Below are 72,089 nucleotides of genomic sequence, written 5' to 3' on the forward strand. Positions count from 1 at the left end.
AAAATGTTTTTCAAACTAAGTTGAAACAACCGATTGTTTTTTCGAAACAACCGATTGTTTACACTTAGGTGTTTTGAGAAAGTTTGAAAACTGTTTTTGAATGGTGAATTTTGTTAAGTAACAAAACAACCGATTGATTCGAGGAAACAATCGATTGTTTGTTTTGAAACCATAATAGAAAAACTGTTTTCTTTGACTGAGCTTTAAATGCTTTAACTGAATACGCTCCAGTCATTAAATGCTTTGACCAATCTATTTTAAATGCAATTAAGAGTTTGTTAAGATTTGATAACAAACTATATTCTTAGATATATTCTGAAAAACTGTTTTTAAGTTTTAAGAATCTTGAAACAAAGTTTTGATCTAAGAGTTTTTCAAAGAGTTATGAGATTGCTTAAGAGTAGAGAGATTCATCAAGGTGCTGAATAGGATTCTACTTGTATTGATTTCAGATATTCATCTGTAACAAGTGTAATCTTTGTAAACTGCTGAACAATTCGTGTGGTGTTTTGCTGAGATTGGTTGTGTGTTCTTGAGGTGTTCAAGATCAACAATCTTAGTATTGGCCAAGGAGAGTGTGTTTCTTGAGGTGTTCAAGGTCATTCTCTTGGTTGTGGTGATCAAGTGGTGATTGCTTAGTGGATATCCTCAGGGTTTTTGAGAAGACTGGATGTAGCTCTTGTTTGGAGTGAACCAGTATAAACAACTGTGTACAATCTCTCTATCCCTAACTCTTTAATTTCTGTTTGTTTGTTGTTTGCTGATATAAACAACCGATTGTTTCGAAGAAACAACCGATTGTTTTTTTCTAGTTTTACAATTTTGCTTGCTGTTTTGGCTAACTGAATTACTGAATCAATTGGTTTCTGAAATAAGTTCATTCTAGGTTTGAAAAGTTTGCGAAAAACCCCTTTAAACAATTCACCCCTGCTCTAGTTTAAAGCCATCTTTTCTAACAATTGGCATCAAGAGCTTGGTTCTTGAAAGTCATTCAAGTTGATCCTAAAATCTTTCAAACTGGCTGATAGACTACCGTTTGGGGAAGGTGCCTCAATAAACAGACCACCCACCCTTGTTTTGTGGTTTGAATTACCAGTTTTGGAAAGTTAGAATGAAAATATTTATGGAATCTCTTGACAAAGGAATTTGGGATCCAATTGAAAATGACCCTTTTATCCCAAAGTTTGAAAAAGATGGTTCTGTCATTGAGAAGCCATGGTCTCAATGGACTGATGCAGAAAGTAAAAGGCCAAATTCGATTGCATTGCCAAAAATATTATAACCTCTGCTTTAAATTCTAATGAGTTTTTCAGGGTCTCACAATGCAAATCATCAAAAGAAATGTGGGATACTTTGGAAGTCACTCATGAAGGAACAAATGAGGTGAAAAGAGCTAGAAAGCATGCTCTCATCCAAGAGTATGCGATGTTTAGAATGCTTAAAGGTGAAACCATAGCTGAAGTGCAGAAAAGGTTTACACACATCATCAATCACCTTATGAGCCTAGACAAGACGTTTGATAAAGAAGAGCTGAACATCAAGATCTTGAAATGTCTTGATAGAGCATGGCAACCAAAGGTAACTGCTATTTCCGAATCTAAAGATCTAACATCATTAAGTGTTGCCTCTTTGTTTGGAAAGCTTAGGGAACATGAGCTAGAGATGAATAGACTCAATGTTTAAGAAAATGAAGATAAGCACACAAGGAGCATAGCCTTGAAAGCATCCAAACATAAGGGAAAGCAAGATTCAAGTGATGAGGAAAATCTTAGTTTGCTGTCATGAAAATTCAGCAAATTCCTAAAAAGAAACTGCAACAAAGACAACAACAAGGATAGGTATGGAAACAAGAAACCCAATGAATTTAATTCAAATAACTATACTTGTTTTGGTTGTGGTGAGCAAGGTCACATAAAGGCAGATTGTCCCAACAAGAGCAAAGAGAAAAAGACAAGTTACAAGGAGAAGAAAGGCAAGACAAAAAGAGCCTACATAGCTTGGGATGAAAATGAGGTGTCATCATCAAGTTCTTCATCAAGTGAAGATGAAAAAGCCAACATATGCTTAGTTGCTGAGGATGATGATGATGATTCTTGCAGTTCAAGTGAGGTAAGTTCATGTGCTTCCTTAAATGAACAAAACTATAGTGAATTGCTTGAAGCTTTTCAAGAAACACATGATGAAGCTAATAGATTGGTTCTTTCAAACAACAGATTGAAAGATCTTAACAATGGGCTTGAAAAGAAAGTTAAATCACTTGAAGAGGAACTGAGAAAAGCAAAAAGTGATTTTGAAAAATTGGAAAATCATTTGAAAAATGCCTCTTGCAAGTGTGATACTCTCAAATGCACAAATTGTGAAAATCTTGAGAAAAAGGTTCACTATCTTGTTGAAACTGTGAACAAGCTTTCAAAGAGGAAGTCAAACTTTGAGAATGTCTTGGCATCTCAAAGCTGTGTTTTTGGAAAGGCTGGTTTAGGCTTCAATCCACAAAACAAGCAAGATAGGTTTTCAAAAAGCTTTTTAAGAAAATCTGAAAAACAACCGATTGTTAAGACAAAACAACCGGTTGTTACATGCTTTTACTGCATGAAGAAAGGCCACTCTATTAGATTCTGCAAAATTAGAAAATATTATGTTCCTAAAGGTTTTATGAAATGGATTCCTAAGGGATGTGATGTTTCTAATAGAAAAGAAAAGCCAAATGGACCCAAATTTGTAAGGGGACCAAAACTTGCAACTTGAATTTGTTTATGCAGGAAAAATGAAGAGAAAATGAAGAATTGAGCCTTCTGATCAAGCTGTTGAAGAAAAAGGCAGTCATTGAAGCTGAATCAATGCTATGCAAAAGGTCAAAACAGTGAAAATAAGTTTTCTTGATCAACAAGCAATTGGCTCATTGAAGGAACAACACAAGGATAAGACCTTCCTTTTATTTGTTCTCAATTTCTGTTTCAAAGTTCTTTCTTATGATTAATTGTCTTTTAATCAATGTCATGTACTTTAATTTGTTTCTGTTTATGGTTAAAAACTACAAAATCAAAGTTTTCTTTTAACTGCTCCAGAAAAACAACCGATTGTTTCTTCGAAACAACCGATTGTTTTGAGTCTGACAGCACTATGAAGAAATTGATTTAACTGCTTTTTGAATTTCTAGCCGTTGCAGATATTTTCCAAAGGGAGAATCTTGGTCAAAGGATCTGTGTTGAAAGTTGATCACGTTCAGAAATGATTTACAACAGTCATAAAGGAATATATTCCAAAATCTTGGAAATTCAAGAGCCTTAATGACTAGTCAAAGATCACATGTGAAGACCGTGTGATTTTCAGCTTTTTCTGACATTTTCAGTACAGAACAGAGTCAAGTCCTCTCTTTGAAAAATCAGGTACCCATTGAATGAAATTAAATTCAAATTGATTCTCTTTCTACTATAAAATCAGGTGCAGATTTCTTTCATCAAGAACAACCAATTGCAACATCTCTTGCAACATCTCTTGCACCATCTCTTGCAAAATTTCTGTGTAGTGAGTTTTCGTCTCTGCTGTCATGGAATCAACTCCTCCCACCTCTAAAAGAGTCAAAACCAGAGCTGTAAGGTCTGGAGGAAGGCTTGAAAGCTGGTTTTTTGGTGACACCGATCTCATTGAGAAGTATAGATATGGAACAAGTGTCAAGAAGATAAACAACCCCAAGGTTGTGTGCTTTGACTGGTTGAAAAGTCAAAAGCTTGACAATGTGAGGAGGCTTCTCAAGGACCAATCACTCAAAAAGTTTCTGGAGCTCAAAGGGAACATATATCCAGATATGGTGAGGGTTTTCTACACCAACTTGAAGTTTGAGGGAAACAACTTAGTCTCTCATGTGAAAGGTGTGGAGATGGAGATAACCCATGAGGTTTGGGCAGCTGTTGCTGGGCTTAAGTTCTCTGGATTAAGAATCAATAAAGGAAACCTTGGTGTGGTGGAAGATTTCAACAAAATCCAGTTCTACAAAAGTTGCTTGAAGAACAATCAATCTCAAGTTAGCACATGCTCGGTTGGAGGTTTGAAGCTTGATGAGAGGTTGCTTGCTCTCATTTTAACTTGGATTCTAACTCCAAGGGGGAGTAACCACTCTGTGTTGACTGAAGAAGATTTGGTTTATATCTTCTGCATCACCAAGAAAGTGAAGATCAATTGAATTCACATAATCAAAGAACATATGCAAAAAGCCATGAGGTTAGGCGATTACCACTATCCCTATGCTGTTTTAATATCTAAGTTTCTACTCTATTTTGAAGTTAATCTTGAAGATGAAACTTCTAAGCTGGTCAAGTCAACTCAAGAGTTGAACAATGGATCACTCAGCAAGATGGGCTTTACAAAAATAGGTGGAAAGTGGATAAGTAAGGATGATGATCATGGTGCATCATCTAGTGGTGCTGCTCATCTTGAACAAGATGAACCTGCTAACATGGATGTTCAACATGAAGATCCAGCTGAAGATTTTCAAGATGCAGGTCCTAGTGCTGATGCTCAACATCAAGGAGAAAGAATGCAAACCATGTCTCCTTTTGAAAGACTCATGGTGAATAGGTTAGATACCTTTGCTGAAAATCAAAGGAGCCTTCATGATCTGTGTGTTAGTAACTTTCACAGGATTGACACCAGGTTTGACAACATGGATGCAAGGTTCATGACTCTGGACGAACAGATTGAAGCTGTCCAGAATCAAATCTTTGATCTTTAGTTTGCTGATGAAGAAGATTGAAAGAAAAACAACCGATTGGTCATGAAAACAATAGATTGTTTTTGGCTGTTCTCTTTTCTGGTTTTAAAATTTCTTTCCTTCTGCTGTTGCTGGTTTATTCTGATGTAATGGGAACAATGTTTTTTTTTTATCTCTTATCTTTGTCTATTTGTGAAGACAAATAGGGGGAGATATATGTTGTGTTTCCAATTTGTTTTAAGTTTCTGTTTTTCAAGTTGTTAAAAATAGTTTGGGTGATGTTATTTGGTTCTGATATTAGATGTTTTAAGCTTTAATTGTTTATCTATATACTAACAGAATATCGGAAGTTCAATGTATTGCTCAAAGTTCTATTGCAGGAATTGCTTCTGATTTAATCAAGAACAACACAAGCATCAGAGATTTGTCTTCATCAAATAGGGGGAGATTGTTTAACCAAGTGGTGTTCAATGTTTTGAAGAATCCAAATCCTTTGAAGGATGATGAAGCCTCTGCTTTGCTTGATGCTGCTGTGCTGGATTTAACTTTGTTCTGGGGTAGTTTAAATATTGTAATCAACCCTTTGATTAAATCTCAAAGTAATTAACATCTCAATTTTAACAAAGCAAAATGTTTTTCAAACTAAGTTGAAACAACCGATTGTTTTGTCGAAACAACCGATTGTTTACACTTAGGTGTTTTGAGAAAGTTTGAAAACTGTTTTTGAATGGTGAATTTTGTTAAGTAACAAAACAACCGATTGATTCGAGGAAACAATCGATTGTTTGTTTTGAAACCGTAACAAAAAAATTGTTTTCTTTGACTGAGCTTTAAATGCTTTAACTGAATACGCTCCAGTCATTAAATGCTTTGACCAATCTATTTTAAATGCAATTAAGAGTTTGTTAAGATTTGATAACAAACTATATTCTTAGATATATTCTGAAAAACTGTTTTTAAGTTTTAAGAATCTTGAAACAAAGTTTTGATCTAAGAGTTTTTCAAAGAGTTATGAGATTGCTTAAGAGTAGAGAGATTCATCAAGGTGCTGAATAGGATTCTACTTGTATTGATTTCAGATATTCATCTGTAACAAGTGTAATCTTTGTAAACTGCTGAACAATTCGTGTGGTGTTTTGCTGAGATTGGCTGTGTGTTCTTGAGGTGTTCAAGATCAGCAATCTTAGTGTTGGCCAAGGAGAGTGTGTTTCTTGAGGTGTTCAAGGTCATTCTCTTGGTTGTGGTGATCAAGTGGTGATTTCTTAGTGGATATCCTCAGGGTTTCTGAGAAGACTGGATGTAGCTCTTGTTTGGAGTGAACCAGTATAAACAACTATGTACAATCTCTTTATCCCTAACTCTTTAATTTCAGTTTGTTTGTTGTTTGCTGATATAAACAACCGATTATTTTGAAGAAACAACCGATTGTTTTTTCTAGTTTTACAATTTTGCTTGCTGTTTTGGCTAACTGAATTACTGAATCAATTGGTTTCTGAAATAAGTTCATTCTAGGTTTGAAAAGTTTGCGAAAAACCCCTTTAAACAATTCACCCCCCTCTAGTTTAAAGCGATCTTTTCTAACAATAACCTCCACATCAAGTCTACTCTTTACTGATTTTCCTTTACTTAGAGTATCTAACTTGGGCGTTGGCTTACACACCAAGTCAACACTTCTATACTTTCCTTTTTTTAGAGCATCTAAGGTGTTGCCTTACAACCAAGTCAACTCTTAAACAATTACTTTTGTTTAGAGAATCTAACTCGGGTGTTAGCTTACACACCAAGTCAACTCTTAAACAATTATTTTCGCGACACATTACTACCCCACAAGGCTACTCTCAACTTTCATCTACAGAGCCTGATCTCGAGTGGTTTCACCAACACCGAGGTCGGTCGTATTACCTTTCCCTGGATGAACAATTTCTCCACAGAGTGCCTACTCAAATTTTCTAACCGAGTGAGGTCGTCTTATCTGTCTTTAGCCAAACAATCTTAGTTACAGCTAAATATGATTTTGGGCACCTGAACTCAGAATCTTACTGAGAAAAAGTCGTCCCTTCTAAATCACCTTAAACTTTAGAACACCTTTTTTTGGAATCTTACCAAGAAAAGGTAGCCTTATCTGAAAACAATCTGCATTTAACGCCTGCTCGGGTATCCTACCATGACAGGTTGCTTTACCTGGCCTCAAACAATTCGCAACCTCAGAGCGCCTGAACTTGGAATCTTACCAAGTCTACTCTTTAATAATTTATTTCGCTGAGAGTATCTGACTTAGGTGTTGGGTTACACACCAAGTCAACTCTTTGATGTTGAGGTAGGTCGACTTACCTAGCCTCAGCCAAACAGTCTTAAGCCAATTCAGGGTGCTTGAACTTAGAATTTTACTGAGAAGAGGTTGTCCTATCTGAATTATACGGGCTTCGAGATGCTTGAACTTGGAATCTTACCAAGGAAATAGATCGCCTCGTTTAATCATTTCATAATCAATTATACACACATGGCGCTTACTCGGATAAATCACCGGTTAATTCGCCTTATTGTGTGCCAACAGGATGCATCATCTTTCACGAATAGTTTTCATTGGGTGACCTCATTAAAAAACCCTCTTAGGGTAAAAAGATTGTCCCATTAATTATTCGAATTGTTCATTAAACATTGACAAAATATTTCAACTGAAATAAAACTTGAGGTTTGCCCCATTCCAAGTCCGAGGTATAGCTCCACCCTCAAGGGTTTCAAGCGTGTCAGCTCCGTTTCTGAGCACTTCCACCACGCGGAATGTGCCAGTCCATTTGGCAGACAACTTATTCTCTAGTTGGTAAGGATGAGCCTTTCGCATTACCAAGTCGGCAACCCGGAACTGCCGAGGTCTCAACTTGGACTTCTGTTTCAGCTCCACCCTTCTTTTCAAAGCTTCAGCCTTGATACAAGCTTGTTCACGCACCTCAGCAAGTAGATTCAGGTTTACCTTCCTCCCTTCGTTAGATTCTTCTATCATGAAGTTTTGGAAATGAGGTGAGCTTTCTTGGATCTCCACAGGTATCAATATTAACTTTTAATTTCTATTTAATTATAGTGTAATAGACAACCGGGAGGCTATTACGTTATGCAATGAATGGTTACCATTGTAAGACTTGACATTAAAAGTGATTGGGACCAGGTAACATGATGGTAAATTATTTTTATAATTCTTTAAGATATGTGTATCTTAACACTAATTTATGTAAACCTTATTTTGTAATGTAGTTCTTTATGGATGAGCAACCACTGCCTTCGGCCGCCATATCATAGCTGTCGTTTTAGTCCTTTAGAGTGTAATGAGATAGGTTGGGTATAAAACGACAACTATAGTAAAAGCCGTTGTTTTATACCTCATACATGTATTATATATACAAGTTATGGGAAGGTATAAAATGACAGTTTTTACCATAGTCGTCTTCGTTGTTTGAAATGTAACACGGTGACTAAATAATCGTCTTCTTTTCTTGAGGAGAAAAGACTACACGTTGAACAACAACGCTTAAAAGGTCGTCATTTTACGGCTAAAATAGTTATGGTTTACACCTTTTCTACACCACTATATAAGTATATCTATATATACATATATATACATATATATATATATATATATATTAAGAATGTATTCTGATGCGGTCGGTCATCGGTAGTTGGTGACGTCAGCAAAGGATAGCCACGTGGACCGTTCTTAGTGGAACACGTGGGCCAAGGAAGCAGATGAGTCATTGAGAAAGTCACCCAGGGGGTGATCGGTCGTCAGGGGATGGCGGTCAGAGAGGGTGCGCGATCAGCGCCTAAATAAGCGCCCGAAAGCCGAGGGCGTGGCGCTATGGTGCACCGATCGGTCATCTGGTGTGAGCGATGATCATCGGGTTTTCGTGTTGCACGCAGTTAAGCTGGAAACGAAGGACGTTTCCCAGCGAGAGCGTTGCATACGAACCTTGTGTGGCAGGGTATCAGAGAAAGGAGAAGTTATGTGCTTTGTGGTGTCGTGCACGAGAGTGGCCTAAGAGAGCTAGTCGCCAGTCAGTGATTGGTGCTCTCCTAACCCATAGCGTGCATGGAGCAAAGCAGAGGTGATCGTTCACACAGTAGGTGATGCCTGGTGCGTGCGCTTAGCCAAGCCACACTTGGTATTCACACTGAGGTTGCACGAGACACCTAGTGAAAGAAACGCGCTAAGTTATTTCATACACGAATAACTTAGGCGCGCAACAGAGTATATAAAGGCATTCCACGCTCATACAAGGGAGGTAAGATTCATTCTTGCAAGTTACTAGTTTACACACAGAGAGAGAGAGAGAAAAATCACAGAGTGCACACGAGTCTCGCTGAGATTCTTAGTTCTTAGTTCTTTGGTAGTTTTGCGAGGCTGACTTGAGCGTGGGAGTGCAATCGGTCGCTAGAGGCGCCGTTTGTTGTGTTTCGTAGGTTTGCTTGGAGTTCTTGTGGAGTGCTTTGAGCGTTCTTGCGGAAGACAGAGTTTGACGTGGCGAATCCTTCGACGTTCGAATCCCTTGCGAGATCATTTGGTGCCGACCGTGGAGCCCGTGTGAATTCGTGATCCCATCCACACTTTGCTGCCAGAATTCATTTGTTCTTGAGATTCTTTGCTGAAAAAATGAGAAAGACAAGGCAAACTTCAACCGCGCCATCAGCTGAAGAAGGAGCTGTGACGATGGCGCAGGTCTTGGAAATGATGCGAACGTTGCAAGACAATGTGGCAGCGTCAAGAATGGAACAAGAAAGGATGCAAGCGGATTTAGCTGCATCACAGAGCAGAAACGAGGAGTTGGACAGAGTGAATGAAGAGTTGTGCAAGGCGCTACAGGCGCAAAAGGAACGCGCAGCGAAGGAAAGAGTGGTGCCGCCGCCGTCTCCCCCCAGGACTTTCCCCATTCCTTTCTCATCTGAGATCATGAGTGCAATGGTGCCACCAAACTTGGTGGGGGTGAAAGCCTCGTTTATCGGGGTGGAGGATCCAGAGACGCATCTAACGGCGTTTCACACCCAGATGATGCTCTCTGGGGGTTTGGATGCGGTGTATTGCAAGCTGTTCATGAGCACCCTGAGCGGGATTCCTCTGGAGTGGTTCGTGAGCCTACCAGATGGCCACATCACTTAGTTTCAACAGTTCTCTAAGTTGTTCATGGAGCAGTATATCGTGAACAGGGCACCCCCAGTGGTGTTGTATGATTTGTTCGACGTACGAAAAAACCAAGGTGAGTCCCTCAGGGACTACCTTAGTCGTTTTGGAGCCCAGGTGGTGAGGCTGCCCAGCAAAGATGAAGACATGCTGTTGCATGCATTCAAGAAAGGGGTTTTGCCGGGCTCTTTCAGTGAATCTTTGATCAGAAATCACCCCAGCACCTTCGCGGATATTAGGCGTCGTGATGTGGCACACATCGTACCAGAAACGGAGGTTTCTGAGAAGAGGGGAAGCGCGGCCCCGACCAAGTTGCGCGGAGGACCGAGCAAGTCTCAGCAACCAATGAGGGTGCATGAGGCAAAAGAAGGAAAGAAGGCTCAGGGGAAGCCTCGCCCTTACGAGCCTAGGAAGGACCAGGGCAGGGGGCGCGCGAGGGAGAGCAATGAAGCCCTAAACAGCCTCAAGCAGCAAAGGAGTGTGTGCCATGTTACCTCGACACCACCGCCGGGTGTGGACGAGAGGTGATCGGAGGTGGAGATGGTAAGAGGTACACAAGGTGATGTGGAGATGGAGGAAGCAGTGCCGGGGGGCTCGGGGGTGGCCCAAGAAAAAGCTGAGAAAGAGAGCATAATCGCGCCCCGCGAGTCTGGGATCGCGAGGGCGGTCATCGCCAGTGAAAGGAGGCCCCACCCTGCTGAGGGGTGGGTGCAGACGAAGATCCAAGGAAAGAAGTTCAAGCTGGGAGGACCGCTCAGCGAGGACACGCGACGAAAGATCGCCGGTGTGATTGAGAGGCATCTGGACGCGTTTGCGTGGTCAGCCTCAGACATGCCAGGTATTGACCCAGACTTTCTCTGCCATCGCCTTGCAATGGACCCTCAAGTCCGACCGGTGCGACAGAGAAGGAGAAAGTTTAATGAGGAAAGAAGGCATGTGATCCACGAAGAAACCCACAAGCTCTTGGTCGCGGGGCACATCAGAGAAATTCAGTACCCAGAATGACTGGCAAATGTGGTACTGGTGAAGAAGTCGAACGGCAAGTGGAGAATGTGCGTGGATTTCACCGATTTGAACAAGGCGTGCCCCAAGGACTCCTATCCCCTTCCCAGCATAGACGCCCTAGTGGATAGCGCGCTGGGGTGCAAGCTTCTGAGCTTCTTGGACGCATTCTCAGGCTATAACCAGATCAGGATGCATCCGATGGACGAGTGCAAGACCACGTTCATGACTGAGCGGTCTTGTTACTGTTATAAGGTAATGCCATTCGGGTTGAAGAATGCGGGAGCCACCTATCAAAGGCTGATGGATAGAGTGCTCTCGCCTATGCTGGGAAGGAATGTGCAAGCTTACATGGACGACATGGTGGTGACTTCACGAGAGAAGGAACAACATGTCGCTTATTTGGAAGAATTATTTACGACTATCGCCAAATACGGGTTGAAACTCAACCCAGAGAAGTGTATTTTCGGCGTAGAAGCTGGGAAGTTCTTGGGCTTCCTCTTGACAGAGCGGGGAATCGAGGCGAACCCCGAGAAGTGCGCGACGATCATGGCAATGAGGAGTCCAGCGTCGGTGAAGGAGGTGCAGCAGCTCACCGGTCGGCTGGCTGCATTGTCGCGATTCATGTCCGCCGGGGGAGAGAAAGGTCACCCTTACTTCCAATGTCTCAAACGGAACAGCAGGTTCGTTTGGACTAAGGAATGCGAGGAGGCTTTTGTCAAGCTGAAGGAATATCTGGCGAGCCCACCAGTTTTGTGCAAGCCACAGGTGGGCACCCCTCTCCGCTTGTACTTTGCTATGACGGAGAGAGCGGTAAGTTCGGTGTTGGTCGAAGAGCAGGGCCAAGCTTAGAGACCTATTTATTTCGTGAGTAAGGTGCTGCAAGGCCCTGAGGTACGGTATCAGGCCTTGGAGAAAGCGGCTCTGGCGGTGGTGTTTTCGGCGAGGAGGCTCAACCACTACTTTCACAGCTTCACGGTGGTGGTGATGACCGATCTGCCTATCCAGAAGGTGCTGAAGAAGCCAGATGTAGCCGGGAGAATGGTGAAATGGGCCGTAGAGCTGTCGGAGTTTGATATCAGGTACGAGCCCCGAGGACCGATCAAGGGACAGGTGTTTGCGGAATTCATCGTCGAGTTGTCATCAGGCGTTACACCTTCGGAGGGTTTGGACTTTCGCTGGGTCTTATCAATGGATGGTTCCTCCAATCAGCAAGGGAGTGGCGCTGAAGTAATCCTAGAAGGCCCAAACGGAGTGCTGATTGAGCAGTCGCTGTGTTTCGCCTTCAAGGCTAGCAACAACCAGGCGGAGTACGAAGCCTTGATTGCTGGAATGTTGCTAGCAAGAGAGATGGGAGCAAAGAGTTTGATGGCCAAAAGCGACTCTATGTTGGTCACTGGGCAGGTGACAGGAGAGTTCCAGGCCAAAGACCCTCAGATGGCTACATATCTCGAGTATGTATGCACCCTGAAGACGTCCTTTGCAGAGTTCGAGTTGATCCATGTGCCGAGAGAGCAGAATGCCAGAGCCGACTTGCTTGCCAAGCTAGCCAGCTCAGGCAAGGGGGGAAGGCAGAGGACTGTCATCCAGGAGACTTTAAAGGTGCCTCGCGCGTTCGTGACAGACAACCAGGTACTTCAAGTGTATAAGTCAAAGGAGCGTATAGCGATCGATCATCGGTCTCTTACTCAAGAAACATTGAGAGCACCTAGGGTGAGAGCGCGACCAGTGAGGTCTGACGAGGTGATGGAGGTTTGCGCTGTTGGGAAGGCTGATACGTGGATAACGCCGTACCAGAGGTATCTGGCAGATGGGGTGCTTCCGCTGGACCCGACAGAGGCAAAGAGGGTAAAGAAAAGCTCAAGTAAGTTCACTCTTATTGATGGGGATCTCTTTAGATTTGGATTCACCCATCCGGTGTTGGTGTGCATGCACGGGGAGCAGTGCACGAGAATTATGTCAGAACTCCACGAGGGATTGTGCGGGAGCCATGTGGGTGGTCGCGCCTTGGCAAGCAGGGTTCTCCGTGCGGGGTACTACTGGCCAACGCTGAAGGAAGATTGTGTGGGGTATGCTCAGCGTTGCAAGCAGTGCCAGCAACACGCAGATTGGCACAAAGCGCCCCCTGAAGAACTGAGGTCGATTCATAGCCCATGGTCGTTCCACACCTGGGGAATTGACATCTTGGGACCCTTCCCAATGACAGTAAGGCAGATGAAGTTTCTAATCGTCGCCATTGGGTATTTCACAAAGTGGGTAGAGGCAGAGCCGGTCGCGTAGATCACCGCGCACAAGGTTCAACAGTTCGTGTGGAAGAACATTGTGTGTCGTTTCGGAGTGCCCAAGCGCTTGGTTTCCGACAATGGCACCCAGTTTACGAGTCACCAACTGAAGAACCTGTGTGAAGAGGTGGGGATACAACAGGTGTTTGCCTCGGTGGAGCACCCTCAAACGAATGGGCAGGTAGAGTCGGCCAACCGAGTACTGCTCAGAGGGCTGAAGAGAAGGTTAGAGAAGGCCAAGGGAACGTGAGCAGAGGAGGTTCCCAGGATCGTGTGGGCCTATCACACCACTCCACAATCTAGCACCCATGAGACACCGTTCAGCCTGGTCTGTGGGTCAGACGCTATGATCCCTGTGGAGATACAAGAAAGCTCACCAAGGTTTCTGAACTTCGTTGCTGAGGAGTCCAATGAGGAGAGGAAGGTGAACCTAGACCTCTTGGATGAGGTGCGAGAAGAGGCTAGGATCAGTGCCGAAGCTGTGAAGAGGAGGGTGGGGCGTAGGCACAACTCCAAGGTGAGACCGAGGCAGTTTCAGGAAGGGAACCTGGTGACGAGGAAAACACATCAACACGAGATGGAGAATAAGTTGTCCCCCAAGTGGACTGGCCCGTTCAGAGTGGTGGAGACGTTGGAGAATGGTGCTTATCGGCTGGAGACTTTGGAGAGGGGGGGGGGGGGGGGCGATCCCGAGAACGTGGAACGCCACACACTTGAAGTTCTATTTTAGTTGAAAATGTAAAGTAGTCGCGCTTTCGCGCTAGTATAAACAGTTTGAGCACTTCAGGGGCACTCTTCTTCCCAGAAGAGGGTTTTAATGAGGCCACCCAATAAAAAAGAAGTTATCAGTATAAGAGTTTGCAAAGTTTTAAAGTGAAAATCCTCCTCGCCCCAAGCGCGAGTGCAGGTAATCGGTTAGGCCTTCCTCGCCCAAGGCGCGAGCATGGCAACTGGTTTAAAGTCCTCCTCACCCCAGGTGTGAGTGCAGGCGGCTAAGGTTCGAAAAGCCAGGGGTGCTAGTAAGCCCAAGAAGGGAAAGGAAAGATTTCGAGAAACGCCTTTACCCAAGTGGCATAGCATCAATATTGGCGCAGTAGAACTCTTAGTCAAAACCCTTCTCACCCCAGGAGTGAGAAGGTGGAAGCACAACCCGATGTGTTAAGGGTCGATGATCTTGGGGCAGGCAAGAGGGGTTATCGAGAAACACTCTTCATCCCCAAAACGAGACATCATCCTTGACCGATCGGTGTAGGGGTCCTCTATGCACTTAGCACTGGAGCGACAAGCAATCTAGAAAGATATAAGGTAGAAGTAGAGGCGCGATGACTGATGAGTGGGTGGTTGTAGCATTCTGATCGTTTATCGGTGGTTAGAGCGTTGTTTAAGAAGTTTTAGACAAGTTCTTACGCGATAGGCCTGAGCAAGCAAAGCCACGCCAAAACAGTTATCAAGTGTTGTTAGTTGTGATCAAAGTCAGAAGATAAGAAGTCAAACACAGCGAAGATTTGTGCCAAGTTCGAGCGGGTTAGCAGTTAATCGTGCATGGCAAGAGATAAAAACTAAGAGATACACAACAGAAGAAACAGTAAGAGGAAAGTGGCATTTTATATATGCATAAGAGTTTTTACATGCAAAATTTATGTACAAGGGGATAAAGGCAAAACAGTAAATGATCAAGAGCGAATGATCTCGCCGTCCACCACCTCGAAGTCCATGGCGAACTGAGAGTAGTCAGCCTCCGGGAAGACACACTTAACTTGCTCAAGGGCCAAGTCGAAACCCTCAGCAAAGGTGTCAGCAGCCTCTTCCCAAAGCTTGGTCTTCTCAGCCTCGAGCTCAGCCTTGTCGGTCTCGAGCATGACCTTCTCAGTGACAAGGGTGGCGATGGTGGACTCGGCCTCCTTAACCTTGGACCCCTGATCATTGGCACGCCTCTCGTTCGCAACGAGAGCCTCCGCCAGATTTGCGATCTGTAGGCGCAGGAAGGCATTCTCGGCTTCAAGTTGGATTGCCCTACCTGTGGTCTCGACCAGCTCGACGTCAAGAGCGGCGACGGCGTCCCCCATCAGCATCTCCGTCTTGATGGTTTCTTGGACTTGCAGGGCGCGCCCTCTCTTGGCTTCTTCCACCATATCCCTCAGCATCTCATTGGTGCTCTGTAGGGCCTCGTAGTTGCTTTGAAGCGACTCCTTTTGGTTGATCAGCTCGCCCATCTTTCCCTCCAGCTTCTCGATGCGGCGATGTTGGGTGGAGAATTCCAAGGAAAGCACCAGCTGGCGAGCCAGATGAAGATCCACCTCACTCCCGCTCCACTTGACCAGCTCATGGTTTTGGAGCAGTTGCCTGGTCAGCTGGATGACCCTGGTGAGCCCTTCAGTGCTGGACCCCGAGGCTCGGTGGGAACTCTCACTACCACCCTCGGTCGTGGCGGCGGAGCTTGAGGGCGTGGTGAAGTTGAGGGGTGAGAGGTTCTGATGGAAGAGGCCCAAGCACAAGCCCACATGCAAGCCCACCAAAGGGTAGATTTGGGCCAACCATAGAGTTATGGCCAAGAGGATCCAAGAAGACGTTCTTTTACATGTTCAAATGCCATAAACTCTAGTGTAGAGTAGACTTTAATTTCTTGTCAAAATTAGCATAGGAACTTTATTTGTAATTTTCTTAGAATTAATTTTGGCACCTAAAACACCAACCTAGGTAAACTTAGAGTTTCTAAAAAAACCTCTAAATTTACCAAGGCCGGTCTAGAAAGCCCATGGAGGGGGTGAACATAAAAAAACTAGACACACCCCTCCCCATGTGCTCATTTGTGCACCCATGTGCCATGTGCACCCATGTGCTTCACATTTACATTTCATTTGGCTAGCATTAGGGTTGCATTATGGTCCTCCTTAGCCTATAAAAGGAGGAGCCTACACCTTGTATTTTCAAGTTTATTTGAGTATTGTTATGCTGCCCATTTTGTGCACTAGCTATACTTCTCCTAGAAATCTAGGCTATAAACTTCACTTCCTTCACCTTTCTTCATAGAGCTGGCCGAACCTCTCTAATTCATACTCATCATGCACCTTCAAAGCCATCACAACTCCTAGGAGGGCTTTGTTTCACTCACCCATTGCTTCCGCATCCATTTTACTACTTTGATTCAAGAAGAACACATGAAATGCCATCAGGTTCCCTCTAAGCGAGCAGCCCCGCTCCCAGCAGTTTGAGATGGTAAGGTAGGGGGTTGGCTGGCTGGGGGCGGGGAAGGAAGTTGTGCAGGGGAAGGAAGAGGGGCTGGAGAAGGAAGGCGTATAGGAGAAACCTGTGCTGGAGGGATTGGAGAGGCATCTCCCTCATCGCCCTCGGCTCCCCTTATCCTTCGTTGAACTAAAGGAGACCCCGAGCTCTCCTCCTCGATGGATATGACGGTGGTGGGAGCCTTCACCAACCGTTTCCTTTTCCTTTCACCCCTGGTCTCGGGGCCTTCAGCTGGCGTGACCGAGATGGGGGAGGCAGAGATAGGCTCGGAGGTGGCCTCAGTCCCCGAGGACGACCCGACAGCTCGTCGGCTCTTGGCTAGCGCGATCAGCTTCTGTCGTCGTTCTTTGGTGGAAGTCATATCTGCACCAGTGAAACATGGCAAAGGGTTAGTACACAAAGAGCCAAAGAAAGCAAACAAGGTGCAAAAGAGTGAATTAAGCTAATCAGCTTGGTGGTAGCATGCAGAAAGGGGGTTAACATGTGCAAGTATGACAAGTCGAAGAGAAGGAAGAGAGTGCAAACAAATGTATTTTTTGAGCGTCTCCGCGTCGAACTCGTGCTTGATAAGGGTGGAGGAGCCGAACTTAGCGCCCAAGCTCGAGAGTAGGCTGCACAGCTCGCGCTCGTAAGGAGCCATAGCCTCCAAGCCCCGAGGTTTTTTGAACTCTACCTTGGGAACCCAGTAGAGTGGGAAGCCCTCGAGTAGAGTCGGGCTATGCTCGTTGGAGGTGATCACGTAGAACCTACCCTTCCAGTCCTTGAAGGATTGTTGGTATAGGCCCAAGATCACTCTCCCTGTCACGCCGTTCAGGCTCACCCATGACCGATCGCCTGGGTTCTTGGCCTCGAAGAAGTGGAGGAAGACGTCGGTTGAGGGAGGGTGGCCGAAGTGGTTGCAGAGAATCTTAAACGCTCAGATGAAGGCCCAAGCGTTTGGATGGAGTTGGCAGGGAGCCACGTTCAGCTCGGTGAGTAGGTCCTTCTCAAAGAAGGTGAAGGGGAGGCGGAGGCGCAGTCTCTTGAAGATGGCAGAGTAGATGAAGGTGAAGGGCACTCCGTTGTTGGCCCTATCGTCCACGCATATTGGCATGCCTCGAGGGGGAATGCACACATTCAAGTGTGGTCATCCTCCCTGTCAAGGGCACAGGTGGGTTCGTCGGTGTCGCTGCTCAGTAGGTTAGCGAGATGGTCGTTGGGGAGTTGTGTAGACGTTTCGGCGAGCAGGTGGAGGGGACCCCACTGGTACACCCGTGCATAGTCGCGCTGAGGAGGCGCCGCTTGGGGGTGCGCACCCGTTGAGGGGGGCGCGCTCGTCGAGGGCGGTGGTGGTGCATTTGCGGAAGGCTGTGCACCGAAGGAGGAAGCGAGACGCGCGGTGGTTTTTGTGCGAGCCATTGCTCAGTAACTACAATGGAGAAAGAAAACAAGGAGTGAGGGACCAATGAAAAACATGGTTCAGCGAAAAACAAGAGGAAGGTGAGGAGAGCGGAAATGCTATGGTTTGAAGGGCGTGGCGAAGCGAAAGTGACGAAGAAGAAGTGAAAACACAGAAAAACCAGAAGAAACCCTGGTACAGTGCAGGGAAAGGGAAAACAACCCACAACGTATGCACAGTGCAGTTATTGGATGATGCAATCGGTAGAAAGTATTCAAATAGGCCATAGATAAAGAAAAAGGGTACCTTTTGTTGATTGCAAGCGGTTTCTGGAAGCCTGAAGTTGGGGAAGACGAATCGCAAAGAGGGAGTTTGAGAGTTTCAGAGAAGAAGTGTTGGAGAAGGTGATGGAACAGTGGAGGCGCGTAAGTAAGTTTTGAATATGAGAAGCGCAAACGACGTTTCATGCTAGCCGTTGATGCGTACACGTGTCGCAAGATTGAGGAAGGAAGGCGTAACGTCATTTAAAACACAGCACGTGATATGGCACGTGACGTGGCATCACTTGCCACGTGGCCACTGAGGACGATCACTTAGCCTCTTCGCTGAAAACAAGTTTACAGCTCGAGGCTGGGGGGCTTGTGATCCGGTCGGTCATCTGTAGTCAGTGACGTCAACAAAGGATAGCCACGTGGACCGTTCTTAGTGGAACACGTGGGCCAGGGAAGCAGATAAGTCATTGAGAAAGTCACCCAGGGGGTGATCGGTCATCAGGGGATGGCGGTCAGAGAGGGTGCGCGATCAGCGCCTAGATAAGCGCCCGAAAGCCGAGGGCGTGGCGCTATGGTGCACCGATCGGTCATCTGGTGTGAGCGATGGTCATCGGGTTTTCGTGTTGCACGCAGTTAAGCTGGAAACGAAGGACGTTTCCCAGCGAGAGCGTTGCATACGAACCTTGTGTGGCAGGGTATCAGAGAAAGGAGAAGTTATGTGCTTTGTGGTGTCGTGCACGAGAGTGGCCTAAGAGAGCTAGTCGCCAGTCAGTGATTGGTGCTCTCCTAACCCATAGCGTGCATGGAGCAAAGCAGAGGTGATCGTTCACACAGTAGGTGATGCCTGGTGCGTGCGCTTAGCCAAGCCACACTTGGTATTCACACTGAGGTTGCACGAGACACCTAGTGAAAGAAACGCGCTAAGTTATTTCATACACGAATAACTTAGGCGCGCAACAGAGTATATAAAGGCATTCCACGCTCATACAAGGGAGGTAAGATTCATTCTTGCAAGTTACTAGTTTACACAGAGAGAGAGAGAGAACCACAGAGTGCACACGAGTCTCGCTGAGATTCTTAGTTCTTTGGTGGTTTTGCGAGGCTGACTTTAGCGTCAGAGTGCAATCGGCCGCTAGAGGCACCGTTTGTTGTGTTTCGCAGGTTTGCTTGGAGTTCTTGTGGAGTGCTTGGAGCGTTCTTTCGGAAGACAGAGTTTGACGTGGCGAATCCTTTGACGTTCGAATCCCCTGCGAGATCATATTCATTAAATGCAGTTCACAAAAATAAAATTTTAATTGCTGTCTTTTCACAATTTTTGGTTTTGAAGAAGTTTGGCTTGCCGTACCTTATCCTCATCATTCTTAGTAGGAGGAAAGGAAATTAAATATATATATATATATATATATATATATATTCGTAGTTTCATTCAAATGGGAATTATTTAATTTAAAAGTCTTTAATGATATTTTTTATGCAAACATATTTTTAATCATTGCAAATATAATATTTTTTTATTATTGTTCTTGTCGGTTGACTCTAATGACAAGCTCTAACTCCGTCTGTCTCTTTACGAACCTGTCCTATCTCTTGCTGCTCTGGAACGTAGTTCCGTTGAAACAGATGGGGCTCTACCTTTTTATTACACTCTGACAATTAAGTCAGTAAAGGGCTCACTAAAAATCAAGAAGTATTAAGTTTCAGTCTTAGAAACAACATACCTTAACCTGGGGCCTCAAGTCCATTTTATAGCTTACCTCTTGTAATAGCCTTCTCTCACGAGAATCTAATCTCAACTGAAAGCATACTCAGGAGAAACCCATTCTGTTTAGGGCCACATTCTCTAAAGGTTCATAAAATAATAACAGAACAACCACCTACGAACAGGGCATCAACTCATGTGCCAACATCAGGGGAACATTCTGCTCACATGGACACCCTACTCATGGTGCAACATTATCTTTCGCTATACATGCAACTTAACCATTACGTGCCTTAGTACCCACATACTTAGGTTAAAAGAAAAGATTTACTTGACTTAGACACCACATGTATTAAACTTACCCATAAGTTCACAAATACTCTTTACTAGTAGTTTTATGCTTACATATAAAAGGTTATTTCAATTATGCCAAGATGGATTTACTGACCAAATTGGACTCAACCACATGACTCATTTTACTGACCCAACAATCGAGCTGACCTACCTACGCCATGTACCGAGATCTGACCCCGAACACTGAATCATGAGCACTCTCCAGTATAATCATTAAAAATGTTTTTGTTCGTTTTGGTATTCATAAATGTATTTTCGTAAATGCTATCTATCACTGATTAAAGATAATGGGATATGCATTTGGACATTCTAGAACAGTGATAACTCAGAAATAACATGTGATGTGATATTTTTTATTATTTTTAATTTATACGTGAGATATGATATATTTGTGGTATTATTATTATTATTATATGTTATTCCGGTATTATTCCTATCAATAAAGAGACAATCAAGAACAAACAAAGCCATAATTATTGGAAATCTCGAACAGATATAAAGGCAACGATACCTTAATATACAACACCTTTTCTCGCCTTGTAATTTCTTCTTTATGATTAAGTAAATTTAATAAATTTTATTTAATAAAAAAGTATATTAAAAATGTCAAAAACACATGATTATTGTTTCTCTATTGCCAATTACAACCATTAACTTTTTTAGAGAATCACATAATTTCAAAAGTGAAAGTTTCAACTTTCGTCAATTAAAGAAAAGTATTCAACTGAAAATTTCTGTTAATTAATATATTCATTAATCAAATTTAAATGAAGATTTAAATGTTCAAATTTTTTCTTGATAAATAAATTTAAAATGAAGTAAAGTATTATTGGTAGATATATTTTTGAATATTAAGAATTTATGTATATATGCTATCTTTAATTTTTTATATTATTAAATTATAAATTTATTATATTTATTTAATAGTTTTATAATATTAAACTTTTTTTTAAATATAATTATATTAGTATTATATTAGAAATATGGATTTGTTTAAATATTTGAATTTTTTAAAAAATATTTTTTTATTTTTAGTTTGTTTATAGATCATATCACCATGTTAGTGGCTACCATCTTCCCCACCGTATTAATCACCAATTAAAAAGCTCTTATGATCACTTCTTTTTAAGAGCTTGTTCTAGAAGCTCTCATGAAAGATTCTCCTCAGTGATGCATTCTCTTACGGGATCATCCCATTCAATAAATGTTTCCAGCTACGATGCATTATTACACACAGGGAGACTAGTGGTGGAAATTGGAGTATCATCGCATATTTGGATATGGTACTTTTTCAAAGTAAAATAAATATTTTATTTTGATATAGCTATGGTGCTTTAATAGAAGTATTTAGGTTTGACTATATATTTTATTCGTCAAATATAATATTTTTTTAATTTTAATTTTTTATAAAAAAAATTGTCATCAAATGATGATTCACTACCATTACTTAAAACAATATACAAGTCAAATATATATATATATATATATATATTTTGAAATATAATTATTTTAAATGAAGATTTCATTATAAGAAAATTATTAAATATAAACTAATTTTAGAGAAAAAAAATAATTAGTTACTATTGACTAATAAGTTAGTAAAAAATTGCTCATAAAAAAAATTAGTAAGAACTTATTGATATTTATATTATTAATAAATATTTATAAACTAGTTTCTAAATTGGTATTTAATTACCAAAATTTTAACTATCAATTACTTTATATTCTAAATTAGTTACTTTATATTCTAAAGTTATCTTTAGTGACTAATTTAGAATCTAAAGTACTTAGTGTCTAAAATCTTTGTAACTAATGTTAGATACCAATTTTGAAACTATTTTATAATTTTTTATTAATAATATAAACTACTTTAGATATCAATAATTTTTTAATCTACAAAATAGTATTTAATTTAGTCAAGTATTTTTGTCTCTAAAATTAGTTTCTAGTTAATTATTTTCTTGTAATGTTTTCAGAAGGTAAACATATATCAAAAAGTTGTCTTTCTCTATTTGTAGTTGAGACTATGTTGATGTTGGGTTGGTGTTTAATGATAAATAAGGCATGAGTGGAAAAAAAAGACATAAGCAGATAGGAAAGGAGAAGAGAGTACGAGGGCAAGAATGCTAAAAACATTTTATTGATCACACTCTTAAAAAAGTTACAAAGGAAAACTATTTATAGTCAATAAACTTGTTTTTTTAAAGTCTCCCTCAAATTGGACATGTATATTAATCATTTCCATCTTGGAACACAGATTGTGAAACATATATGGTAAAAGGGCATTGGTCAATATATCAACAACTTGCATTGTTGAATATATAAGCAGAAGCTTTAAAAATCTTGCACTGATATTCTCTCTAATGATATGACAATCAATTTCAATATATTTAGTTTGTTCATGAAGATTTCGACTAGAAACTAACGGAATGGCAGAATGGTTATCATAGTATATGAGGGTTGATTGAGTGTAATGTATCTACAAATCAAAAAGTAGATATGTTATCCATTGCAACTCATAAGCGCTTGATATCAAAGCTTATATTATGCTTTAGAGAAGCTTCTTGAGACAAATGGTTTTCTCTTGGATTGCTAAGAAATAAGAGAATGCCCCAAGTGAATGATATATTTGGTGACAGATTTTGAGTATCAATACATCCTGCCCAATTTGAGTCCCAAAAATCCTTCAGTTGTATTTCAATATTTTGTCACAATACTTAGCAAATTATACTTTCAAATTTTAAACAAAATTGTTTCTCGAAAACGACGCCAAAAACTTGTTGACCTTTTTCGATAAGTATACCGAGTCAGAAGTAATAAATTTATCTCTATATGTCGAACCCACAAGGAACATTTGTTTAAAATTCTAATAGTAGCATTCACTAAGTATAAGAATATGTACAATATTTTGATTTGAAAGATATTGACATAAGTTTGCATGAAAATTAAATGGAAACAAAATAAATGAGTAATATTATTCGATTAAGAAAATTAGGAGTAGGGTTAATCCTTCTTACTCATCTGTAGTTTTAATGAATAAAAATTGGTCTTGTCGGTTGACCTGCTCGTCGATTGACTCTAATGACAAGCTCTAGCTCTGTCTATCTTTGTTGGAATCTTATCTTCTCTTTGTTGTGTTGGAACGCGGCTCCGTTGAGACAAAGGGGACCCTATCTGTTGATTGCAATCCGACGATCAAGTCAGTACAGGGCTTATAAGAATTTAAAAATTAACTAGTTTCAGTTTTAGAAGCAGCGTACCTTAACCTGGGATCTCAAGTCCCTTTTACAGTTTACTTCTTGTAACAACTTTCTATCACGAGAATATAATATCAACTGAAAGCATACTCAGCAGGAAAATATTCTGCTCATGGGCACACCCTCATGGTGCTGCAACATAACGGAATCTTTCCTCTAGGGAGTGAATAAAATAATAATAGAATAACCATCAGGGTACCAAGTGATGTACCAGCATCAGGGGTCCAATCTTTATACATGCAACCTAATCTTTACGTGCCCTAGCACACATGGACTTAGTTTTTAAAGAAAATATTTACTTAAGCTAGACCCCATGCGCACTAAGCACACCCCTAGGTCCATAACTACCCCTCGCTAGCCGCCTAGGCCTTTGCATAAAGGGTTGTACGAAAAAGGAACTAATACATACATCTGGGGCCCAATCACATGGCCCCCCAACATGATCCAAGAGCCAAGCTAGCGTGGCTACGACGGATGTCGAGGTCCGACCACCGAGCGCTGAGCTCTGAGTGCTCTGGTCCAGTAAAAACACATATAACATTCCATCTTGATTGACATTGATGCACATATATAAATCATTCATATCGGTTCCTCGTATACAAAATTATTAAGATTGTCTCCTAAATATTGATTTGTCCCATATTTATAAAAGTTTTCTTATCATTACGAACAGATGTATTAAAAAAATTAAAATTTCAAATTTATTCTTAGCATTCAAATATATTAAGCATTATCATTTGGGTTAGATACTCATAAGTACTTTCCAGTCAAATCTAAGGATCAAAATCATGAATAAAGTTTCAAGCTTAGAGAATAAAATGATAATACCAATCTCAATCAAGAACAAAATATTATAAATAAATATCACCTCAATCCCAAAGGAAATAATTAGCCACTCATTGTGGCCATTACATGCACAAAAACAAAAGAAAGATAAGAAAAATGTTTCTCCTTGACGACTGCCTCTTTTAGGGTTTCCTTCCTTTGGTTCCCCTTTCGGGTCACACTTTTCTCTCAACCTTACGCTTTATTTAACCTAATTGGGCTTGGATTGAATGACATCTCGCTCAAGTGAGATATGGCTCGCTCAAGCGAGTTTCAAAGACGCTTTTCCATTAAATATTACTGAATTATAACACTTATCAGTGGAAAGAAAATTATTTTTCCCCAATTCATGTTTGAGATAACGAAGAATGCACAAAGCAACTTGTTGATGAGCAATGGTTGGTGCATAAACAAATTGACTAAGGTAGTGAACAACTTGAGCAATGTCAGGAGTGGTGGTAAGGTATATGAGTCTCTCAATGAGGCTTCTATAAGAGGACAAATGAGTAAGGAGGTTTGTAGTAGTGAATGAAAGCTTTACAAAATGATTCATGGGTGTTGAAAAAGGGGCTTCTAAAGTATATTTTAGTTGACAAAGGTGTATGCCAATGCTTCAGCTTACAGACTTGAGACTGCTAAGTGCCATAATTTAGTAATATTACATATAAAAAGATAGGCACATATGAATTTTAATTGATAAAATAGTTATAATTCAACCCCTACTTTAGGAATTTGAACATTTTTACATGTTTTTTTATTATAAGATTAATGTGAACGATTTATTCCCAATTTTGTGTTAATTTCATGATTCTAGGGGGAAATGGAGATGAAAGGGCTAAAGGAGAATTAACAAGATGAAAAGATAAATTTGGAACACTGGAAACCTACCCACACTCTCAGTAAAAGATTGTTGAGACTTGTTATTATGATAATGATTAATAAGAAAACAAGTCAAAGAGTTTGTTGTTACAATTGGAAAAATAGGGACTGAGTTTCATCTTTCTCAGTCTTTTATATTTTGATTAGCATGAAAATATTGTGTCCTTTGATTGATATTGATGCCCGTATAAAAATAATTTATATCGATTTCTCGCATATAAAGTTATTAAGATGCTTCCTAAATATCGATTCCTCATATATTTATGAAAACAACTTTATCCTTAAGATCAAACATTGATAGCAATTAACATTTCAAATCTATTCCTAGGATTCAAATATGTTAAGTATTATCATTTAGGTCAGAACCTTAGAAGTACTTTCCAGTCAAATTTAAGATTCTATATCATGGTAAACCAAGCATTACAAACAAAACAATAATACCAATCATCAATCAAGAACAAAATATTATGTTTAGATATCACCTAAATACATAAGAGTTTGAACAAATTACTCTCAATCCCAAAGGGTAGAATTAGCCACACATGATGTGATGTGAACGTAACTACAAGAATACATGATTCTTTGACATTCTTAGGAGCAACTTGAGCTGGTCATAAATGGCACCTTACTTTAGAATTGGATCAATGTTCTAATTCAAGAACTCACCAAGACTTAGCACCAACCAAGACTCATATGGAAGTCCATATATTGTCAAATGGAATCAAAACAAAATGAAAGGAAGAATACAAATGATAAACTGAACAACAAAGGAAAAGAATGAAACTGCACCGAACAGAAACAAGAAACAATGCTGGAAAAGAAAACTAATCGGTACAAATGAAAAGGAAAAGCTAGGAAATTAAAACTGCCGAATGAAATTGAAAGAACATGAAGGAAGAAGAACACTTATAGAAGAAGCTTGCTGGATTTTGAGAATTGGAAGACACTTCACGCCACTTGGTTCCTTGACCCAAGATAAGTGATGGAATGCCGCCACTTGAAGCTCACCATAGCTCACAAGATAAGGCAAAGGAAGAAGAAGACTCAAGACTCACAATTTCTCTCCAAATTTGAGTATAGTCTCTTTACTATATAATTCCAATCTGAATTGTGAAGGACCTAAGCCCTCCTTTTATAGGAGTAAGGGCTGGTCATTTACATAGCTTATTCCCTAAGCTACCCAAAAAACTCCTAAGATCACACCCCCCTTACTAAGCTCACTCCCCAAGCTTCTAGAATTTGCTAAACTAAAGCCTAAAGATGCTTTTACAAAAGAGGTGTCTCATGTTTCCCTCTAAGCACCTTTCTAAACATTATTCTATATTATTTACAATTTAAAAGAAACTATAAAGAGAGATATTTAATATGAAGCCTATTAGTTGAGAGTTTGTAGACTTCTTTATCTTTAGGCTTGATCTTCTCTTTGACTTCTTTTAATTTGTGAGAAGACTAGAAGGAAGAACTTCAAATGTGTAGGTGAAAATCCTCTTCCTTCATTAATAAAATCCTCTCCTAGTGGATATCCATCATGATGTATGTTACAAGCAGTGATAGCATGAAAAGAATATCCAGGATGTTTCTCCTTGACGATTGCCTCCTCTAATGTATCTCACACCTTTTATTCTCCCAATTGGGTTACAATCCTCTCAATGGTGTTTTTCCCTCAATCTTGCACACTAGGGTTGTGCCTCAAGCCCCCTATTTAACCTAAATGACTTGGGTTAAGTGGATTCTTGCTCAAGAGAGATTGAGCTCGCTTGGGTGAGTAAAATGTCGAAACACGTAATGTTGTGGGAGCATTCTCGCTCAAGCGAGAATGAGTTCGCTTGAGCGAGATGTTTGATGATGAGGTGGGCTTGTGTTAGCTTGGAGCGTGTCGAGCCTTCCAACTTTCTGTTTTTAGCTTATATTATTCTCCTTTTGCCTAATCATCTTCATTCTTTCCTATAATCCTTAAATTAACACAAATTTGGGAAGAAATAGTTCTTATTTAAACTAAAATCACAAAATATGTATAAAGGTATAATTTCATAAATTAGGGGTTATTTTCTACTTATTTTAGCAATTAATACCCATAAGTGCCTATATTTTAATATGAAATATTACTAAAATTTGACACTTATCAACACCCTAGATCTTTTTTCTTGCTTTCCATGCTTGGAATGACAACATGAGTGACTAATTCTTCCCTTTGGGATTGAGAATAATTTGTTCAAAATCTTATGTATTAAGGTGATATTTATTTATAATATTTTGTTTTTTATTGATGATTGGTATTGTTATTTTATTATTAAAGTTTAAATCTTGATTCATGATTTTGATCCTTAGATTTGACTGGAAAGTACTTCTAAGCATATGACCTAAATGATAATGCTTAACATATTTGAATGCTAGTAATAGATTTAAAATGTTAATTGTTTTATAACATTTGTTCCTAATGATAAGGAGTTTTTATAAATATGCGAGGAATCGATATTTCGAAGACTATCTTAATAATTTTGTATGTGAGAAATCGATATGAATGATTTTTATATGTGCGTCAATGTCAATCAAGATGGAATGTTATATGTTTTTATTCATTGAAAATACAAACGAGTAAGAAGGATGAACTCCAATATCAATTTTCCCAATTGATTCATCCAAATCATTTACTTTGCTTTTATTTAATTTCTTACAAATTCATGATACAAACAACATTTGCAACAAAATTTTACACATTTTCTTATATTCAGTGAATATTATACTAGAGATTTTAGAATTGTTCCTTGTGGGTTCAATATTCATCCTTAGGGACAATTTATTAATTTTGACTCGGTACACTTGTCATAAAAAGTTCATCAAAGACCAAGAAAATATGTCAAATCTTCAAGGTTTTTTTATTTTAAAATATTTGTTAAGAAGATTTATCATGTTTTATTTTAACAATATCATTTCTAGTGAGAATGATATCATTAACATATATAATGACCATAATGCTAACATAATTTGTAAATTTTAGAAAGAAAGAATGATTTGCAGAATAGTGATAATAACCATTTGAAATGAGGAAGGTAGAAGGCTTCTCATACCATTTCATGCTAGCCTATTTAAGTCCATACATGACTTATGCAACCTACATACTTGGTTAGATGCAATAATATTCATATTTGATGAAATTTGTATATATTCTTCTTCATGAAGTTCACCATAAAGGAAGACATTGTTCGTGTCAAGTTGTTTTAGGTTCCTGGCAACCAAAGATAAGAGTAGGTGAACCTTGGTTAATTTGGTCACGAGAGAAGGTGTCGAGAAAATCCAATCCCTCCAACTTAGTGTAACCCTTTGCCACAAGACAAGCTTTATATCAATCTATAATTCTATTTGCATGGTGTTTAATTTTATACATCCATTTGCAATCGGTTGTAAACTTATTTGGTGGTAAATATGTAATAGTCCATGTGTTATTAGTCTCAAAAGAGTAGGATATCTTCATCCATCACTTTCTACTAGTGTTTCATTTTAGAAGCTTATGCATATCTTTTAGGCCAATCTTTTGTGTTAATGGATACGATAACATGTTTAAAAGATGGTGATAGACTAGTATGAAACACAAAATATTCAATTGGATATTTGATACTTGATTGAAGCTTAAATCTAGTTGAGGTTAGGATGACTTAATAGTCTTGTAGTTGGTGACTGACGAGTACACATAGTTTAACAAGCAATAAAGGAGGTATTATTATTATCCTCATCCTCATTTGGTTCAAAGGTAACATGTTTTTGATAAGTAGGATTATGATTTTTTATAGCAATGTCAAACATATCATTATGAAAACTAGATGATACAAGTAAGCTAAAAAAAAATAAGAGAGAACTAGTTTTGATTTTTTAAGCTGAATTATTTATATAGGGTAAATAATCCTAAAACAATTTCACATTTTGAAATACTTCAATATTATGTGATTCAAGATTTAAGAGAGATATCATTATATTCTTTAAACCATATAAATATTCTCAGATTGGATCTTGAATCAAGTTTTCTTTGTGTAATGATAGTATTAACATAACAAAGACATTTGATTTTTTTGAGATTGGTAATGTCACAAGGTTTTTCATAGTTTTTCAAAAGTTGAAACATTATTAAGAAAGAGAGTGGGAATACAATTTATCAAATAAACAACATGATTAAGAGTGTAATACAAAAATTTAGGAGTAAGATTATATTAGAATAGAAGAGCACGAGTTACATAGAGTAAATGTTGATAATTTCACTCAATTATTCCATTTTTTTTCAAGTGTTTCAACACAAGTTTTTTAATGCACAACTTCCTCATAATCAATGTAATTTTTCATGTTAAATTCAACACCATTACTAGTTCTAAAAATATTTATCTTTATGTTTTTTCAAATTGAGTTTTAACAAAAAACATTAAAATTGATAATTAAATTGAGCTTTAGATTTATCTTTCATATGATGTATCCAAGTAAAATGTGTATGATCACAATGATAAGAAAGTATTTATATCCATGCTTAGAAGTACTAAAACATGGTTCCCAAATGTTTGTAGGATTCAAGTTAAACGAATAACTGATGTAAAAATAACCAGAAGGAAAATGAAACTTTTTTATTTAGCAAGATGACAAGTATTACAAATGATATTTTTATTACTAAATATAAAAGGAAAGTTGTTGTTTCATAACAAGTCCATCAACAGATAAGTGTCCCATTCTAGCATGGCTAAGATCAAGGTTTTGAACATTACATTGTAGAGCACCAACAATAGAATTCACACAACAAGATTGAATAGCATGTACATTAAGAGTATATAAGTGATGACTTTTCTACGACAAGTGCATTGTGTTGTCAGAAGTAATAATTTGTCCCTAAGGACAAATATCGAACCCACAAGGAACGGTTGAATAATCAAGTAAAAGATTCACTAAATTGAAATCAAAATAATAAAGTTTGTTGGAGTTTGTTATGATTGCAATGATTAAAAAGAAAACAAGTCAAAGAGTTTGTTGGTTCAATTGGAAAAATAGGGATTGTGGTTCATCCTTCTTACTCTTTTGTATTTTAATTTGCATGATAATATTCTATCCTTTGATTGATATTGATACCCGTAACAAAATCATTTATATCGATTCCTCGCATATAAAAACTTTTTATCATTACGATCAGACGTTGATAGCAATTAACATTTCAAATTTATTCCTAGAGTTCAAATATGTTAAGCATTATCATTTGGGTCAGAAACTTAGAAGTACTTTTCGGTCAAATTTAAGGATCTTGATCATGGTAAACAAGCATTACAAACAAAATGATAATACCAATCATAAATTAAGAACATAATAATATATTCAAATATCACCTCAATACATAAGAGTTTGAACAGATTACTCCCAATCCCAAAGGGTAGAATTAGCCACACATGTTGGTTGTTACAAGCATGGAGAGCAAGAAAAGAAAATCCAGAATGTTTCTCCTTAACAGCTGCCTCCTCTAGGGTTTCTAACACCTTCTATTCACCCCAATTGGATTCCAATCCACTCAATGATGTTGATCCTTTCAATCACTGATACTTAGGGTTGTGCCTCAAGCCTCATATTTAACCTAGTTGGGATTAGGCTAAGTGACTTCTCGTTTGGACATCATTGGACTCGCCTCGGCAAGTTGTACGAAAAAAGGCCCAACGTCACTGGAGTGATCTTGCCTGGGCAAGATACTTTAGGGATCTCGCTTAGACGAGTTTGGGTGAGTGCTAGTGCGTTCCATCTTTCTATTTTTAGCTTTGTATATTCTCCTTTTCCCCAATCTCATCTCCACCTTTCCTAGAATCCTGAAATTAACACAAATTTGGGAATAAATCGTTCTTATTCAAATTAAAATCATAAATTATGTAAAAATGTATAAATTCATAAATTAGGGGTTATTTTATATTTATTTTATCAATTAATATCTATACGTGTTTGTATTTTAATATGAAACATTACTGAAATCTGACACTTATCAATAAGTCAACATTAACATCACTTATACCAATCATCTTGTTGGTTTTTATATCTTGGATGTTGCAAGAAGCAAGACAGAAAATGATTTCATGAAATGATACAAGTTTATACATAGAAATTGTATTGTATGTAAATGTAGGTATGTACAACACATCAATTAGGTAAAAAAAATCACTGATTTTTACATTTCCAGTGTGCTTGCAAAAACATGTGTACCATTAGGAAATTTAACAATGATAGGATTGATAAATTTATATGATTTTTTTTTTTAATGAAGTAACATGGTTAGTAACCCTTGAGTCTACAATCCAAGAAGTTATATTTTGAGATTTTGAAAGATTAATGATAGAATACAAATTGCCTTTCGATTTACCTTTTGTAGTTATAATTTGAGGAATATTTGATTTGATTAACTTATGTTAATCCAGAAATGCCCTTATTATTTCACTATTGTATAACATACATAAGACCTTGATATTGTTGTGGAGATAATCGAACATCTTGAGTTCCTAATGCACTTTGTTGATTCAAATCATTACCAGTTTCATTGATATCATCAATGTTGTTGATAACATCGTTTTTGCCATTGTGGAACTTGTATCTAGGATGAAATCCTTGGTTCCTATAACAAGTATCAATGGTATGTTCATTCCTTCCATAATTTGTACATATTATTTTTGTATTTTTAGTTCTTGTTATCTTGAGTTGAAGGGAGACCATGTTTGTCATAACAAGCGACTTCAATATGCCCAATATGACCATGATGTTTGCAAGAAGATGTTGTGGTAGTAGAATTAACCTTGAGTTCAAGATGAGCAGAAAAATATTTCCAATGATTTGTCATTTTTATTTAGAAACATATGAGAAAATATTGGATATGCGTGGAATAGGATCCATAAGCATAACATGAGATCTCACATTGTTGTACTGCTCAATAGTTTACGTTGTGCAATAGTTGAGAGAACATCACGAAACACTTTATCATGCAAACATATATACATGATCTGGTTTAAACCTCTAAAGTTCATCCCATATAACCTTTGGTAAAATAACCCAGTAACTGAGAGGACTCCTTCTTTAAGAGAAGATGATTTTTTTGTAACTCAAATATGCGAAGAAGATCACCTTGTAAATAACAAGATTTGTGATCACTGCATATTTTTTCAGCCTTGTCTATCCATAAAATATTTTTGCAAATCAGAACATAAACATAATGAACAAGCCAAGATATAGTTGCATCGACACAAAGTAGGATAAGATGAATCAAATTACATAAGTTAAGGAACAAATCCATCATTAAATTCAAAGTTGTTTCTTTGCACTAAAGGTAGTCACCATCGATTTGCTCCAAGAATAATAGTTGTCGACTTCAAGATTGACAGATACACAAATGGTAGCAAGACTTTTGCTTAGGTGAAGAAAATGCAAGAAATATGAAGAGAAGAGTTGTTTCTTTTTACATGATGGCAATAGAAACAAGAACAACCAAGCAAAGAAGAAAAATGAGTACACACAACTCCTTAAAAGAAGAACTTTCATACTATATCAGAATGGTACCTCCCTCTATTTATGGTTGAGACTATGTCGGCATCAAGTTGGTGCTCAACCATAAAAGATGTGAGAAAAAGGACAAAGTTATGAGAAGTAAAAAAAAAGGAAAGAAAATGAGAGTAGGAGAGAAAGGATGTGACAAGCATATTATTGACCACAGTCTCAAAAATAATTATAAGGAAAGATGAAATTAAAATGCCAAATTCTATAATAAAGAAAGTTTTTACTTTTGTCTTTTAAATAGTTCTATATTTTACATTGTTAATTCAAACTAACTAAGATAAATTAGCATAAAAAAATATTATTTTATAATAAAAACTATGTAACATGCAAGTATGTTAAACACATTCATTGTGTGTCAAAGATACGGATACAAACAATTTTAATAAATCAAATAAATTTCAAAAGATAATATTGAGTTTGAACATCTTAGATTAGCACGTGGAAGTGAAATGTGGCAGACTATGAGGATCACACGTGTCTTTTTAAAAATTACTCTGCCTTCTTCTCTCACCAGCACAAACTCTATCTCACCTTTCTTATTTTTTTTTCTTTGGAAAACGATAGTTTGGCAATCCTTATAGTTGTATACAACTCTTGATGTGATAAATTTAGAAATATATATATATATATATATATAATAAAGGGTAAGTTAGGAATTAAATGATATGAAAAAATATTAAAATAATAGTATTGGGAATTGTAATGTGGTTGTATAAAAAATGTGGATTGTCAACGTATCATTACCCTTTTTCTTTCACCCTCTCTCATCACTCTTTTCTTTTTCCTATTCTGAGACATGGCACACTATAAGGATCACGCATGTCCTTTTGTTAAAATTTACTCTGCCTTCTTCTCTCACCCACCCCAACTCTCTTTCACCTTTCTTATTTTTTCTTTCACCCTCTGTCATCACTATTTTCTTTTTCCTTATTTTAAAACCCTTTCATAGCTCGCCCTTTCTCACGCTACCCTTTCATTTTTTACTCTTTTCGGTCACAACCAACTCTACTCTTATAGCTTCCTTCTTTGTGAAAATGAAGGCGACGTATCTTGGCCTTTTTTGGTACGTATGGGAAAGCAAAACTGAGGCGTTTGCTAATTCTTCTCCCCAAATCATGTTACATATTTTCCATGGTTTTCTTTGTGGTAATAAATTTCCAATTTAAAATTAGTTCTTTTTAGGATTAATGTTTATGGTGATTTCAAGTTATGAAATGTTAATGCCCAACTCATGCAAGTCAACCAAGTTGGACCTAAGTCATGTAAGGTTGGACTGAGACAAACCCAAAACATGTTGAACTAAGCTAAGTTAAAGTCAAGTTAGGGTAGGTTAGACCCAAGTTAGGATGGGCCAAGCTAAACCCATATCAGACTAAGTTCCGTTGGGTTCAACCTCAAGTTAAGACTGACCCATGTCAAAGTGGACTAGACTAGATCTAAGTTAGTCCTTGTTAGGTCATGCACAAGTCAAGTAAGGCTGGACCAAAATCATGTCACGTTCGTCAGGTTGGGCTAGACCCATGTTAACTAAATTAGGTTATATCCATGTCAGGCCAAATTGAGGTGATGCAATTGTCCTTGAGTGTGGGAAGAGTTGATGGAAGGAAGCAGAAGCTTGTAAAAATCCATAGAGGAAAGCACCGAATGGCCATGGAGGAGAAGTGGTTTGGGCATGAGGTTTTAGGTGCAAGGGTCAACAAAGCGGTTATGCCAACTTCCTTGAGTTTCTAGAATACAAAGAGCATCATAAAAGGGAGATTTGGAGAACTATGTTGAGAATTTCATAAACACAATTTCATATATCATTCAAGTCTAGAAATTACAAGAAAAAATCCTCTTTTTTATAGACTAAGAAATCTCCTAGAAATGACTATCCAAGTTCTACAAAAACTCTTCATTCATAACATGTGGAACCTAGTCCTCTCCAATAATGAGTTTCCATGTGGCAATCCAGGGCTTAGAAAACTCTTCATTAGTAACAATATAAGTGGCACTACAAGGATATTGAAGAGGTATTTGAAGTGGCGCCTAAAGAGTGGAGAAACATGAATAGTCACATTGAGTAGAGCACATGGTGCCTTCTTGGAGGATTTTGAGTGGCGCCATGCAGTTGCCTTCTTCTTGATCTATCAAGGCCCAAAATCCTACACTATATTGGCCTAAAATACAAGGCCCAAAAGTATTATTCTATTATATACAAAATTTATGCAAAATTGTGGCAAATATTTCTACTATAATCTTCAAGTTGATCCTCTGCTTTTAGTTGATAAAAAATGTGGCTTTTAGCAAGGATGGTTCTTCATCATGAGGTCAAGAACATAAGGCTAAGTTAAGCTTAGCCCAAGTCAAGCAAAGTCAATGAAACCTAGGTTGAGTGGAGAATGGTTGATCTGAGTTGAATCAATCCACGTTAGGTTCAATAAACCCAAGTCCAAGTTGGGTGAAGTCATCCTGGTCCACCTATGGAAAAATCGAAACATATCCACTTTAGGATGACTCGGCCTAGGCCCACTTTGGGTTGAGACAACTTGGATTCACGCTGGGCCGAATCAAGCCAAGACCAAGTTTGTGAGACTCAGGTCTCGGGTCAGACCCATGTCGAGATAAGTCGAGCAAAGTCTATATTGGCCCAAGTCACCACGGGTCAATGTCGAGTTAAGGTGGGTTAGGCAAAAGTCAAACTAAGTTAGTTCAAGTCCATGTTAGACTAAGTCGGGTTGGGTCCAAGTCAACCCAAGTTGATTGGGTCCACGTTAAGTCAAGCGAAGTTAATGAGATTTAAATGTAAGTTGGACTTAGATAAATTCTAAGCCAGGAAGATTAAGCCTAGACCTAGGGTCAAGTGGTCTTCGGTCCACGTTGAACAACTAGATTTAGATTGAAATTTGAAAAATTCAATCAATTTACACCTTAGAAAAAAGGTAATCAATTTACACCTTAGAAAAAATATTTGATCTAGAAGAATTTTCGCTGAGAGTGATATATAGTCACGTCTAAAAAAAATATCTACAAATTATAGTATAATATATTAATTTCAGTAATAACCAACACATGAATAAATGATCGTGTAATTTGAAAAACGTTTTTCTTTATTTTATAAAATAACAACATTAAATAAATTTAATTAGCTGTGAAGTTATGTTTATATTTGAATCCAAAGTAATGTTATTTTAATGACACTGTATTGTCATACTATTAAATAACATTAGATACGCATCATTACACGGTTTAATAACATATTAGTAACGGATTTATTTACTATAAGTTATAGCGTTTATATATATATATATATATATATAAGTAATATTAATAAATATATTATTAAAGTAATTTATTTTTTAAATAAATACATTATTAACTAGGATAAAATATAATTGATTTAAAGATAAATTAGAAAACACTCTTTACTACACTAGTACTTAATAGCACATTATTTCCTTAAATAATAACATTTGGGTTCGGTTGAGAGCATTAGTTAAGAAAATTAGTAAATAGAGGAAAATAGTGTTCCTTACAAAATTACATAAAAATTTCAGAAATTTCAGAAGAGACACTAATACTTTTACATTCTAATTATTTTACACTCTCACTTAATAACCAATAATATTGTTTGTTTAACATTTTTTTTTTCTCTTACTTCTAGTTTACAATTTTTTTAATAATAAAATATTATATTCAACTAGTAAAAATAAAAATAAATAAAATTTAAAAATAAAATAATAATATTATTGAAAGTGTGAAAAAATAATATTATTGTCAAGTGAGAGTATGAAAAAAAATAAAGTATCATTGTCGATTTCTAAATAACAAAACAGATGAGTCTAATTAGATTTTGTTCAAGTAATCAATGACCCCTTAAAAATAAGATTGGATGAGATAAGTTATTTTTAATTTTTAATTTATTTTAATATATATTAAAAATATAATTAATTTATAAATTATTTTTTTATTTCAGTTTTAAGCAGGCTGGGCAAGATATTCGACTCGATATATAACTATTGTATTGGATCCATATCCTTTCATTGTCAAACATTATTTTGGCTTTCCCTAAGGAAATGGGTAAGTAACATATTTAATATAATTGTAAAGATTAAATTAACCTTTGTTTTATAGCTTCGTTTGTGAAGCCATGATGATTTGTGAGAAAAGTGAGTGAAGATAAATAGAGATGGCTCATTATTGTCCATAAATAGACGCAGAGTCTCCCTTAAAAACTCCATCACACAAAAACTCAACTTAACATTTTTGTCCAAAATGAAGGATACCATTGTTCTGTACCCTAACATAGGTAGGGGACACCTAGTCTCCATGGTGGAGCTCGGCAAGCTCATTCTCTCCCACCACCCTTCGCTTTCCATCACCATCCTCATCCTCACCCCATCCCCCAACGCCACTGTCACTCTAGCCTGCAACTCCAACGCCCAATACATCGCCGCCGTCTCCGCCACCATCCCTGCCATCACCTTCCACAGCGTCCCCCTCGCCCATCTCCCCCTCGACACCCCTTCCCTCCCCCCTCACCTCATCTCCCTCGAACTCTCCCGCCACAGCACCCAAAACGTTGCCCTTGCACTGCAATCCCTCGCCAAAGTATCCAACCTCAAAGCCCTAGTCATGGACTTCTTAAACTTCAGCAACCCCAAAACCCTCACTGAAAATCTAAACACAGACATCCCCACTTTCTTCTACTTCACTTCCGCAGCCTTCAGCCTCGTTGTGCTCTTTCATTTCGGCACCACTCTCCCAAAACAGGTACAAGAACAAACGTTTCAACTTAATTTCCCAGGGTTACCTGCACTCTCCATCGATGATCTTCCGAACGAATCCCGCGACCCTTTGAGCCACAGTAGTCAGATTTTCAGTCAGATACAGGAATCCATGAAGGGTAGTTCTGGGATTATAATAAACACGTGCGAAGCGATGGAAGAGAAAGCCATTGCGGCGTTGAACAATGATAGGACCATGCCACCGCTTTTTTGTGTTGGTCCCGTGATTTCTGAACCATACGGGGAAGAAGACAAAGGGTGTCTGAGTTGGCTCGAGTCACAACCAAGTCAGAGCGTCGTGTTGCTGTGTTTCGGAAGCATGGGGAGGTTCTCGACGAAGCAGTTGATGGAGATAGCAATTGGGTTGGAGCAGAGCGAGCAAAGGTTCTTGTGGGTCGTGAGGACCGAATTGGAAGGCAGTGACTCGGTGGAGGAGAAACCGAGTCTGAACGAGTTGTTGCCAGAAGGATTTTTGGAAAGGACGAAGGAGAAGGGGTATGTGGTGCGGGACTGGGCCCCACAGATGGAGATTCTGAGTCACCACTCGGTGGGGGGGTTCGTGACTCACTGCGGGTGGAACTCGGTGCTGGAAGCCGTGTCCGAAGGGGTGCCAATGGTGGCGTGGCCACTGTACGCGGAGCAGAAGCTGAATAGGGTGTTAATGGTGCAGGAAATGAAGGTGGCTTTGGCAGTGAAAGAGGAGAAAGATGGGTTTGTGAGTAGGACCGAGTTGGGGGAGCGAGTGAGGGAACTCATGGAATCGGAAACAGGGAAAGATATTCGTCAGAGGGTTTTCAAGATGAAACTAAGTGCTGCGGAAGCATTGGTTGAAGGTGGAACTTCACGTGTTGCGTTGGATAAGTTGGCTAAGTTATGGAAATCGAGTTGTTTCACTATTTAACTTCTGTTTCTACGTTTTATGTTACATGTTTTCTTCTTCTCTTAATATTGTTATAAAATTATATGATAATTTTACATAAACAAGTTTTTTGTTTTTTCTGTGGAAAAACTTGCTAAAATTTCCATGTAGATGTGTTTGATGAACACAACTAGATATTCTATCACCATCATATCTGAATGTGTTTGATGACCACCACATGTGAAAACTGATTAAGCTCACAACTCGAGATTAACATTATCTCCGTGAAAACTATTTAACAGGTGAAGTTGAGGGTCACATGTTTCTATCTCTTGATTAACCACGAAGTGAGAGTATGGACGTGTAAGAAAAGGGTTTAAGGAGGGTCTGTCTCTTGAGTAAAAAAATAGAAGGAAAGTAAGCTGGACTCGTACATCAAGAAATAGAACAAAAGCCATCACGAGGCGAAAGCACATAAATAATGTAATTTTGTTATGAAATTACGAAAATGGGTAGAATATTTTTTATTACGAAAAATTGGTAAACTGTGAATAAGAAATCCTATTTTGAAAAAATAAAATTGTGAGGAAGTTATGCTATCCATCTATGACTTCTTTAAAAGAAATGATTGCGAAAAAGTTGACACATATTCATGCAGGACCTTAGTGTATGGAATTAAAACTACACGTTAGCTTTATTGATTTTTTTCTAAGAAAATAGTTTGTTTTTTTTTCTAAATAAAATAATTAATTAAATTGTTAAAATTATTGAAAATTTGACAAAAATTAAAAAAAAAAACTTTAAATAGTCATAACTAGGTTTTAATAGGAAGTCCTAGATTAAAGACATCATGGAATTAGTCATGATTTCAATATTAGTTGATGCGAGTCCAACTCCAAAGTTCGAACCAACTAGGGGTAGAAGAATGAGAACCTTTGATACCATTTTTGTTTTTCATTGTAGTAGATGGTTTGTCGGGGCTAGTAAGACAACCACTAAAGATAGAATTACTTCAGGGTCTAAAAAGAGGAAATCATGAGATAGAAGCAAGTGTCCTTCAGTTTACGAATGGCACCCTCTTCATCTGCTAAGTTAATCACCAAAATGTACTTACTATAAAATTCATTCTTAGGTGTTTTGTGTTAGCTTAAGGGTCAACTTTCATAAGTCAAAGATAACATCAATAGGTGCCGAAAGGGAAGTAATTGAAAAGGCAATCGAGGAAAAAAAATTTGGAAACCAATCTAGATAAAATTAAAGGAAAACTCAATGCTTGGAAGGGTAGGTATTTGTCTATGGTAGGGAGAATATGTTTGATAAAGTTTGTTCTCACCACATTGTTACTCTATTATTTTTCCATTTTCAGAGCTTCAATCTCTGTGTGTCAGGAAATTACAAAGGTTCATAGAAACGTTTTGTGGGGTTGAGTGAGTGTCACTAACAAAATAGCTTGGGTAAGTTGGACTATTATTTGTAAGTCAAAAGAAGAGGGGGGCTTAGGTATTAAGGAAATTGAAACATTCAATAAAGTTTTACTTGCCAAGTGGATGTGGCACCTAGGAACTGAAACAAATGGGAAGTGGAGAAAAGTTTTATTGTCTAAGTAGAAGCCTGGTAGAGCTCACGATAGAAGTATACCAAATAGACTTAAGTCTTGGTGGTGGAGAGATGTAACTAAAGCATGTGGATAGGGAGGAAATAAAAAATGGTTTGGAAAAACAATTGGTTGGAAAATAGGTTTAAGAGAAAGGATTAGATTTTGGGAAGATAAATGGGTAGGAGATGATAACCTTGGACATAATTTTCCAAGGTTGCATTTTATATCAATAGACCAAGGGAAGAGAGTGGGGGAAGTAAGGAGTTGGATAGAAACAGGTTGGATTTGGAGTCTGCAGTGGATAAGGAATAGATTTGAGTGGGAGAGAGTACAAGAAGAAGTATTAATTAGTCAAACAAACAATGTAAATCTAAAGAGGGATACACATGGACATGGCTAGGTGAACAGAAAGGAAGCTTCTCAGTTAGGTTAGCCTACAAAATCTTAAAGAATGACACGAGGGATGAAAACAACATATTTTTTTGAAATTTTCTGGTATGTAAAAGTTGTTCCCAATGCTCAAGCCCTAGCCTGAAGTATATTTTTAGGCAAAGTCCCTATGAGGGTTAAATATAGGGATTAATTTAGAAAGTGTTTTATGATCTCTCTGCTCTCAAGATGTAGAAATTGTAAACCACTTTTTTCTTGGTTGTGTTATAGCTCTAGCTGTCTGGAACTCTTATTTTAGACAAGTACATACCCAGTTTGTCCAACACAACAATCTATATAAGAATTATGAGCATTTTTATCTGCCTCATGTAAATTCTAAGCAAAATCTGAATTGGAAGGGCATGTGGACGACAATTGTTTGGAACATTTGGGATCATAGAAACTTGATTGTATTCAAACAAAGGATAGTAGGCGTTGAGCAAATTCAGTATATGGCCCAACTCAAGACTTGTGCTTATAGTAATCATTTTCTCCTTTTTTGAATGGTCTCTTAGTCCAATATTATGCTTAAAAGCTCTTAACTAGAAATGTTTTTTCTTTTAGCTGGGATTACTGGTTTTGCTTCTCTCTCCTCTTAATTTCTCTAGTTTTTCACTAAGTTATTCTTACTATAAATCCATGTTGTTGTTTTTTTGCTGGGGAAGGTGTTTTGTTTTGTTGTTGTAGGAATCAGAGCAATATAATTTTATGCTCACATATAAGGGGGGAGGGAAACTTGTGTGGCTCAACAAAGTCAGAAATTGAAGATGTGAATCCCACTCCTTTGGCTGCAATTAGCTTATAGAGTTGGTAGCCATGTTTAGTAGGTCCATGCAACTAGGGAAATCATAGAAGTAGGGGGTGTTTGATATTGCTGAATAGGCATATGATTTTTTATCTAGTTTTGGTGTTTTAGGACTTTTTGTGGTAAGCTGGAAAGCTTTAGTAGGGCGCGCTCAAGAAGGGGAATATATTAGGATGTATCTATGGGGTTTTAAACCTGATAGGTTGTGGCTTTTCTTTTGTTGGTTTGGCTGTCTTGGATCAACCAGTTCTTTGAAGCTGAAACTTTTTCTTTTGTATATGGGTTGGAACACCCCAAGTACTCCTTCTAATTTATTTTTTATTCATTGTCGATAAAAAAATAACTTTTGATAGAGAGTTGGTATTGAGACGTGTTAAAAATGAAAGTTACTAGAAAAGAGGTTTGGAATCTGATGGTTAATCCCTAGTTGGGATTGTGGATACCAAAATTGCAAAACATTAACCATTTACTAATAATTATTTTTAGTATTTTTTATATTTTAGGCTTTTTGCTTACGTTTTATGTTTCCATTTTCATTTAGAGCTTTTACCTTTGAGTTAAGGGTTAAGGTTTAGCTATTACGTTTTCAGTTAGAGTTTATATTTTATAGGGTATGGTTTAAGTTTTTAACACCATATTTTAATTAAAAATTAACTATATCTCTTCTTAATTTTATAAAATTAGTCAAATTAATAATTCAATTAATTATTCAAATTTTTTTAAAAACAAAAAATAAACAATTTCTAAAAAAAATATGAGTAAAGTTGAAGTCGTGCTCTGCATGCACGATTTCAATGTAAATGTCATACAACTGAAGTTGTGCATGGGTGATGACTTCTTAATAATTTTTCCCCAGAAAAGTCGTGTTATGACTTCTTGACAAAATATTTTTCAAAGTCGTGTTTCTGTCTCACGACATACCTATTTTCGTAATAAAAAAAAATTCTTCCTATTCTCAAAATTTCAGGACAAAATTGCACCATTTTTGTGCTTTTGTCGCCAGTTAGAAATGCATAAGAAGCCTAATGTATTCCTTCATTTTTACATTGTGCATGTAGAGATTCATGGTCTGTAACGTGATCTTGTATGGCATTACATAGAAGATACGTTCACACACAATAGCTAATAGATTATGGGAACATAAAATTAATTATGTAATTTAGCTTAACTACAAATGTATTTTATTTAAAGTGCATATCTAAATTACATAATGCAGTTTGTATAATTCATAAAAAACCGTATTGAATCCTTACTTGTTTTAGAGTTTGTGATTTTGTATGGATTCAATGGAGGCAATGCGAAAGTTCTATGAAGGTGGAATTCAGATTATAAAGATGAATTTGACATGTGGAAGTAGAATTTTAGAAGTGGTGAGACCACGTTCTAAAGATTCCTAGGCTAGACACAATATTTGTGCTGAACTTGATTCAAGTGAGACAATATTTTGGCAAGGTTTAGTTTTTAACCCTAAAAACTCCCCACTCTCATGGTGACAAATGATTTCCTCTCATTGGAGTATATCTTCTCAAATTAGAGGTTAACAAGTGGCTCTTCTTCATTGGAGGAAAACCTCTTCATTGAGGAGGTGGCATGTGGACCTTCATGCCTTCCTTGCCTATGTTTATCCTTAGGTGGACTCCTCATGCTTCCCATGCCATGCTTGGATGTTTCATGCTTCCACCTAGAAACTTCATGTCTCTTTTTTACCCTAGACACTTACTTGGGAACCTTATGTTGAAAATGAGCTTTGATGACTTCAAATCTCCATGGATTGCTTGAAGGCTGGTTGTAGCTTAGTTGTGTGTGTTTTGAGGTAGTTTGAATTTGTTAATGCAGAAAAAAATGAGCAGATCACTACCTTGAAGAATCTGGAGAACTGTTCAGAAAAAAAACTGATTGTTTCTGTGAAACAACCGGTTGAATTTCTACAGCAGGATGAATTACCCCAAGAATGGAGAATTCCTAGGGATCTTTTTGTGGAAAACATTATTGGACAGATTCAAAGAGGTGTGTCTACCAAAAGAACTGTCTCAAACTACTGCAAGCACATGGCCTTTGTCTCTGAAGTTGAGCCTAAGTCAATTAGTGAAGCTCTAAAGGATGAAAGTTGGATTGTTGCTATGCATGAGGAGCTTAACCAATTTACCAGAAATGATGTGTGGACTTTGGTTCCTAGATCAGATCAGATGAACATCATTGGAACCAAGTGGGTATTCAGGAACAAGCTAGACGAATCTTGAGTGATCACAAGGAACAAAGCTAGACTAGTTGCAAAAAGGGGATTGATTATGATAAAACATTTGCTCCAATAGCCAGATTGGAGGCTGTAAGGTTGCTGCTTGCCTTTGCCTATATAAGTGGGTTCAAGCTATTCCATATGGATGTGAAAAGTGCCTTCTTGAATGGAATCATCAATGAAGAGGTATATGTATCACAACCACCTTGATTTGAGGATCATTTGCTTCCTAATCATGTGTATAAGTTGAAAGAGAATTTATATGGGCTAAAACAAGCTCCTAGACAATGGTATGAGAGACTTAACAATTTCCTCTTCTCTCATGGGTATGAACGAGGGAAAATTGATAAGAATCTTTTCATTAAGAAGTCCAATTCTGCTATTATTTTAGTACAAAATATATGTTGATGATATTATTTTGGGTGCTACTAATGATAACTTGTGTAAAGAGTTTGTGACAACCATCCAGGGGGAGTTTGAGATGTCAATGATGGGTGAGTTGTCTTTCTTCTAGGGATTGCAAGTCAGGCAAACTAAGGATGGTATTTTTCTATGTTAATCTAAGTATTGCAAAGAGATTCTAAAAAAGTTTGAGATGGAAAAGTGTAAAGCTGCAACAACACTTATGTCTACAAGTTGCTACATGAGTGCTGATGAGGCTGAAACAATAAAGAGCAAGCTTTGGTGGCCTTGTCAACTGCAGAAGTTGAGTACATTGTTGTTGGAAGCTGTTGTCCACAGATCCTTTGGATCAAACAACAGTTAGAAGATTTTGGACTACAAGTTAGCAAGGTGTCTTTGCTGTGTGATGATACAAGTGCTATAAATCTTACCAAAAATCAGATTCAACACTACAAAACAAAGCACATTGAGATCCGACATCACTTTATCTGGGATCATGTCAGTAATGGAGATTGGGAAGTGAAATTCATTGAAACAAAAAGCAACTGGCAGACATTTTCATCAAGCCCTTGTCAAAGGACATGTTCTTTCTCTTAAGAAATGAGTTGGGAATTGTAGATTCTCAAAACATTTCTTAATTTTTTCTTGTCAAACTGTTTTTATAGTCTTCTACTCTATTTGTGAAGAAAGATAGGGGGAGAATATGCTGGTTTGGTTGTTGGTTTATTGTTGTTTGTAATTGGTTTTAGTATTAATGTATAGTTGTGTAGGAAACTCTGATTTTCACACTCACTTGCACTAGTTTTTCACACTGATTTTGTTGATTTTCTTTGTGGAAATCACATAGTGAAAACTGGTTCAGTAGTGTAAGAGATCCTAGATGGAATTACTCTCTGGTACTGTTGAGGAAGAGCTTTGATGACTCCAAATCTCCATAGATTGCTTGAAGGCTGATTGTAGCTTAGTTGTGTGTGTTCTGGGGTAGTTTGAATTTGTTAATTCACTCTTAGTTTGAATCCAAAGCTGGTTTAATTCAAATCTTTTTTAAAAGAGTGTTTTATGAGGAAGCAGAAAAACAACCAGTTGTTTTATCATTTCAATTGGTTGTTTCATACTTAAGGTTTTTGAAACTGGTTTTAGCATATTTTAATTTGGTTGACTTTGTTGTCAAACCAATTCAATCGGTTATTTCGACAAAATAACCGACTGTTTTTTTAATTTTCTTAACAGAATTCTGTTGAGTTAGTTAAATCTGCTTTAAATGATTTGAAATTGATTTGACTTTTATAATAAATGTTTTCAGCTGCTAATTGGAGTATAAATGTTCTGTTTTACGCTTCTAGCATTAACTTTACAAAATCAACTTTTCTCCAAGATTGCTTAAGGCTTTTGATATTTCTCTAAGAGTGAAGTAGGACTTGCTGTGTACTTTGATTTGATTTGTATCAGGTGTGATCAATCCTATTTCTTTCTTCATTTGTAATTCTGTAAGTATTGGTGTTCACAGAATCAGAGGGTGTTCTGATATGTGGTTTGATTGTGGTGTGCCAAAGGAAGTGTGTGTTCTTGAGGGGATCAAGATCACTTCTTTGGTGGTTGTGTGTTTGTAATTTGGTTTTTGATTACTTAGTGGATACCCATAGGTTTCTGGGAACTGGATGTAGCTCTTGGTGTAAGAGTGAACCAGTATAAAACTGTTTGTGTGATTCTTTCTCTCCTTTAACTCTTTTATATCACTTTTTAGTTATATTTATACTCTGCTGATAAAAACAACCGGTTGAATCACAGAAACAACCAGTTGAATTTCTAGAATTCAACTAAAACTGTTTTCTATCTTGTGTTCCTTCATTGCTTTGGCTATGATTCTTCTTTGACTTTCTTCATACCTTCAATTTTTGCAAAAAACGTTTAAAAACAATTCACCCCCCCCCCCTCTTGTTTAAGGCCCTCGATTCTAACACCCCAGATGACCTAGGGTAGCTAAACTTTCTTTTTCAATTTACACCCTACTCTATTGGCCCAATATTGGTCCAATACATGACCCAGAAAAATTAGCCTAGTAACATGTCCAAATAAAACCTACAATAAAACTAAGAAGAAGAAAAAGATTGTTCAACAAATTTCATATTCTTCTATCTTTATCAGCGATTTTGAAGCTGGATGATTTCTATCTATACTGATATTACCATTTTTTCATCTAAGATGGTGACGAGATATTGTAATAACTAATCATAGTGGTTTGTTGGTGGTGTGCTCAGTTTATTTTACTATTGATGCATGCTTCAAACACACAAAAAATTACAAAAACATACATAAAATAGAAGAACAAAGAATACTAAACTATAGTGAATTAAGTTATACATATGAATTATGTACTAGCTAGGCTGAGAGGCCGAAAGGTCGAGAGGTCATCAACATGATGAAAAACTAAACTAAAATAAATAAATAATAGAATAAGGAAACACTGTATCAAAGCCCAATAAATAGGCTCAAAACATTTAGAGTATATTTAATAATTGCAAGGTGCGGAGAGTAAAAGTTCAATTAAGTTTAAAACCCAACAAGTGAGAACTATAAATAATTGATCTTCTTAAGAGTTAAGGAGAGTGATTTTTATCTGATATCTAAACCAATTGATTCTGACTTTATCATCGAGGCCCTTTGCACACCCACTCAAGAGCAACCCCGAGCCCAGAAGCCGAGAGTAGATTCCGACCCAGCAGAAAAATGAAAACCCATATCTAGTAATCAAGAACTAGCCTAAACCCAATCCAATGGACCTTGTAGCTGAAAGCCCAAGATAGCAGTAAGAGCGAGATACCAAGAAGAGAAGAAGAAACTAGTTGTTTCATAGGTCCTGTAAGTACAAATTACGTTATATAGTACAAATTACTATTATCGTACATTATATATATTATATTATATATATATTGTTCATGTTGGTTGACCTGCTCGCTGGTTGACTTTGATGACTAACTCTAGCTCCATTTGTCTCTACTAGAATTTGCTTTTCCCTTTGTTGCGTAGGAACGCGACTCCATTGAAACAGAGGGAGCCCTACCTGTTGATTGCACTTCGACGATCAAGCCAGTATAGGGCTTATAACAATCAAGAAGTAACAAGTTTCAGTCTTAGAAACACCGTACCTTTATCTGGAGTCTCAAGCCTCTTTTATAACTTACCTCTTGTAACGACTTTCCATCACGAAAATCTAATCTCAACTGAAAGCATACTGAACAGGAAAATATTCTGTTTAGGGGCACACTCTCTTGGTGCTGCAACAAAACAAAATCTTTCCTCCAAGGAGTGCATAAAATAATAACAGAATAACCACTAGGGTACCAACTTATGTACCAACATCAGGGGTCCAGTCTTTCTACGTAGGCACCCACAACGTGGCGCTACGCTCCTTCTCGTTATATATACAACCTAACCCTTACATGCACTAGCACACATGGGCTTAGCTTTTAAAAGAAAGTATTTACTTAAGTTAGACCCCCTGCACACTGAGCGCACCCCTAGGTCCATAATTACCCATCGTTGGGCGCCGAAGCCTTGTGCAGGAAGGACTACCTTAACTATACAAAATTGGACTTATACATACACCTGGAGCCCAATCACATGGTCCGTTACTCTAGCCCAATAGTTGAGCTGACCTGTCTATGACAGGTGCTGAGGTTCGACCACCGAATGCTAAGCTCTGAGTGCTCTGGTCCAGTACACAAGCCCTCAGTCTCGAGCTGAGTTTGCTTCAGTGAAGGGAATACTTGTACGCCCTTGGTAGCTTACGTGTCCTTCTCGTAGTGGCGGGTGTGGCGCGACGCACGAAGAGTCTCTGAGATGACGTCTCACCATACTCCATTGTGAGCGTGCACGTGGCTTTTCATCAATGGTTGGAAGGAAATTTCGCTTGCCCTTCTCACCATCGTTTTACTTACATTCGAAAATCCTCAGCGTTTTTCACTTTTTCATTTCTCTTTAACGAAGCTTTTGCGCCTCTCTCAAACCCTCTGCACCTCCTTCCTTAACCAGGGAAACCTCCTCAACTCATGACTATGAACAGGCATCATTGTTTGTTTGACGCTTCATTATGATCATATCGCCTGAGCTGGGACTGTTCTGTATTCATCCTTTTCTGATTATGCTGATTGTTATTTCGGCTAGTTTCATTGTTTTTCTTAAATCTGAAATATGTGTTGTTTTCATTGCTTGAATGTGTGTTTGCATTTGCTTGTTGTTTTCTGTTCTAGATACTCTGTATGATGGATAACCAAGTCATGTACCCCTAGACACCTGAGAACCTTTTAGAGGAAACTTCCATATACACCACCGCAACTAAATAGTAGCTCTTAGGAAAGAAAAATGCCAGCTTAAATATCATTTTGGTAGGGAGAGTGATATAGACTTTAGAATAATCCCTTGTTTAGAGGACGAGCTAGTCTGTTGCGATGAGTCTCGGACCCTGTTCCGGCCGGTTGACCTGGGACGTCTTTGTGTGCAACCTTGCCCGTCAGCTAGGGACACCTTCCCTCTGGCTACCTGTGGACACCTGCAAAGAAGGACAAAAAGGGCGCCCTAGCGGCCGTTTGCACTCCGACGCTCAAGTCAGCTAGCAGGAAACACCAAAACTCTGCACCTCCGTATCAGAACACCGTGGATGGTGCTTTGAAGGTGGTAAAAAGAACTGTGTATTGTGTATATTTTCTCCCTCTAGCAAACAACCTTTCTCTAGTCCCTTGTGCGTAGCCTCTAGACTCGAGCAAGCACCTAGAGTGTATTCTGGGAAAATTTGCCAAAAGTCCGAACCCCGTTTCCAACATCCAAGGTTCTATTTAAACGACTCTAGCATTTAAAGCGTCTTAAAGCGCATTTAAGGTTATGAAACGTTCAGCGCCTTTAAGACGTTTAAACCGCTCGAAGCATTTAAAGTACCTTAAACGCTCGAAACGTAAACTTTAATCTAAATAGCTTTAATTACCTTATACCTGACACGTTGATGTTTCTCTTCTGACTTGACTGCTATTACACGTGGAGGGCCTCACAGCACCGCGACCCAACTTAGGGGTATTTCGTCGTGTGAGTCCTCCTTCCTTGGAGTGCATCTGGCGCAATGGGTGACTTTTTGGGTGCCAGCTCATGCCCCCAAACCTCTAGTCACTCGCTTTGAGAGCGTATCTACCTTCCTCTCGTACCCTGCACCTGGTTACCCCTGGGCGTGACCCTCTCATGAGTCGTATCTATCCCAAGGGCCTCTCTGGGGCGACATGGGCACTTCACGAGTCAGATTGCTCTCCACTGGCGCTAGTACTATGGCCTTGAAGCCACCTTTCTCTTCCATTTATTGCTACCCCGGGTTATCGGAGTTCGAGGCCTTCCCATGGCGTCACTCCCTCCATGGTCTTTCCTACCCATGGGTATCGGGGAGCAACGCTGTGGATGCCTTGCTCTGGTGACATTTTACCTTGGCGACGCCTTCCCTATGCAACGTCTTATCTGGGGCACTCTTCCTCTCGGCGATGCCTCGCCTTGGCGATGCTTGCACTTGGCGTCACCTCACCTAGGCGACGCCTTATGTTGACTTTGACCTTGACGTTGACTTTGACCTTGACTTTGCCAACGCCCGAGTACGGGACGGTACACAAGCCCCCCATTCTTAAGCTGATGACTTGTTTTCAGCGAAAAGACTAAGGCCTCGCCCACGCCATCCACGTGGCATCCTGGTGACGTGTCACTCTTGCTGACATGACACTCCTCAAACTATTGACGTGACATTCCTCAAACTATTGACGTGACATTCTCTGAACCAATGGGATGCTTTTAATGGCTGATTGGACATCCTCTGAAACGGGGAAAGCGACACTTTTTGGGGCCACGCTTAATCGCTTGCCACGTGGTTCATCACGCGGTCAGCCTCAAAAGTCTCTTGCGCTCCCAGTGAGCACCTAATCCTACGACACGTGGCATCATCGCACGATCACCATCTGTTGCCCCTCGCGCTCCTCGTAACGTTTAAGTTACCCAAACTCTGCGCTCGAAACCACTGGTTCATCCACTCTCTCTGCATTCCCGCACTGTTCATCTCCTTCGAGCTCTTTCTCTGCAATCCCTGCTCTCTCCTTCGCGCTTCCATTCCTCCCCTACTTCGACACTCAAAGGTACGATTTTTTCTGCCCTTGCTGACTCTCCTTCTTCATTGCATTGCATTGCTGTGTATGAACTGCCTGGGACTGTTTATTTTCTTGTGTTCTCGTGATGTTCGTGTGTTTCTTCATTCCCCCTCGTTCTTCTTTTCTTACGTGGGTAGGGTTTGCCTAGGGTTCCTCCTTTTTTTCCCATTTTTCTTCTTCAAACCCCCTTTTCGCTGAACCCTTTCTTTTTTCTTCACTCTTCAGTTTTCGATCAGATGGCGCGAGATAAAGCCACTATCGATCCTCCGCCCCCCGTGTCCCCCTACAAAGAGGAGTATGGACGGGCCTCCGATGATCTCCTCGCGGAGTGCTCTACATTGACCTCCGTCACAGACGTGGAGGCCCACAGGGGAGACCCCACGATTTACAATTTCAATGCTTTCCACAAAACCCACGATTCCCACGTCTTAGTATGCCGTGTGAAACCGGGGGAACCTGTTTGCGTGGACTCGAGGGCCACCGGGGGAAGTCCCTTCTTCTTCCTCTACCAAATGGTATTCAAACGAGTGGGTCTGCGTCTCCCCTTTACCTCCTTCGAGAGGGAGCTGCTCACCGAAATCAACACCGCCCCTGCCCAGGTCCATCCCAACAGCTGGGCCTTCGTGAGGGGTTTTCAAATTCTTCGGGTATTTAAGCATTCCCTCCTCCGTGGATGTCTTTCTTCATTTTTTCGAGGTGAAGAAACAAGGTAAAAGCCTTTGGATGAGCTTTTCTGGCGTCGCCGGGCGCATCATCCTCACCCTCTTCCAAAACTCATTCAAGGGGTGGAAGGGGAAGTTCTTCAAGGTGCGTGCGACCAAATACGACCCTACTGCACTGGAGGGCTTCCCCTTGTACAGGACAGACAAACCCATAACGATCAAAGCCCTGGCTTTGGATCAACTCGCCCCTGCTGATCGGGATGTGTGTAAAGCTTTGGCTGGGCTCGGGGTGGTCTTTGACACTGCCAAGCTCATCGCCAACGAATTCAACGCCCATGGACTCTCCACCTACTTTGGTACCTGCTCTTGATTGTTTGTACTGTATGAGTTGTCGTGGTTATATGAACTCACTTACGTCGCTTGAACCCCTATGATTATCTGCATGTGTTTGGCTGTAAATGTTCCCATTCTGCTTTATCTGAATTGGTCTTTGCTCTGTTACTCTGACTGTTGCAGGTTCAGTGATGACTTCTTCGAGGCGACTCGCACTTGCCAAATTCTTGAAGAAGGCAAAATCCACCAAAGGAGGTGGAGACACCGTCGCCCCCGACGTGCCACCCATCACTCCCCCGGTTCCCGTCGCTTCCCTACAGACTCCTCCACCGTCCTCCCGAACCTGCCAAACGTCCGCCTCTCCTCCCCCTATTGTTGCGATTCCATTGGCCATGGCATCGACACCTGCCCCAGCACGCCCCGATAAAGGGAAAAGGGTGCTGGTGATAAATTCTGACAGTGAAGACTCGGGCGGCGCCCTGGTTTTCAAGAAGAGGAGGGCCACGGGCATTCCTACCCTGTCTGCTGCGTCTCCCAGTGGTGGGGGTTCTCTCAGGGACGATCCCCCAAGCGCCACATCGCCTCCGCCTCGAACAGTCCAAGAGGAACAAGATGGAGGGGCCGATTTGGTTCCCCCGCCGCTACCGCTGCGTGAAGTGGTTGAGGCTTCGGGTTCTGCCCCCCCTGCATCAGCTCCTGCTCCTTCTTCCCGCGAGCCACGGATTCCCCGCCCCGTCCACCGGGAGTTGACGCAGGGATTTACTGAAGGAATTTCGCCAAAGGACCCTCGCAAGGGGGGAGGCATGCCTTATTATATGGGGGCGTTCCTCGTGGTGGCACTCAAGTGGCGCACCTGAGCCCGAAGCGCTGCCAAGGGGAGGGAGGCCCTCCGTAAACTGAGGCAAGAGGTAGGAGCGTTGAAGGAGGAGAAGCAAGCTTGGGGGCTTAGGGGGGAAGCTTGCCAGGCTTCGCTGAAACTGGCCCAAGAGGGTAGGGAGGGGGCCGAGGCATACGCGCGTGAACTTGAACGAGCGCATGTAGACGAGCTAGCCCAGCTCACCTCCTACCAAGTTCAAAGCATTGGCCTCCAAGAGGCGGCTCTTGCCTCCGAAATGCAGCGGAAAAAACTCGAAGAACTGGATGCTGCTTGGAGGCAGAAGCTAGCTGAAAGAGAGGACGCCTTGGGGGTGAAGGGCGAAGCCTTGGGCCTTCTCCAAGCTGAGGCCAATAAAGTATCATCGAAGGAGCTGGAAGATCGAAGGAGAATAACGCGCTAGGAATGCGGGAGAAAAACGCCAACTAGAAAGAACGCAGAAGGAACTCTTTGTGTGGAAGAGGAGCGGTGCAAGGAGGGTGCGAAAACACAGAGATGATGGGTGCAAGTACAAGATTTCAAAGACCTAAATATTACAGTTGGAGCGGCAAATGACGCAAAGGGGAGCACCGTGCGATCGAGCCACGTGTCAGGGGATGGGAGGATGACCCTGGCGTCACTGGTTAACATTCAGAAAACGTCGCGTCGACAGAATGCCCCAGGGTACGATGCGCCGTCGAGAACGGAAGCATCTTGTCAAAGGCTCAGAAAATATCAAGATCAAGTCAAGTGAGGGAACATCCCATCAGCCATATGGGAAATGCCACGTGGATGTTGCGGGCGAGACCTTAAGCTTTCCGCTACGACAAGTGCCACCCCCCCAGGCGTCGACCAGAGTCGAAATCAAAGTCAATGCCAAGGTCAAAGTCAACAGGTTGATCGCACCACGCATCGCCAAGACGCTGAAGGCGTCGCCAGTATAAGACGCTGGAGGTGTCGCCAGTGTAAGGCATCAGCGGCGTCGCCTTCCCGATACCCACAGGAAGGAAAGACTGTGGAGGGAGATGAGATCGCCAGAAGTAACGGCCTCACCTCCCCGATACCCACAGGAAGGAAAGACTGTGGAGGGAGACGAGATCGCCAGAAGTAACGGCCTCGCCTCCCCGATACCCATAGTTAGGAAAGACTGTGGAGGGAGACGAGATCGCTAGAGGCCAAGTGAGCCACCGGCAGGGTTGCTCCCCGATACCCATGGGAAGGAAAGACCATGGAGGGAGCGACCCCATGGGGGGCTTCGAGCCTTCCCGGTGCTTGGCGTTTCTAGACACCCTTAGGACGATACGGCGCTACTGTAGCAGATCTCTCCTTAGGCGTGGGCGCCAAGCACCAAGAATTAAGGGACAGATCGCCTTGGTGTTTAAGACACTCCATGGACGATACGGCGCTGTTAGACAGGCCTCTCCATGGGTGTGGGCACTGAAGTGCGATCTTGTCCCAAGTGTTTAGACCCAGAGCAGGTCTCGACTTTTGCGTTTGCAGCAATGGTGGAGTGGCCAGCGCCTTCACGAGGTAGAGGCCTCACAGATACGAAGGCGGAACGGGTTTTGAGGTGCGCGTTGGAAGTGAGGCGCCGCACGTACGGGATCGCCCGACACAGCGAAAGAAACAGGTAAAAGTACAGGTAAAGCAATTGAAGCATACAAAATGAAGAACGAAGGTGAAGATATCATACAAACAGAGCTCAACACCTCAGAAGTATGCAATTGTTATACAAAACCCATTGTTCCAACAAAGTGCAAATGGTTAAAAATATTTACAAGGTTATCAAAGATTATCAAGAACGAATGTGCGGAGACGAACGGGCCAACGACGGGGTACCCTTCTTCTACTTCTACCAGGTGGTCTTCAAAAGCATCGGCGTGCGCCTGCCCTTCTCCAGGTTTGAGAGGGAACTACTGACAAAGATTAACGCTGCTCCAGCCCAGTTGTACCCTAATAGTTGGGCTTTCGTCAAAGCCTTCGACATACTCTTTGGCTTTCTGGGGTGCGCACCCTCGGTTGACATCTTTCTTCACTTCTGCGAGGTGAAGAGGCAAAGGAACAACCTCTGGGTGACCCTCAGCAACGTTCCCGGCAGGGTTCTCCTAACTTCCTTCCAAAGCTCCTTCACAGGGTGGAAGGGTAGATTTTTCAAAGTTCGCTGTTCCGATCTCGTGTCTTCCGCCCTGGATGGTTTTCCACTATACTGGGTGAGGGAGACGAGAGCCTTGAAGTCCAAACCTTTCAAGAGGCTACCCTTGAGCGACCAGGTGGCATGCCGGATCTTGGCTGAGGCGGGGGGCTTTGACGCTGCCGCTTTGATTAGCTTGGAGTACAACACCGAAGCCTTGGAGAAATATATATGTATGAGAGATTGCCTTAGAACCTCCCGCTCTTCATCTTTACTAGATCTTTGCATGTCCTGTCTTGTGGTGCCTTCACCATGCTTGTATTCTTCGGTGCAGGTTCGAAGATAAACCGGCAACAGAGGTCACAGCTTACCCAGGCGCTGAAGACCGAGAACGGAGCTTCGTCCTCCTCCCATCCAGACTCCGGAGGCCACTAAAAGGTGGCCTGTTTGCACTTTTTGTACGAGCATAGGGCATGTACATGTTTGCCTCATTTATCTCATTCGCCTTTACCTCCAACTCTATTTGTATTCTGTAACGCTGGTCCTTTATTTTTGCCCACTCTCGTCTACATTCGCTTCCTCTGACATGCTGTGCACGTTTCCTCCGTTGCGTTTCTTGGCGACGCCCCCTTCTTGACGATGCGTACGCTCGGCGACGCCACCTTCTTGGCGACGAGTACGTTTGGCGACGCCCCCTTCTTGGCGACGCGTACGTTCGGGCTTCGAGTCTTTGTCTTTTACTCTTTACCCCTAGATCCGAGTGGGAAGAAGATAAAAAACTGAGGCTAGGTTTTTCTTGAACTTCTTTTTCTTTTTATTTGGGTGACCTCGTTAAAAAACCCCCGAGAGGGAAAAAGAGTGTCCCTTACGATAAGATTGTTACATGGTTGTTCACTTACATAATTCAACTAAAATAAAACTTCAAATTGGCCGCATTCCAGCTGCGCGGAATGGGCCCCCCTTCCAAAGTCTCTAGGTTGTACGAACCATTCCCCTTAGCCTCGGTGATTCTGAAGGGTCCGGTCCACTTGGGAGACAATTTGTTTTCTAGCTCATATGGGTGAGCCTTCCTCATAACTAAGTTGCCAACCTGGAAATGTCGTGGCTTCACCTTGGAGCTATACTGTCGCTCTACCCTTCTCTTCACTGCCTCAGCCTTTATTCTAGCTTCTTCCCTGGCTTCGTCCAGTAAGTCCAGATTCACCCGCCTCTCCTCGTTGGATTCTTCAACCACAAAATTCTGGTAGCGTGGCGACATGGGCCTCTTTGGGGCGACATGGGCACTTCACGAGTCAGATTGCTCTCCACTAGCGCTAGTACTATGGCCTTGAAGCCACCTTTCTCTTCCCTTTATTGCTACCCCGGGTTATCGAGGTTCGTGGCCTTCCCATGGCGTCACTCCCTCCATGGTCTTTCCTACCCATGGGTATCGGGGAGCAACACTGTGGATGCCTTGCTCTGGTGACATTTTACCTTGGCGACGCCCTACCTTGGCGATGCCTTCCCTAGGCAACGTCTTATCTGGGCGACTCTTCCTCTCAGCGATGCCTCGCCTTGGCGATGCTTGCACTTGGCATCGCCTCACCTAGGCGACGCCTTATGTTGACTTTGACCTTGACGCTGACTTTGACCTTGACTTTGCCAACGCCCGGGTACGGGACGGTACAGACCTTGATGGTCCATTTTGCTATTTTTATACCATTGTCTTTAAGAAAGTTCTCCTCCGGTTTCCTTTGTCCAATTTTGAAAAAGAGCTCCTTACCGAGATCACCATCGCCCCAACCCAGCTACATCCAAATAGTTGGGCATTTGTTTGGGGTTTCTCTATTCTTTGTACACATTTTAGCCTTTTTCCATGTGGAAGTCTTATATTTCTTTGAGGCCAAGCGTTTAGGCCGCCAATTATGGGTTTCATTCAATGGAGTGGCTGGGAGAGCATTGTTGTCGCTCTTCCAGCAGTCATATAAGGGCTTCAAGGGAAATTTTCTGAAGGTGCGCTGCAACAAGAGGGACCCAACTCTTCTAGATGGATTCCCTTTATACTAAACCCAGAAACCGAGCTTCTAGGGTGCTTGATGCCTAGAGAGCATGCCACAGTGGGACTAGGAAGTGTGCCACTTCTTTTCCAACCTGAATGTGGTTTTTGATACGGCCACCCTCATAAGCAAAGAGTTCTCCCAGGGGACTAAAAGCGTACATTGGTATCCTTCCTTCCTTTAGTCTTACAGATGCTGACTTGCTTATTTGTTTGCTGAACTTTCCTTGTGTTTCTTGCAGACAATATATTGGGTAAGCACAACAAGAAAGACTTGGCAGCTAGAGCCAAGAAGATGAAGGTAGCTTCCCAAGCACTCCCTACTGAAAACCTTAAGCTGAAAGTTATTGTTGATGTCGCCCCTGCTTCTATTGACGATGAGGAGACCTATTCTGGACCGGTCTTCAAAAGGAGACGAAAGGCTACCACTGAAACCTTTGAGCTCTCCATCTCAGATAGGCGCACTCCTTCACAGTAGGCTCCTCCACCAAGCCCACCTCCTCCTCGTGGCATGGTAGTGGTGTTGGAAGGTGAGGGAACAAGCACTTAAGAGGAAAGGCTGTGGGATCCTAACTTGAATGCCCCTTCCTTCCTGGAGAAGATCGTACTGCTTACCAAGACCAAGGAAAATTTAGACGACCTCGAGGAGGTGATGACTTTTTACGGCAAGTGCACCGCGTTTGTCAGAAGTAATAATTGTCCCTAAGGACGGATATCGATCCCACAAAGAACAGTGAATCATCGAGTACAATATTCGCTAAATATAACAACAGAACAATAAAAAAGAGTGTGAAGTGATTATGTTGGCACTGATCAATAAGAAAACAAACAAAGAATTAGTTGCTTCAATTGGAAAAATTGGGATTAAGTTTCATCTCTCTCACTCTCATGTATTTTGATTAGCATGTTAATATTAAGTTTCTTTAATTGAAATTGATGCCCGCATAAAAATCATTTATATCGATTCCTCGCATATAAAATCCTTAAGAATGTTCCCTAACTATCGATCCCTCGCATACTTATAAGAACAACTTAGAACGAAGCTCAGACGTTTAATAGCAATTAACATTTCAAGTCTATTCCTAGCACTCAAATATGTTAAGTATTGTTGTTTAGGTCCGAACCCTAAAAATACCTCCCGGTCAGATTTAAGATTCTCAATTTGTCACGGAGAATTAAAAGTAAAACAACAATACCAATAATCAATCAAGAACTGAATATTAATATATAAAATATCACCTCAATACATAAGAGTTTGAGCAGATTACTCCCAATCCCAAAGGGTAGAATTAGCCACGCATACTTCTATCACCTTCCATTCTCCCAATTGGGTTACAATTCACTCTATGGTGTTTTCCTCTCAATCTGGCACCCTAAGGTTGAGCCTCTAGCCCTCTATTTATCCTAGTTTTCTAGGGTTAGGTTGTTTATTGTGTCGCGCTAATGGGCTAAATGATAAAACATAAAAAAAGGCCCAATCTTTCTTTGCATCTTTTCCATTCTGGGACCTTCTATCTTTATCTTTTTAGCTCAAATCATTCATCTTTAATCCAAATCTCCAATCTTCCTTAGAAATCTGCAATTAACACCAAATTTGGGAATAAAATACTCTTATTCAAATAAAGATCATAAAAAATGTAAAAAGGTATAAATTCATAAATTAGGGATTATTTTATATGTAAATTAGCAATAAATCCTCATAAGTGCCTATATTTTAATATGAAATATTACTGAAATTAGACACTTATCAGGAGGATTACTTGAGTAGGTTGTGAGGTAGCTGGGGCAAGCTCTAGCCACGAACTGCCTAGCTATCTCTAAGCTGAGGAAGTGGAAAGGGTTAGCTAAGAAGAAGTCTCATGAGGTCACTAAGCTCCTGCAGTAGGTTGGGTGCCTCAAGCAAGAAATGTCAAAGCTTTAAGAAGAACTCCAGAGGTCGCAATAAGAAGCTAAGGCTCTCATGGATGAGAAGTCCAAGGAAGCCTTAAAACTATCTGAAAAGAACGCAAAGCTCCAAGTTGAGGTGGAGAGGCTAAAGGAGGAGTTGGCACAGAAGGATGAGGAACTGATTCAGAAGGGTGAGGAGTTGCTGAATGAAAGGGAAGCCCTCACCGATGACGCTGCTAACTCATACATGGCGAGATTTGAAGACGTCGTCGCCCAAGCCTCAGGAATCTACCCTGGGATTGACTTCTCCCAACTCAGCTTAGGCAAGACGGTGGTGGACGGGCAGCTTATGGATGAGTAGCACCTCTTTGTAACCAGCCGCCCTTTGTGGCCTTCTGAACAATTTTAAACTTTCTAATATCTCGCATGTTTTATCACAATAATTTACTTATTTAACTCCTTAAATTTGGCATGCCTTGGTGAAAAGCGACTAGCATAAACTTAGTATCTAATACTAATATAACTTACTACTTTAACAATGTAATGCACCAACTAAATATTGGAAATCACTATGCTCTGGCAAAGCTAACCTGCAGAAGACTCATACCCCCTAGTCGCGAAGAATGTCTTACTCGCTCGAGTGTTGATCAAGTGAGCAAGGATCATGCCTCTTTATCTTGTTGAACAGGACTCGCATGCTTAGAAAGACCACCCGCTTTCCAAGTGCGAATTTCCCTAGCACTGAGGATGACTCGAGTATCTGACTTGGGTGCTAATCTCCACACCAAGTCTACTCTTAAGTAATCGCCTTTCTTTGCTTGGAGTATATGACTTGGGTGTTGGCTTACATACAAAGTCTACTCTTCACAACTTCGTGGTGGACTGCTACCCCGTAGGGTTAACCTTAACCTTGCCTTTAGGGCACCCAAGCTCGGGTGGTTTCACCAACGCCGAGGTGGGTCGCATTACCTACCTTTAGCTACACACTCTTAATTATAGCTAATTGTGGCCTAGTACTTCTAGACTCAGAATCTTACTAAGAAGAGAGCGTACTACGTCATGGTGGATACTTAGGGTGCCTGAACTCAGAGTCTTACCGAAACGGGTCATCTTCCCCATCTTAAGTTGAACAATCTTTGTTACGACAAACAAAACTTTTGGACACTTGAACTTAGAATCTTACTGAGACGAGGTTTTCCTACCTCTTAGTACGTGCTCAGGACAACCCAACTCAGAGTCTTAACGAGACAGGTCGACTTCCCGATTTAAGCCAAACAATCTTAGTTATGGCAAATAAACTTTGGAACGCGTGAGCTCAGAATCTTACTAAGACTAGGTCGTCTTCCCTTATAGTACATACTCAGGGTACTTGATCTCAGTGTCTTATCGAGACAGGTCGTCTTCCCTGACTTAAGCCAAACAATCTAGTTATGGCTAAACATGATTCTGAGCCCCTAAACTCATAATCTTACTAAGAAAAAGTCGTCCCATCTGAATAACCGTGAGCTCTAGGACACCTAGACTTGGAATCTTACCAAGAAGAGGTCCTCTATATACCCTCAAACAATCACAACTTTGGCGTGCCTGAACTTGGAATCATACCAAGTAAACTCAGAGTATCTCACTTGGGTGTTGTCTTATGCACCAAGTCAACTCTTCAAAGCTGAGGTAGGTTGGCTTACATGCCCTCAGCTAAAAACAGTCTTAAGCCAATTCTGGGTGCCTGGGCTCAGAATCTTACTGAGAAGAAGCTTCCTCATCTGATATGTACGAACTTCAAGACACCTAAACTTGGAATGTTACCAAGGAATTAGGTTGCCTCATTCAATATTCTCGTGACTAAGTATACACACATGGTACTTACTCAGATAATTCGCTGGCCAAGTCGCCTTATCATGTGCCAACAAATCATTCTGGTAACTCATTTTTCAAGAACAATTCTTTATTGGGCGACCTCATTAAGAAAAACCCTTGTAAGGGAAAAAAAGTGTCCCCTTAATTATTCAAATTGTTCACAAAACATTGACAATATAAAACATGAGGTTAGCCCCATTCCATGTCTGAGGTATAGCTCCACCCTCAAGAGTCTCAAGCCTGTAGGCTCCATTTCCGAGCACCTCCACCACGTGGAATGGGCCAGTCTATTTGGGAGACAACTTATTCTCCAGCTGGTAAGGATGAGCCTTTCGCATAACTAATTCGGCGACCTAGAACTGCCGAGGTCTCAGCTTGGACTTTTGCTTCAACTCCACCCTTCTCTTTAAAGCTTCAGCTTTAACACGTGCTTACTCTCGCACCTCGTCGAGTAGGTCTAGGTTTACCTTCCTTCTTCGTTAGACTCTTCTATCACAAAGTTTTGGAATCGCGGCAAGCTCTCCTGGATCTCTACGGGTATCATGGCATCTGACCCATACACCAAACTGAAGGGTGTCTCCTTCGTGGTGGATTGAGGAGTGGTGTGGTAGGCCCACAAGATTCAAGGTACCTCTTATGCCCAGGTCCCCTTAGCTTTGTCCAACCTCTGAGCAAGACTCTATTGGCAGACTTGACCTGACCATTCGTTTGAGGATGCTCCACCGAGGCAAACACCTGTTTGATCCCGAGCTCCGTGCACAGCTGCTGACTTGCAAAATGGGTACCATTATCGGACACCAAGTGTCTTGGGATTCCAAAACGGTAGACAATGTTTCTCCACACGAAGTGTTAAACCTTGTGGGCAGTTATCTACACAATTTGTTCAGCTTCTATCCACTTAGTGAAGTACTCAATCACCTTCACGAGATACTTCATCTGACGAATCGCCAAGGGTAAAGGTCCCAAGATGTTTATTCCCTAGGTATGGAAAGGTCAGGGGCTATGTATTGACCGCAACTCCTCGGGGGTGCGTGATGCCAATCAGCATGCTTCTGAAAGTGCTTGCATCGTTGCGCATACCTCATGAAGTCCTCCCTCATTGTTGGCCAATAGTACCCAGCTCAAACGACCTTCAAAGAAAGAGCTCACCCTCCGACGTGACTTCCACAAATTACTTCATGGAGCTCTGTCATGATACGGGTACATTGATCCCCACTTACACAGGTGAGGATAGGATGAGTGTAGCCATGTCGAAACAGCCTTCCGTCCACCAGGGTATACCTTCATGCGTTCCTCTTCACCACTCTTGCATTTACAGGCTCTACCAGAAGCATACCATCATCAAGGTAGCGCTGGTATGGCGTCATCCAGGTCTCTACCACGGAGAATTGTAAGACCTTCAACGAATCTTCTCCCGACAAGCCATAAACACTTATCTTGGGCACTCTCTGTTGAAGCTCTCAACGTCTCATGTTTCAATGATCGGTGCCTCTTATCTTTTACCGAGATGACCTCCAAGGTCTCCACATGAATGACCTCTGCCTGAGCTTGCTACTTTGGCCAACAGGTTTGCTCGGGCAATCTGCTCCCTTAGAACATGCACCATCTGCGGATCTTTGGCCTGGTACTCATCTATGACTTGCCCGGTTACCAGCAACGAGTCACTTTTTACCAACAAACTTCAAGCACCCAAATCTTTGGCCAGTAGCATCCCAATTATCAGAGCTTGATACTCAGCATGGTTATTGTTGGTCTTGAAGGCGAACCTAAGGGCCTGCTCAATCAACAGTCCGTTAGGTCCATACAAAATAATTCCAACACCACTACCTTGCTGATTAGAGGATCCGTCCACGGACACGTTCCACTAAAAGTCTCCACCATCTACCTGGGTGGCTTCTGAAGATAGCTCTACCACAAAATCAACATATACTTTGTCCTTGATAGGCCCCCTGGGCTTGTACTGCACATCGAACTCAAATAGCTCGACTGCCCAACGCACCATCCGACCTGCCATATCGGGCTTCTGGAGGACCTTGCGGATAGGAACATTGGTTGTTACGATCACAGTGAAACTCTGAAAATAGTGACGGAGGCCCCGAGCTACAATTACCACTACCAAGGCTGCCTTTTCATTGACCTGATAGCGTACCTCTGGTCCTTGTAGTACCTTGATCACGAAGTATATAGGTCTCTGAGCATGATCCTGTTCTTGCACAATGACTGAGCTAATTGCCCGATCTGTAACTGAAAAATAGAGATGAAATGGAGTACCTGGTAGTGGCTTACAAAGGGCAGGCGGGTTGGCCAGGTACTCCTTCAACTTGAGGAACGCCTCTTCACACTCGAGAGTCCATGTGAAGCGGTTGTTCCTCTTCAAACACTAGAAGTAAGGGTAACCCTTATATCCTCCCGTTGATAGGAACCTGGACAGGGCGACCATTTGCCTAGTCACCTATTGTGCTTCCCTCACAGTGGCGGGGCTTCTCATCCCTATGGTTGATGCACACTTGTCTGGGGTTGCTTCTATCCTCTGTTCAGTGAGCAGGAACCCTAAGAACTTCCCTGCTTCTACCCCAAACACACACTTCTCTAAGTTTAGCTTTAGGTTGTACTTAGCTTGTGTAGTGAATAGCTCTTCCAGATCAAAAACATGTTGGTCCCTTTCTTTCGAAGTGACGACCTTGTCGTCCACATAGGATTTCACATTTCGCCCAATCATGGGGGCGAGAATCCTATCCATCAACCTCTGATAGGTAGCGCCGACGTTCTTCAACCCAAAAGGCATGACTCTATAATAATAGCTGGAGAGCTCCGTCATGATTGCAGTCTAAAACTCATCACGGGAGTGCATGTGGATCTGATTGTACCTCGAGAATGCGTCTAGAAAGCTTAGAAGTGGGCACCCTGAAGCGTTGTCCACTAAGGAGTTGGGCAGCGAATACGAATCCTTAGGATAGGCCTTATTCAGGTCTATAAAGTCGACCGACATTCTCCACCTTCTGCTTGTCTTCTTCACCAATACCACGTTCGCCAACCACTACTGGATTTCCCTTATGTGGCCAGTTTTCAAGAGCTTTTGGGTTTCCTCTTTGACGAATAGGCGTCTCTCCTCATTGAGCTTCCTTCTCCTTTGGATCACTAGCCTGACCTTCTCATCCATAGTAAGTCTATGACAACAAGAAGTCAGGATCTACGTCGGGCATGTCTGTAGAAGACCATGCAAAAGCATTCATCTGCCTCGCTATCACTTCGGCGATTTGGTCTTGCATCTCTCGACCTAGTGAGGAGCCGAGCTTGAACTTCTTCCCTTCAATCTCCTTTTCATGAACCTCACCAGCAGGCTCAAGTCGCCTCTCGCTGGTGCCTTCCGCTTAAGTGGCGACCATACACACTCCCTTTCTGCTTTTCAGGCTATTCTCATAACACTTTCTCTCCGCCTTCTGGTAAGACTTGATGACGATCACCTCTCTCTCGAGGGAGGGCAGCTTCATCAACATGTGCCTCGTCGAGGCCACCGTGCCTAACCTGTTTAAGGAGGGCCTGTCCAAAAGCAAATTATAGGCCGAAACAGCATTGACCACTAAATACCTGATACTGATCATACAAAATGAGATGTCGTCTGAGAATATCGTCCTCAGCTTTACATGTCCCCGCACTTCCACTTGGTTTTCAGCGAAGCCAAACAAATAGCCGTCATACGGTCTTAGCTGGTCAAGTGACAACTGTAGGTTATTAAATGTTACCAAAAACATCACATCAGCTGAGCTCCCCTGGCCAATGAAAACTCGGTGTACTCTTCTCCCTACGGTAACAACATAGATTCTACTGGATCATCCTCGTGCGTGACCACGTCTCCCAAATCAACTCTTGTAAAGAAGAGGTCAGGCTCGGCTGGCTGGTCAGACTCCCACGCCTCTACTATCATTACCTACCTCTTGCACTTCTTACGCTTGGAGGCGGAGCACCCTCCTCATAAAAATCCTCTCAAGATGTTGCTCAGCTCATCGTGGACAGGCACCTCATCTCCCTGTTCCGCTGAAGGGACTTCTTCCTTCGACCCCTCCTGGGTCCCTTCCAAGTACTCCTTCAAAAATCCATTTGTTATCAAGCCAGGTAACTGGGTAGCCTAGGGCTATATAATGCTCCACATCATGCCCGAAACCTTTATGGAACTCGCACCAGATCTCCTTGTGCGACCCCAAATTCCTATCCGATTTCGGGTTGAATATCAACTTATCCGCCATTCCAAGTATACCCAACAACTCGTTGTATGTCATCCGAAACTTTGGTCGGAAAGGCAGTTCATCTCTCGCCTTCATCCTAGGTTGGCTCTTTCTAGGCGCATAAGGTGTTCGCCGTGCGTCTGACCCCTTTTCAGTCGCGACTTCATGGACCCTCAAAGAATGAGCTCAGATGTCTTCTTTGGGCTTGGCTTGCTCCGAGTGCATGTTACTGCGTTTTACTGATACGTCATTTGCGGCGGCGATGTGGGCGACAACTTGTCGTCGTATCTCCCCAAACGTCCTTGCTTGATTTCTTATCAGCGAGTCATTGAACGACCCTAACATGACTCCCTGCCCAAAGGCGTGGACCATCTTGGGTTTGGAGCTTCATTGTGAACACCCCAAATCTGTTTAAAAAATATTTCAAAGGCTCTCCCTGTCTTTGCTTTATGCCGAAAAGATCAAAAGAGACTGTCGGTTGGGCCTGATTGACAATGAATTGCTCCCTAAACAATTCCAGAAAACTGATCGAAGAGGTTATGTTGCCATCAGGAAGGCCAACAAACCACTGTAACGTCGTGCCTGTGAACATACCCATGAATATCTTGCAATGCATAGCATCCGTTCCTCCTGAGATCATCATCTGGGCCTTGAATGATGTAAGATGGGTCTCGGGGTCTTCTACACCTGTAAATACAATCTTGAGCATTACGAAATTGGCTGGTATGATAACATCCATGATCGCATGTGAAAATGGTATGGGGTGAGCCCTTAGTTGAGTGGTCAAGCCTCGTTCTCGGCTCGGACTTCTGCCATGAGTCTCTCCTGCTCAGCCTTGGATGTCGCCATTGCCTCCTGGAGTGCACTCACAGTTTTCATAAGTTGTTATATGGTGGGGTTGTCATTCCCTTCAGATCCTAACGAGTCTTGCCTTGTATTCCTTATTACGTCTAAGAACTCGAGCACGATTGCGGGTGGGATTCAGTTTTATCGGGCCCCACGGTGGGCGCCAAATGTTCTTGTCGGTTGACCTGCTCGCCAGTTCACTTTGATGACAAGCTCTAGCTCTGTCTGTCTTTGCTGGAATCTACTCTTCCCTTTTTTGCGTTGGAACGCGGCTCCGTTGAAATAGAGGGGGTCATACCTGTTGATTGCACTCTGACGATCAAGTTGGTACAGGGCTTATAAGAATCAAGAAGTAACAAGTTTCAATCTTAGAAACAGCGTACCGCAACCTGGGGTCTCAAGCCTCTTTTATAGCTTACCTCTTGTAACGACTTTCCATCACGACAATCTAATCTCAACTGAAAGCATACTCAAGAAGAAAATATTATGTTCAGGGGCACACTCTCTTGGTGCTGCAATAAAACAAAATCTTTCCTCTAGGGAGTGCATAAAATAATAACAGAATAACCACCAGGGTACCAACTCATGTACCATCATCAAGGTTCCAGTCTGTCTATGTAGGTACCCACAATGTGGTGCTACACTCCTTCTCATTATACATACAACCTAACCCTTACATACCCTAGCACACACGGGCTTAGGTTTTAAAAGAAAGTATTTACTTAAGCTAGACCCCCTGCACACTAAGCGCACCCCCAGGTCCATAATTACTCATCGCCATCCGCCTAGGCCTTATGCGGGAAGGATTACCTTAATTATACAAAAATGGACTTTTACATACACCTGGGGCCCAATCACATGGCCCAATCGACCACCGAGTGCTGAGCTCTGAGCGCTCTGGTCCGGTATACACACTCACACACACACACACATATATATATATATATACACACACACATACACAATATACATATATGGATAATTACTTGTTTGTGTAGATAAATGTGTGAAGGATATACACCTTCTTACAATAGTGTAAGTGTGAAAAAACTATGTTGATCAAATAATCATAAATAATTAATGTAAAATGTCCTTTTTAAAGTAATGTGGTGCATTGATTGGAATTATTTGAAAAAAATAAATAAATCAATAGGTTATAAATTAATCAAGTTTATATGAATTGACTACACTTAGAAGTAACAAAGGATTCATAAAATTTTAAAAATAACATATATTAAAGTTATATATACTTTAATAAAATAAAAATGCGAAAGATTATTTTAAACAAATTGGATTTACTTGAAATTTTAACAAATAAAATCGTATTTACAATTGTTCTTGCCGGCTAGCTTCAGTCGGTCTCCGAGTTGAGCTCCGTTTTTACTGGTCTGCACTTGGTCTCCAAAATGTTGCTCCACTAGGACAAAGGGGGTTGTACCTGTTGATTACACTTCGACGATGAAGTTAGTGAGAGCATTTAAACTATAAAATCTGTTTCAGTCTAGAGTATTCAGAAAAGCGTACCTTTACCTAGGGTCTCAAATCTCTTTTATAGACATTCCTTCAACAATTTTCATCAATAAGAATATAATCTCAACAACAATAATATCATTCAACCATAACAATAATTTGTTTACCGTGTACCAGTTACTTTCGGGTACAAATATTCTTAACCGCTTTTACTTGCATTTAATAATATTCTTCAACTAATGCATTCCTGTATTTAATAATATACTTCAACCAATTCAATTATTTCTTCTATTATTTTTAATTATCTTTTCCACGTAAACTTACCAAAAAATCTGGGTTGACCTCGTAACACACTTTTGGGCCCACACCCGGCCAGGCAGAGTTAGGCATAACTCACACAACCAAGCTGACCATACCTAAATGCTTGGACCGAGGTTCTGAGCACTCCTGGCCAGTGCACAAGCCTCCCAAGCTCGAGCCAAGCTAAGTTAGGCGAAGAGGCTTTCTAGTGCTGGCGGCTAACATAATTTCCATAGACAGTAGGTGGGGCGCGGTTGCCGAAGCGTTTCCTAACAAGACGTCTTACTATACTCAATTTGGGGCGTCCATGTGGTGCTTGCATCAACGACGAGGAAACAATGTCACTTCAACTCTCTCTTTCGAACGATAAACACCCATTCCTTCTTCTTTCTCGTCACACTTGCTACGTAACTCTTCCACTCCCCATAATTCTCTTGCTCCCAAATCTTCCTTCAACACTTCTTCTTTTACCGTCGCACCACCACACATCACCGTCAAACCAGGTATTCCTTTTCCATTAATCTCAATCGACAATCATTATTTAACCGGTTGATTGGATTACTTGAAATTAAATGAATTTTACCTTACTTCAATCTGCTTATTCTGTCTGGCCTGAAATGTTCTCGTATTCTGTTTGTGTTTATCCTTTAGTTATATCAGCGATGGATTATAGTTCCATGTACCCCTGGGCTAAAAATGATCTCTTAAAAGAAACCTCCAATTATACCACCCGCATATGTATTAGAGAGTTAAGGGAAAATGGGTGTACTCTGAGTAAGAAACATGAGGGGGTTTGTCAAAACAGTAGAGTGTAAGGAAGGTGAACCTGTTTGTTGTGATGAGTCGTCGGACCCTGACGGTCCATTTTGCTTCTTTTATTCAACGTTCTTTAAAAAGGTCGTCCTTCGTTTACCTCTATTTATCTTCGAGAAAAAACTGTTAACCGAGCTCAACGTAGCTCCTGCCCAAATACATCCAAATAGCAGGGCATTTATCCGAGCCTTCACCATCTTGTGTTCACAACTCGGCATATCGCCGATTGTGGAAGTTTTCCTGTACTTCTTTGAGGGCAAACACTCGAATCGTCAACTATGGGTTTCCCTAAACGGCGCCCCTAGAAGAGGTTTGCTTACCCTTTTCCAGTCATCTTACAAAAATTTTAAAGTAAATTTTTTAAAATACGAGCTTCAACAGGAGATCCGACCCTACTAGACGGATTCTCCTTGTACTGGACCCCTTAACCCAGATTCTAGAGTTTTTGGCGCTTGAAAGATTTGTTACCAAAAGATCAAGGAATCTGCGAGTTTCTGACGAGATTGAAAGTCGTCTTTGACACCTCCTTTCTATTGACCAAAGAACACCTCCCTAGTGCCCTGAAATCCTACACTGGTACTTCTCGTTTCCTACTAATGTGAGTTCATTTTTAGATGTTTTCATTTATGGTGACACTTTTACTTAAGATTGGGATTTTAACAATTAACGGTGAGGACCTAAGGAAGATTCCCACTGGACATGAACTTAACCACTTGGTTAACTAAGTGTGAAAGTTCACTTCACAGAGGCAAAGATGAAAAACAAGATATGGTGAGAATGAGATGAAATTGTGGAATTGAAAATGGGCACAAGGTAACATCAATGGTGGTCATGGCCTCCCAAATGATGCACCATACTCATGATTATGAGTGAAACCCAATAGCAACAAAGAAGAGAAACTATGAGACAAACACATAAAATGTAATGGAGAAAAAAGAAGGAAAATGGAATGAGAAAATTTATGATTGCGGGTGAGAAATGTCACGCCACTTGGAGGGTGATGTGCTCCAAGATGAGTGTGTTAGCCGCCACTTGAGAGCTTCCCAATCACTCAAGATAAAACTCAAACCTAAGAGGACATAAGCCTCACTAAGAGCTCACACAATTTGTGCAGAGTTTCTTTACTTCATTCAAATTCAACTTGTAAAATACAATGGGTAGGTGTCCTATTTATAGGTGAAGGAGCCTTGGAAAACAAGCAAGAGAGGTAGGATGAGAAAAGGGAAAAAAATGAGCAGCCTTAGGGTTTGACTAAGTCAAACCCGCACCCCAGGCTTGTCCTTCTAGAAACTAGGTCAAATTGTCTTCCTAAAGGACTAGGAACAAGCTAAAATGATACCTAGATCCCCTATTATGCTAAAGGCACTTTATTCTAGCCTATCATTGCTATTTGGACCCCTAAAGTGAGCCCAAATTATTTACAACATATTCTATGTTTTAAGAAGACCAGCAGGAAGAAGATTTGGTGCTCTGGTTTATGCCCATCTCCTCTGGTTCGGTCCATGAGATCCTTGGTGGGGTCTTGAATTGTTTGTTGGGATGATTGCTCTCCATGTGCTTTGTGTTTTGCTTCCTTGGTCATCTTCATAGCTACTTGGTTTGTATCACCTACCCTCGATAAAGGCATTTATATCACTACCATTAACCATTTGCATGTTTTCTTTTTGCAGAGAGAATGCTTTCCAATATCAGTAACGTGGAGCTAGCCGAGCTTACCAGGAAGATGAGGGTGGTTGCTAGCCTGCCCAAGGAGTCTTTGACACAGAAGAAGAAGGCTCTAATTTTGATTACCCAAACTCTGACCGACCAGGACGAGCAGACCACCTCCGGGCTTGTCTTCAAGAGGAAGAGGAAGACGACCACTCCCCCACCAAGCATTCTCATTTCGATGGGCGAGCTCCACACCAAGAGGTTGTCATCATTCAAGAAGTAATATGCGCTCTTACGCCTATGCATCCGCATTTTTAATTTTTATAATTATTATATATGTATATAAATTTATTAAAATCAACTATAAATTTATAATGATAAAATAGTTGAATAATAAATTAAACGTTGTGAAATAGATAATTTACTGATTTCTTTTCATGAAATTAAAAAAGAAAAAGAGAAGAAGGAAGAAGGAAGAAGCAGCATTTGACGACTACACTTTCATGTATTAAAAACACTGGTCTCATAACTAAAATGTTATAAATTAAGAGACACAAAAAAAATTATACAATGTTCGATTAATAAATTACTAAAATAGACAAATAGTACAACATACTTGTACAGCACTTCCCACGATGCTAGTTTGGATAGTTATTAACTCTCTTTTTTTAATTATTTTATTTAAATTTCAAAAACAGGTTTCCTAACTATCCTATAAATTATTTTCTATAATTAATTTATTTAAATATATAAAAAAATGATAACTATTCTATTAACTACAAAATAACAAATTATTTTATTTAAATTTAAAAAAATTGTTTGATAACTACTTATTAACTGTTTTTTTAATTATTTTATTTAAATAAAAAAAACTGTTTTGTAATTACTCTATCAATTACTTTTTATAATTATTTTATTTAAATCTAAAAAAATTGATAACTAATTTATTAATTGCAAAATGACAGAATAATCAAAATAAAATATTAATATAAGAATAAAATTAAAAAATATATATATAAACTTAAAAACTGTTAAAGAGAAAAATTCTCTTTATATATACTGATATAGATAAACTAATAACGGTCGTTCCCATTGTTTTTAAACTAAGCTAATTAAGATCCGTTTCCAGATCTTTTATTCTTAAGAAAAAGTTCTACGTCAAAACGAACTTCCAAGAATATGGTAGAAGTTAGAGATGTCAATTCTTAACCAAAGTAATATCGCATATCGCAATATATATAGATACATTTTGTATAATTTAATATCACATTGATATGCAATGAGTGGGCACACTTAACTTCTAAATGTATCTGTCACAATAAGTAGACAATTTCAATACTTCACCATATGTTATTCAATTATGCCTATATATATATCATGCATTGAAAACAAACTGATTTTGAAATAGAAACTGTCACAAATCAAGGAAAATTTTGTCAAAAAAAAGTATTAGTGACAAATTGTGATGTAGTAACAAAAAATAAAAATTATAAAAATAGTTTTAATGGAAAATTTCACTTTGTGAGTGATAATAATAACACTATAATTATCTGTTTGACTTAGGAGGTGTGTGATGATTTGAGGAAGTAAATTTAGAGTAACTTAAAAAAAAGTGTGAAGAAGTTGTTTGGATTAATGTATGTATAATAGATTTGTGGAGAAAATTGATTGAAGTTGGTGAGTGATGAGATGATTGTGAAATTTTTTTATATATTTTTTAAAATGTTTAATATGTTAGTTTACAAATTTGTTTTTGTTTTAAAAAAAAATAAATAATAAAATAGGAGATATTTTTTAGTAGATCTGAGTTAATTAAAATTTTGTAAATTATTTCTAATATCATTATATTAAAAATAATTTGATAAAAAATCATTTAATTATTTATGTATTTTAGTAATTCAACTTAAATATTATCTATATACTGGCCAATAACTAACTTAAAAAAAAAACAAAATATAAATATTGTTGAAACATGAAAAGTTGTCAAAACAATTTGTTGTGTAAATTAAAAATAAAATTATAATAAATTAGTGGACATTCTTTATTGGAAGACTTTCAAGAAGATAGGATCCCAGAAACTGAAATCCAACTATATGACGATCAAATTGTTGGTTTTTCTGGGGAACAAGTAGACACTCAGGGGTACATTGATTTATATACCACGTTCGGTGAACACAAGCATCTTCGTCGAACCATCAAGATAAGATATTTGATAGTTGAAGTCAACACCTCATATAACATCTTACTCGGGAGGTCTTCTTTCAACCTATTTCGAAGGATAATGTCAACTCCACATCTCGCTATGAAGTTTTCGTTCGCATTTGATGGCATAGTCACAATCCACGTAGACCAGAAGGTGGTGCGAGAGTGTTATGTGGCCAGCCTAAAGGTCAAACCTACTAACAAAATTCAACATTGGGAACCGTCCAGGGAGCATTCTAGAGAACGTATAAGGGAACACTCCCAAAGATCATGAGGACCGAGTAGAGAGCAATCTCCAAGAGCCTTGGGCTCCCAAGAAGAAACACATGGTTACCATAGTTGACCTAGATCCCAAAATAAATTACGCCTAGTACATGTGTAAGATGGTAAACATTCCACAAATATTGTAACATTATTAACGATTGTCGATGACCTCATGTTAAGCCAAACACTTATTCAAAATGCTACTTTGTTTGCTTGGACTATATCCGACATGATGGGGGTATGCCTAGACATCATTACACACCGGTTATCGATATACAAAGCAGCTCGCCCTATCGCCCAAAATAAAAATAAAAACGGGTGAAGAAAAATGCAATGCTGCAAAGAATGAAACTGATAAGTTGTTGGACGTCGTGTTCGTTAAAGAAGCACAATACACCACATGTTTAGCCAATGTGGTAGTGGTGAAAAAGTCCAATGAAAAATGGAGAATGTGTACAAATTATATAGATATGAAAAAAGCTTGTCCTAAGGATGCTTATCCATTACCGAGCATAGATCGCTAGGTCGATGGTGCAGCTGGTCACAAAATCTTGAGTTTCCTGGATGTTTATTTTGGTTACAACCAAATCTGAATGCATCTAAGGGACAAAGAGAAAACAACCTTTAAGACCGACGATGCTAACTTTTATTATGAGGTAATTCCATTTGGTTTGAAGAATGTCGTACTTACCAA

The 72,089-nt window shown here is 40.2% G+C and overlaps 3 protein-coding genes across 3 annotated transcripts; all 3 read left to right on the plus strand.

Moving 5' to 3' along the window:
* Positions 1 to 9,407: 9,407 nt before the first annotated feature.
* Positions 9,408 to 10,403, plus strand: LOC137838674 (uncharacterized). Its single transcript, XM_068647908.1, has 2 exons — positions 9,408 to 9,820; positions 9,902 to 10,403. Exons 1-2 carry the CDS (start codon positions 9,408 to 9,410, stop codon positions 10,401 to 10,403), a joined length of 915 nt encoding a protein of 304 aa, XP_068504009.1.
* A 1,461-nt stretch (positions 10,404 to 11,864) lies between these two features.
* On the plus strand, positions 11,865 to 13,157 carry LOC137838676 (uncharacterized). The gene has a single exon (XM_068647909.1). The coding sequence runs from the start codon at positions 11,865 to 11,867 to the stop codon at positions 13,155 to 13,157; it is 1,293 nt and encodes a 430-aa protein (XP_068504010.1).
* Positions 13,158 to 36,543: 23,386 nt separating this feature from the next.
* Positions 36,544 to 38,358, plus strand: LOC137837537 (isoflavone 7-O-glucosyltransferase 1-like). The gene has a single exon (XM_068646558.1). The coding sequence runs from the start codon at positions 36,866 to 36,868 to the stop codon at positions 38,276 to 38,278; it is 1,413 nt and encodes a 470-aa protein (XP_068502659.1). The 5' UTR covers positions 36,544 to 36,865; the 3' UTR covers positions 38,279 to 38,358.
* The last annotated feature ends 33,731 nt before the right edge of the window (positions 38,359 to 72,089 follow it).

The sequence above is a fragment of the Phaseolus vulgaris genome, chromosome 4, assembly GCF_000499845.2.
Source record: "Phaseolus vulgaris cultivar G19833 chromosome 4, P. vulgaris v2.0, whole genome shotgun sequence".
Lineage (NCBI taxonomy): Eukaryota > Viridiplantae > Streptophyta > Magnoliopsida > Fabales > Fabaceae > Phaseolus > Phaseolus vulgaris.

What these genes read in the sequence shown, in the direction of transcription:
- LOC137838674 (XM_068647908.1), top strand. Translation starts at nt 9,408, where the DNA reads ATGGCGCAGGTCTTGGAAATGATGCGAACGTTGCAAGACAATGTGGCA. An exon ending in AGCGGGATTCCTCTGGAGTG is followed by an intron (nt 9,821 to 9,901) that starts GTTCGTGAGCCT and finishes TATCGTGAACAG; the next exon opens with GGCACCCCCAGTGGTGTTGT.
- LOC137838676 (XM_068647909.1), top strand. Translation starts at nt 11,865, where the DNA reads ATGACCGATCTGCCTATCCAGAAGGTGCTGAAGAAGCCAGATGTAGCC.
- LOC137837537 (XM_068646558.1), top strand. Translation starts at nt 36,866, where the DNA reads ATGAAGGATACCATTGTTCTGTACCCTAACATAGGTAGGGGACACCTA.